This window comes from Anomaloglossus baeobatrachus, chromosome 3 (genome assembly GCF_048569485.1).
Source record: "Anomaloglossus baeobatrachus isolate aAnoBae1 chromosome 3, aAnoBae1.hap1, whole genome shotgun sequence".
Lineage (NCBI taxonomy): Eukaryota > Metazoa > Chordata > Amphibia > Anura > Aromobatidae > Anomaloglossus > Anomaloglossus baeobatrachus.
The window spans coordinates 687958500-688021357 of record NC_134355.1 but is presented as its reverse complement, the minus strand read 5'-3'; the positions used below and the strand labels follow the sequence as shown (position 1 = coordinate 688021357).

Sequence of the window (62858 nt, the reverse complement as noted above, 5' to 3'; positions counted from 1 at the left end):
ATTAAAGTAATCAAAATTAAAATAGTTTAAATAATGAAAAAAAAAATTACCATTGAGAATAAATTAGGATGTGAACGAGTTCAATAATAAGAGTAAAACTGTTGACATTTTGTGCAGCCGCATATTCTATAATAGATCATCATTAAATATCATTTTCTAGCAGATGTAGAACGTTACAATCAGAGTCTCTGCTTCTAAACCTCCTCATCTTCCTCTGCTAACGGTATTTTTTGGGATAATTTATAGATATATGTCCTCATTTATCAGATCCGGAGAACAATTGCTTTTTTTTCATAGAAGCCTAATAATTATCATCATGGGAGTGTAAATTATTGAGAACAGTTTCATCTGTGTTTTGGGAAATGTTTGTACAAGGGATGTAGATCGCCTCGGTGAAACTGTGGCGCCCTGTGCCCTAGTCACCAAAAATAATAGCTACATGTGTATTTAAATCTGCATAACATGTATTGTCAGCTTTGACGAAATTTGGTTTTCTTTGCTATTCACCACATACACATGTTTGCCTACACTCCCTTTCTGGGGCCGGTCACCACATACACACATTTGCCTACACTCCCTTTCTGGGGCCGGTCACCACATACACACATTTGCCTACACTCCCTTTCTGGGGCCGGTCACCACATACACACATTTGCCTACACTCCCTTTCTGGGGCCGGTCACCAAATACACACATTTGCCTACACTCCCTTTCTGGGGCTATTCACCACATACACACATTTGCCTACACTCCCTTTCTGGGGCCGGTCACCACATACACACATTTGCCTACACTCCCTTTCTGGGGCCGGTCACCACATACACACATTTGCCTACACTCCCTTTCTGGGGCCGGTCACCACATACACACATTTGCCTACACTCCCTTACTGGGGCTATTCACATACAAACATTTGCACCAGAATTGAGGTCCAGCACAGTCGCACTTTGATCTGTCCAGCAGATCAAAGTATTGTAGTTGTTACGTCACCACCGGAGTCCACTCCAGCGACTTCTACTCCAATCACCAGGCGACGCCGTTTTCCTGCCATGGATGGTGCTGGTGACGGGAGAGGAGTCGATGCCAGCGGCACCGGTGGGCGCAGGCTCCGATCATCCACTGGGCTGGGTTATCTTGGGATCTGCAGTACCACTGGCTGACTGTGGGTGGCGTGTGTCTTCCAGCTGAAGATGCCAGCGTTCAGCTACAGCCAATGGGAAGACACCACACCCTTCTTAGATCCCCTCCTGTCTGCTCACCTCTGCCAGAGATAGTTCTGATTTCCTGGCTCCTGATCCGCCCTATTCTGTTTAGTGATTCCTGTGTGCTGACTTCTGCGTGTTTTCTGACTACCCTTATATGCCTGCTGTTTTTGTACCTCGCTGCCCGATCCGGATTTGACCTCTGCTACGTTTTCTGATTACGTCCTTGCCTGCCGATTTTGTCCCTGTTCTGCTATTCCTGGTTTGACCCTGCCTGACGACAACTCTCATCGGACTGCAGCCTTCCACAGGTAGTGATCTCCAGGGCCCTGTGTAATTCCAAATCCCTGTATAGGGGTTAAAGGGTTCCAGGGTTCTGAGGGTCCTGCTTGGTGAGTGGCTTCCCTCTAGTCTGTTCATTAGATCCCACCTGAGTCTGTTGATCCAGGCAGGCATTACAGTAGTGCACCTGCACAAGACCTCAATGCTGGCTAATGTGGATGACGTAGGATGCGTCATGCACCCCGGCTACAGAAGGAGGACAAAGATGGCCGAAGAATAGATGCAAGACTCGGAGAACGGAGACACCCATCCGACCAGTCTGCGCCGCACCGACCCCTTAGGTGAGTATTATAAAGCCATTTTTATGTTCTACACAGCGGCCTGGGCTCTTATATACAGCATGTTAGACTGCTGTATATTGGAGCCTACTGGTGGTGGCCGGAGCTTATAGGCCCCAAATCTGGTGACAGGTTCCCTTTAAAAGCATGAACAAATCCCAAATGACAACCTCCGCAAAACTGTGATAACCTACTGTAATACAATACCCATATACAGTTAATGCACATAACAATTCAATACATGGAATAAGTATGTGCAGTGCCACACAGCGAGCATAGAGACATACATACAGCTAAATTCAGATTATTCTCTAATAAACCTGGTATGGGCACTGCAGAAGGATTAGTATAGAAGAGAAGACCGTCAGATAGCCCTGAATAATGCTCTGTGCATTAACAGCGCATCTAACAGCGCACCTAACAGCGCATCTAACAGCGCATCTAACAGCGCATGGAGCAGACCCACTTAAGAGGCACTTATAATAACCCACTCTTATAATAGGCCCATAAACAATAATCCACAATAACAATACATAGATTAAATACGCGTTGTGCTACACAGCCAGCACAGTCATACGTATAGCTTCATTACAGGCTATTATAGCTAACATGTCAGGGCATCCATGTGATCCAAATAACGAAAAAGTAATACATAGCATCCTCCTATACCCAGTATGATGATCCACAGAGCCAGGGACTATCAATCCCTATGCAGATATAGATATGGGGCAACGAGTGCAAAAATATGCCAAGAAGAACAGAAATATACATGTGCCGGGCTAAGAGAAGGGGGTGGAGGACTGGGATAAATGCTCTGTGCGGCAAAGCATAAAGCAGGCCTGATGAGCCTGATATAGGTGCTGCAAAAGAGTATTGCAATAAAAGGGAAACCGTCAGCAAGCCGTAAGTAAATGCTCTGTGCAGCGCTCCACGGCGGCTCTCCCTCCAATTATCGCCCTACATTTAAGCAGTAACCAAGAAAGGTGCAAAGGAGAGCTGCTCATTCAGTCCTCTCGGTGCTATAGTGTCCAACCTATAGATCCAAAAACATTCTTTTTTCAAAATCAAATTGTCCCAATTCCCACCCCTTATTGGTGGCTTGATCTGGTCAATCCCCATTCATTTTATCCCCATTTAGCCTTTTTTTGGCTACTGCTTAAACGTAGGGCGATAACAGGCGGGAGAGCCGCCGTGGAGCGGGGCACCATGGGCAGGGTTTGCTTTCAGGGTGCCGACCTCCGTTTGTCAGGTAGGGTCAGTACACTATATATAGAGCTAGAGTGTTATTTGGGATTCCATGGAAAGTTGCTTTACTATGGTCCTATTTTTGACTCTGATTTTTGCTCCATCAGATAATGCCCAATTTGGTCTTACTATGGAGGTCTATAGGCCATGTATGTTGTTGGGTAAAAATTTGGTCTTACTATGGAGGTCTATGGGCCATGTATGTTGTTGGGTGAAAATTTTGTCTTACTATGGAGGTCTATGGGCCATGTATGTTGTTGGGTGAAAATTTGGTCTTACTATGGAGGTCTATGGGCCATGTATGTTGTTGGGTGAAAATTTGGTCTTACTATGGAGGTCTATGTGCCATGTGTGTTGTTGGGTGAAAAACCACCTCTATAAGAATTGTCGCTTTGTCCGTCCTGTCCTGTTTCTTATTTTTTTTTTTTTATGTGGGGGTTGGCATCTCATCTGTGGGTGGGGCTAAATTGATATTGTAAGTTGACATCTATATGTGATATGAATATTCAATTTTGTTCCCGCCGCTTATTGTAACCATTCTGCATCAAGAGTTTTCTATTGTGTATGATATCCTGGATGATGTAAATTTTTGATGAAGGGCGGGGCTTAGTAAATCCCATTTATATGATCAATAGGGGATCGTACGATATTCATACTAAACTCCTGCTTATGTTGCAGTTTGTTCAACACTATCAGCGTTTTTATGATTTTTGATTTTGGCGGTGCCTGTTTTTTGTCATTGGTTTGAGTTGATACTTTCCCTTACACTGCTTAGCATGGTGAATGAGACAATGGCTTAAGGTTACTATTTTGCTGTCTATTGATACCATGGGGGAGTGAGCGTTTTCTTTACTTTCTCTCCCATCATGATTTTGTTTATAGAAAACTGGTGTATTCCAGTATGGCTAGCGATTATGCTAAAAATCAACGCAGTGGAACGCGTATTTGTGTTCCATTTAGCAGTTTGGATAGTGAGAGGCGGTTCTATGGGCGTGATAGGTCTGACGTCATGCTTTCAGGAAGTGTTCTGTGTGTGGAGCGCGTGCGCGTGGGGATGTAGTGATGGATGACGCTGTAAAAGTAGGCGGATCCGGAAGTAACCCAGCGTCCCCAGCCAGCACACTGCTCTGGCTGTCTATTTATGGGGCGGTTTTGGGCCGGTGAGCAGGTATGGCACACCACAGATGACCTGAGGACTGTTGGAAGTGATAAGTGATCATTTGATCGCTGGAGCATGTTAATATGTGCAGTAGTTTGTTCAGTGGCTATAATTAGCCTTGTTCTTGGTACATATCTTGCACAGCCCAGCAAGCGGTGACCATGTTATATGGCTGATTTTGGCCCAATTCAAGCGCACAAGGGTCTTTTGCTCCCCTGATGAATCTGCCCAGAAGAAACACGTCGGGAGTATTTACACCATCCTTTATCTTGTCCCTAAGCGAGTGTGACACCCTGGCCTATCAGGACGTCAGAGGGTATTGTGCAATCTGCCCTTCTGTACAGTACCCATCTCCTCCTTGGTTACGGGTGCCTAACAATCGGTGTTGCCAAGAACTGCTAAGTAAAATCCTAGGAATACTCTGCACCACACCCACCAGACACACTAGTGGTTGGCCTGAGTGGAATAGGGCCGCCCAGTTAGAGGGTTGGTTAAGGGGGGGGTCAGGAGTGTCGGGAGCAGTCAGTTGAGGTGTAGCGTTGGAGGTGAAAGTGTGAGGAGGTTAGGAGCAGGGCTCCTTGAGACTACTAGGTGGCAGACGTTGGTCTGGGCCTGGTAGGAGCTGGAACCCCGGTCACAGGGGATCGTGACAAGGGGCACGGAACTGCCGAGGAGGGCAGCCGGCGGCCTTGTGCCATCTCTGGGCAGAAGCCAGGGCACGGCGGGTTACGAGGACCCTAGGAGAAATGGATGCTGTGTCGCGGGCGGAGGGGTGGGAACGCCGCTCGTCTGGAATCGCTGGCGCTCGAGTCCGGTGCTTCTTCTCCTTGGTGGCTCGAGCATGGGGTCGGACCCGGGGCTCGAGCAGTGCTCCTTGCCCATGAGTGAAAAGGGGAGGTTTTTGGTGGGTATTTGGGATGTCGGTCGTGACGCCACCCACGGGTTGTGGTGATGGTGGGCACCACCGCTGCTGGTGACGGGGGATCCTGGGAGCGATGGTGGAGAGCAGCTGAGGTATTGACCCCTCTGTGTAGGGGCTGTTGGTCCCGGGGCCCCGGTTGGAGAGTAGGGAAGAGGTATAGGTGCAGGCGGGGAGGCAGCATGGGCGTGGGTGCAACGTTGCGGTGCAACGCGGTGCGGTGCTGGATGGCACTGTTGTACTCACTCAGACACAAGGATAGAGTCTCTGGTAAACCAAATGGCTGGATGGATGGTGCCCACAGCCGGCTGCGCTGTTCTCACTCTCCCCGGACGGGTTGATGGTGGCTGTCGTTTTCCTGCACCTGTGTAAGTGTATTTGACTCCTATGGCTTCCCACGGGTAGTCCGCTCCCAGGCGTGTACGTGTCGGGAGAGCCTGTTTGCCCGCAGGCGCTGGCCCTTGGATCTCTGGCCCTTGGCGGTGGCACTTATCTGGATGTGTTGAGCTGTTGCCTTCTGACGGGACTTAGGTGGGAATGAACCCCTGAGGTCCAGACTGCAATCAGATAATTTGACCTTTTCGGCGGCTCCTAGCCTGGTCGGGGTCTGAGTACCCTGCCTTGGTGCTTGACTTCAATCTGCTCCCCGGTTCGGTACTGGCGGGCCACCGCCCGACCCCGGTCCTACGGTTCTGCTGACCTACACCAACTCCTGCAGACGGCCACCACCGTCTGCCGACCTTGCTGAACGTGCCTGGGCTCGAACCCAGACACCAACAGTCTTTTACTCCTCTCACTTTCACTGCCTAACACAATCCACTGTCTTTTCCCGCCTCCAGGCCTGTGAACTCCCCGGTGGGTGGGGTCAACCACCTGGCTGCACCCCACCTGGTGTGGACATCAAGCCTGGAGGGGGGCAACAAGGATTTGATTGACCCAGGGGAGGGGGTGTGTGTGTGATGTTAGTGTACTGTGACCCCTGGGGGTCCAGGGCGTCACAGCTGCACGGAAAGGAAATTGTGCAACACCCTGTGACGACCTGATAGGCCAGGCTGTCACATCTACACTACAGGGATCCAAAAAGAGTAAAGACACAGTGCTAGGGAAAGGTCACAGATCAACAGGCAACACCAGCAAAGCGGGACCCAAAACGTGCTTCCCTCAGCGGCAGCGGTACTCAGAACTTTGGTTTACTAAGTTGTAAGTGTCAACGTTATTAGGAAAAAACTGTGGAGGAAGAAAGCGCAAAATAGGGTCTTATCTGGTGGACAAGAGATTAAAATGTAAAGAGACAGGTACTCACCTGTTTCAGTTGTGACAGGCACAACTCCTCTGCGAGCATTTAGGCAGAAAGTGCATATGGTGGTCAGCTGCAGCCCCGATGGGAAGGTAGATCACAAGATGTATGAGAAAAACGGGTTTGATGCTGCGCTAAAAACCACAACTCCAGGGGATTTGATGAAATCCTTTTCTTTATTTGCACGGGTCAACGCGTTTCGAAGGCACAGCCGCCTTCTTCATCAGGACAATACAAAGCAAAAAAGAACAGCATAACACATGTTGCTGCACACAGTGAGATATATAGTAATGAACAAGCAACAGGAATGACGTCAGAAGACCAGTGACTAATCGCCACGTGGAGTTCTCAGAGTAGAGAAAAAAAAGGGCGGGTGTAACTGTGAGATGAGAAAAAGGAAAAAAAAAAAAAAAAGGGAAAAAAAAAAAAAGAGAGGGTGTAACCAGTATTGGTCTCAAAGGTGCTGGAAAAATACATTGATAACATTAAATTAATGAAAATAAATTGTGAAAAATATATATATGCACATGTATGTATATCTGCAAAAAAATACACATGCATAAAAAGCTGCAAAGATATGAATTTATATAAATAAAAATGAATTAATAAGAAATATATGAAAAGTGTACAGTGAACACATGAAGGTATCTGATATATCCATATTCTTCTTCAAAAAGAAGTGATAACTGTTAGATAAAAATATTGTTTAAGGGGTTTAATTTATTAGATTCATTAAAGCGACCGATAAGGTATATTTGGTGCAGGACTATTGTGGTTGAACAAGTGTGGAGAACCCTTATCTAGATCGAGGTGAAGAAAGTTCAAACAAGACCGTGGGAAAAAAAGATACTGAGCATGCGTGAGCTAACCCAGCTCATTATCACAGGGACCCGCTCGCAAGGGTAATGTGCGGACAGAGCGTGGGAAAAAGGAAAAAACACATGTGTAAAAGGAAAAAATAAACGCAGCAAAGGGAAGGATTAAGAAATATGCCTGCGAAGGCTAAAGATAGGGAAAAAGGGGGGGGAGGAGGAAGAGAAGGTCCTACATTGAATCAACTGTAGGAAACCAGTTGAGATGTGTTCATAAAATGGTAGGACATGTCCTGCAGAAATGTGGCCGACAATAGTAAAATGAGCACGGGGAGCTATGAAGGTGGCAATGCAAACCTCAAATTTAGAATAATGACATATATGTCTACATAAAAATATATCATATAAAAATATAAATATATATAAATATATCATATAAAATGATTTCATCCTTAAAGAAAACACACTAAAATGTGGAATAAAAGGGGGGGCAAAAATATGGAAACAACTTACATAAAAACTATATATATATCCATGTGTACATAAATATCGTGTATCCGCATGTGCTCCTATATGCTAATTTCGGCATATAGTAGTGAAAAATGATAAAAATATTATTATTATTATAAAATTCGGGCGATGAGAAATATATATATATGGATAATGAAACATGTAAAACATGAATACATATATATACATATATAAACATACAAGAACGCATAAATGTATAAAAATATAAAAATATAAAAATTGATGTTAGGTTAAATTAATAACGAAAATTAATAAAAGAGGTCCGTAAGTTCATTGAGGCCATGGGGTTTCAAAGTATCAAGTTTATGAATCCAGAATGTTTCTTTTTTACTAAGTAGTTCCATTCTGTTGGGTGTATCCGGTGGAATTTGTTCAATGGGGGTGATCTTAAAGCACATTGCTTTATTATGAAACACGGCACAATGCCTTGACAGGCCATGCAACATGAACCCTATCTTGACATTATGCCTGTGAGAATTCAACCTACAGTGTAAGGGCTGGCAAGTCCTCCCCACATATTGTTTGCCGCAAATACAATCTATCACATAGATAACATAGTTGGACTGGCAGGATAAATGGTCCTTAATGGGAAAATTCTCAGTTCCTTTAAACGAACTGAAGGATGACCTGTTGTGACAGATGCTTCTGCAGCATAGGCAGTTCTTTGTATTACATCTGAAGGATCCCGAAGGGGAAATAACAATTTCCTCATTCTGTACTTTTTTCAGTCTACTTGGAGCAATGATGTTTTTTATAGTCGGGGCTCTCCTAAAAGTAATACCAGGATGGATTGGCAGAACTTTTTTGAGGATGGGGTCATTCAGAAGTACCGCCCAGTGATTACAGAGAATCTTTTTGATATTGAGGTTGTCGCTGCTAAAGGTGGTGATAAAGTTAAAAGCGAAAAAACTCGCTGGCTGATCTCTGGAATCTGGCATTTTATCCAATTGCAGGGATTTTTTGGAAGCGAGTAGATCATTCTGTTCAAGCAATTTGGTGGTATTATAAGCTTTATTCAGTAAATAGTTGGGATATTTCTTTTCAAGAAAGCGGTTTCTCAAGATATCTACTTGGGCTTTAAACTCTAACCCAGAGGTGCAATTTCTCCTTATCCTCTTATATTGGTTTACGGGTATATTCTGCAGCCATTTATTATAATGTTCACTGCTGTAATCAATATAACTGTTGGCATCAACCTGCTTGAAAAAAGTTTTTGTACATATTTTCTTGTCCTGATGGTAGATGGTCAGATCCAAGAAATTAATCATGTTCTCATCAATAGTAGGTGCAAACTCTAAACCCCATACGTTATTTTTCAAGGAGCTCAGAAATAGGTCAATATCACCGAGCTCCTTATCCCATATAAGGAACAAGTCGTCTATAAATCTTTTATAGACGACTATGCCTATAACGAAGTCACCATCCTGTATATGTAGAATTTCAAACAGTCCCATGAAGAGGTTTGCATAAGAGCAAGCTGCTTTGGACCCCATCGCCGTACCAAGCCGCTGATGGTATAGCTGCTCAGAGAAGGTAAAATAATTATTTTTCAATATAAAATCCATAGCCTCTATAAGGAAATCTTTCTGTAAGGCAGGGAACCTATCATCATCTTTGAGAAAATATGCAAAGCTAAAAAGCCCCAAATCATGGGCTATATTAGAATATAAAGAGGCCACATCTACAGTGACAAATAAGTAAGAGCACTTCCAGGGTATGTCCCTAATGATGTCTATGAGATGTGAGGAATCCCTAAGGTGGCTACTAAGCTTCAGAACTTGCGGTTGCATTAGCTGATCGACGTATGCCGCTAAATTTGCTGTTAACGTTAACGTTATTGGACTGAATGAGTAGGCAGTGACCCTTACCCCCCCAACGGCACTCTCCCGCCATCATCACCGAGTCCCGGGGCATCCCCCCTACCCGCAGAGGGGTTAAACACCTGGCTGCCCACTCCATCGCCACTGGGTACTGCCATCGGCAGCAGTGGTAATCCACCTTACCACACATCGTGGGTGGCATCACAAACTATAGACATTTTCCCCTGTACATACCCCCTTTTCATTCGAGTGTCCATGTGCCACCCCCACGCCTGTAGCAGCGAAGCTGCTTGGATCCAGACCCGCTGTGTGGCTCGAGGGATCCTCCGGACCCGGGGGTCACGCGGACCAACCAAATGAAAAGAGGGACGTATTTGTATGGGCTTGGCCGTATTCAGTTCGTGACGCCACCCACGGTGTGTGGTGAAAGGTGGCACCACCACTGCTGTTGTGGGACACCCCGGGGGAGATGTAATGGCAGCTGGATGTTAACCCCTCCGTGGGTAGGGATGGTTGCCCAGGGGCCCAGTGGCTCTGTGCAGGGGATGGCGATGGCAGGGGCCTGCGCGCCTGGACGTATCAGGGGATGTTTGGTTACTCACAGTTGAATAAATCACACGAGTCTTTTGGTAAACCAAGGTGCTGATGGCCGGCCACCGCAGCCGGTTGTACTCTGGTCCGCCACCTGGGCTGGTGGTCGCCGTCTTTTCCCTCTGCGCTGTTTTGCTTGTGTTGGACTTCCCGGTATGGAAAACGGGAGTCCGCTCCCAGCTTGTTGTGTACCTGAGGAGCCGTGCCCGCTGACGCTGACCCGTGGGATCTATCGGGCCCTGGTGGTTGCCCTATCCCTCTCTGTGGGTGGTTGTCTGCTTTTGGGACTTTGGTTGGGACAGGACCTAAAATCTTGCCCTCAATTGGTTAATTAGCTAGGCCGCTGGTTCCGGTCCTGACTTCAGGGTCCAAGTACCTCCTCTGTGCACGGTTTTCAGGTCGGTTCTCCGGTGTCGGTACCAGCGGGCTCCAACCCTGTCCCGGTCCACATCGGATCTCCGACTGCCATCTTCCCATCGCCTGCCCACGGAGACCACCGCCTGCCACCTAGCCAAGGTACTAGGTCTCCGATCCTGGCGCCTGTCAACTTGAGCTTCAACTCCGCTGGAGTTACACCTAGCCCCGGCCTCCACTCCTCTCAACTTGAACTCTAGACTTAATCTAATCTGATCTGGTCTTATCTGCCTGTTTTCCCACCCCAGGCTGTCTAGACCCCTAGGTGGGTGTTTCCTAACCACCTGGTTCCGCCCACTGGTGTGCCTGTCTTGCTCTGAGGGGGGTGGCTAGGGTTTCAGGTCGGCTGTATGTAACCCTGTGAGGGATGGTGTTATGCGGGGGCCTCTTGTGTGACTATCTGGTTTTGCCAGGGCGCTACATCCGCGTGACCCCCGGGTCCGGAGACTCCTCGAGCCACCGCGGATCTGGATCCGAGCAGCTGCTGACACGGGGGCGGTACATGTGATTCTATGAATGTGGGAAATCCTGCCGGGATCACAGCTACACACATGGGTGAGAGCGTTCCTTTACTATATTATGGGGTGAGTGATGGATAGGTATCATTTCTGTGATGACAGCTCTCCTCAGAGTGTTCTTAATAAGTACTGGCCCGTATCTAGTTTTACATTCACCTGATGGGCGGTTCCCGTAGGTTTATGAAACTTCATGTGTCTTTATTGTTAATCTGATGCAAATTGGGTTTTGCACCTGGAATTGGACAACTGTTATCGGGTCTAGTACATACATTTAGGGTCAGTCCCCTTTTATTGTGCCACAGCATACACTTGGACCCATTTGAGCTTGGCGGTCCATTTGTAATGCTTTAGGTTCATTTAGTGTGTTTTTTTTAGAAAATGGACCTAGGTCATTTTTTAATGAATTTATTAAAAGTTATATTTTAAGACTTGTTTCTGTATTATACACCTATTTTCTATTCTGATTTAAAATTTATTTCCCTAATATAGTCATATGAAAAAGTTTGAGCACCCCTATTAATGTTAACATTTTTTCTTTATAACAATTTGGGTTTTTGCAGCAGCTATTTCAGTTTCATATATCTAATAACTGATGGACTGAGTAATATTTCTGGATTGAAATGAGGTTTATTGCACTAACAGAAAATGTGCAATCCGCATTTAAACAAAATTCGACCGGTGCAAAAGTATGGGCACCCTTATCAATTTCTTGATTTGAACACTCCTAACTACTTTTTACTGACTTACTAAAGCAGTAAATTGGTTTTGTAACCTCATTGAGCTTTGACCTTCATAGGCAGGTGTATCCAATCATGAGAAAAGGTATTTAAGGTGGCCACTTGCAAGTTGTTCTCCTATTTGAATCTCCTATGAAGAGTGGCATCATGGGCTCCTCAAAACAACTTTCAAATGATCTGAAAGCAAAGATTATTCAACATAGTTGTTCAGGGGAAGGTACAAAAAAAGAATAAAAGAGATTTAAACTGTCAGTTTCCACTGTGAGGAACATAGTAAGGAAATGGAAGAACACAGGTACAGTTCTTGTTAAGCCCAGAAGTGGCAGGCCAAGAAAAATATCAGAAGGGCAGAGAAGAAGAATGGTGAGAACAGTCAAGGAGAATCCACAGACCACCTCCAAAGACCTGCAGCTTCATCTTGCTGCAGATGGTGTCACTGTGCATCGGTCAACAATACAGCGCACGTTGCACAAGGAGAAGCTGTATGGGAGAGTGATGCGAAAGAAGACGATTCTGCAAGCACGCCACAAACAGAGTCGCCTGAGGTATGCAAAAGCACATTTGGACAAGCCAGTTACATTTTGGAAGAAGGTCCTGTGGACTGATGAAACAAAGATTGAGTTGTTTGGTCATACAAAAAGGCGTTATCCATGGAGATAAAAAAACACGGCATTCCAAGAAAAGCACTTGCTACCCACAGCAATATTTGGTGGAGGTTCCATCATGCTTTGGGGCTGTGTGGCCAATGCCGGCATCGGGAATCTTGTTAAAGTTGAGGGTCGCATGGATTCAACTCAGTATCAGCAGATTCTTGACAATAATGTGCAAGAATCAGTGACGAAGTTGAAGTTACGCAGGGGATGGATATTTCAGCAAGACAATGATCCAAAACACCGCTCCAAATCTACTCAGGCATTCATGCAGAGGAACAATTACAATGTTCTGGAATGGCCATCCCAGTCCCCAGACCTGAATATCATTGAACATCTCTGGGATGATGTGAAGCGGGCGGTCCATGCTCGGCGACCATCAAACTTAACTGAACTGGAATTGTTTTGTAAACAGAAATGGTCAAATATACCTTCATCCAGGATCCAGGAACTCATTAAAAGCTACAGGAAGCGACTAGAGGCTGTTATTTTTGCAAAAGGAGGATCTACAAAATATTAATGTCACTTTTATGTTGAGGTGCCCATACTTTTGCACTGGTCAAATTTTGTTTAAATGCGGATTGCACATTTTCTGTTAGTACAATAAACCTCATTTCAATCCAGAAATATTACTCAGTCCATCAGTTATTAGATATATGAAACTGAAATAGCAAAAACCCAAATTGTTATAAAGAAAAAAGGTTAACATTAATAGGGGTGCCCAAACTTTTTCATATAACTGTAATCCAAACCTAAGAAGTAACATCACTTTTGTTTTTCTTGTAGTGAGGATTTCAAAACCTCATTAAAGAGAACTTGGCAAAAAAACCTTTTATAAATGACAAGCAATTCCAATAAAACCTATGGGAAGAATCATTGAAATGGTTTTGATGGGGAGTTTTAACACTAGAAGTCACAAAAATTTCGAGCTCCGCCCTGAAGTCCTGAAAGAGGGTCAAATGACCCTTAGTCTAAACTGAATAGAACTAACTAGATACTAAATGGCTAAACTCAATGGAAAACAACAACCTCCTGTGGTGCGACAGTAATGGCCTTAATTACAGAACATAAGACAGTGATTATAGGATGTTAGCTAAAATCCTTCAGGTCATTTGACCCGTCTCTGGGTTCCAAAGGTAGAAATGTTAAATGACTCCTCTCTGGGACTTCTAGTGTTGAGCAATGTCATGAACATCCGGGTGTGGGGGAGTCACGGAGACCTTCCACCGCTGTTCATCAATTTGCCACAAAAAAGTCCTCTGGTGCCCCCTTATCATCAGGACAATTAAGCAATTGACTGACGATTCACTACAAGGCTGTGGCTGTTTCCAGTACTAAACTGATTATTGAGATGCTCACATTGAGGGTAATGCATATATATCACTGGTTCCAGCTCATGGAATATATATGTACCGCCCCAGTGTTAATTGGGCTGCTCGGATCCGGGATCGTGGCTTGAGGGGGTCATCCGGACCCGGCTTGGCGGACACTTTGATCTGTAAAAAGGGGTTATTTACACGGGAGAAGTTCGTGATGCCACCTGTGGGTTGCAGTAATGGGAGTACCGCCGCTGCTGGAGAGAGGACCAGGGCAGATGTGGTTAAGCAACCTGATGTTAGTCCCTCCATAGGTAGAGAAGGCCTCGGGCTCTGGGGTGATTGGTGGATTTGGGAGGGCAGGAGGCAGGGATCAGGGTACTCACTGTGGTAGTCGTGGTGTTGGATGAGGTTTATAAAGTAGACACACACACACACTGCTGTAAACCAAAGTCTCTATGTACCACTGCTACTGTGGGGAGCCTGTCCGCTCCCTCCGGTGTCACTTGGTAATCCGGAGCCTGCCTCCGTGCACAATTAAGTTGTCTGTTTGTGGCTCCTTGGCTTGAAGCTGTTAGGGCCCCGCTCACTATGTGTAGTGTAGCTGTGCTCTTGATGCCTGGCACTCGGGGTTTCAGTGGGTTGCATTATCTGAAAAACCCTATCCCCCGCGTTGTGCTGATGCCTTCAATCTCTGAGCTCTTAGGGAAGTTCGTGAAGATACTCTCCCTCTCAGGTTAATTATCAGGACGTTGAATTGGTTCCTGACCTAGGGTCCTGTACCCCATCGTGCTCAGTACCGGTCCATTTATTGGGCTTTCAGGTGCCGACAGTCCTCCAAGACTATGTTTGTCTCACCCTTCTCCAATGTCACTGCTATCGGTCCCCAACTTCTCTGTTCCCGCACCATCGTCTGCGACCCAACCTTGGTCTCGCTCTCCTGGAGCTACTACTCCCAGCTCCTCACGCTTTGAGGGCTTTCACCTCACTCTCTTGGTCCCCTCCCACCAGTCTGCCTGACCCCTAGGTGGGTGGCCCTATTCCAGCTTGACCATCCCACTGGTGTGTCTGACAGGTCATGATGTGAGGTGTGGTTGGGATTTGTGGTTCTGATGGAGGTGACACCGATTGTTGGGAACCTGGAACTATGGGGCGGAAGGTCCTGCACCATAGGGAAAGGCAGCAGTTCCCTGTAGCACCCTAATATAGTCAGGGGCACTACATATATATATATATATATATATATATATATACACACACACGTTTGGACCGTCACTGCCAAGGTCCACAACAACCCGAGCAAAATACTTGCTGCCACCACTAATTGTTTATAGGTAGACAGGACTCACGTTACAGGTAACATTGGGATTCTTCAGATTTTCAGGTTACAGAGCAAGAGGTACAAAACTATTAAATTTTATTTATTTAATCCAAAAGAAGTTTTATCAAAATGTACAAGATTTTACAAAAGGGAATAAAACAATACAATATATACAATTACATATAATAAAAAGTATAAAAAAAGAAACTTGCTAAGACTCTTGCCACGGGTATGACTTCCAGGCCTTAGGGAGAGAGGGGCTTCTTATAGTACAAACGTACAGAACCACAGCTTATCTGTGCCCTCCACCAATTGAACCACCCAAAAGGTGGCAGATATTCTTTATTACCTCAGGTCACAAGCCCCTTGATGACCTTATATGGGGAGGTCTGTCGGACTTTAAAAAAAATTATGGATTCCAGTTTTACGCATATCTTTGACCCCAGGGTTCACATGCAAAGGACATTAGCGTCATGTTTCAAATCATGAATTTACCTATTCAAAGATGGAAAACATGACATAACTGGCCTCATCTAACTGGCTAATATCCATTTTTTGGGATTCCAGCCATCGTGCAGGAAAGCAAAATGGTGTCTTGCATTCTCCGTTTCAATAGGAGTTCAAAAATATAATTTTCATATCTCTCATATTACAACTGTACATACAATCTTAGTTCAATTAAGCAGAAGATAGAGTCTTTACATTTGCTGTATAAAAGGAGTACCAACACAAGCAGAGTTTAGAAATATATTAAATATTTATTATAATTAAAGTACTGTAGGGTACAAAAGTTTAGTCAATTATAAATAGTAGAACCGGAGGGGAGGTGCTGAAGGGGAAAGAACCCCACATGTCCCGGAGAAGGAGAAAAAAGAGGATTTTTTCACTCCAAAATGATCCCTAGAAAACTATGGGCATTGCCCAGGCCAAAAAGTGGAGCTGCATCAGGGTAACCATAATGAAGAACCAAGAAGAGAAGGGGTATACCAAAATGGGATCGGTAGAATGGGTAAAAGCGCCGGCTGCTTCGCGCATGCGCAGTGAAGTGTAAAAGTACCTTTACTATCTGAAGTATTCCACCCATGATAGGGTTAATACAGCCCTCTTCCTCCCTGTTGTCCGACGCATGCACATAGCTCCGAACGGCTTGTTTAGCAGAATATGATGTATATCTAAATATGACTATAATATCAGGTCCGGCAGACCGTTTCGCCACCGTATGGTAAATCTATGCACCGTACATAATGATATTTTAAGGTCTAAAGTGCCGGCTGCCTTGCGCATGCGTAGTGAAGGACAGGGTAGGAGGTTCGTCATGTCATGTGACCTAGCAAGAGGGCGACCGCCATCGGAGCTGCATTTCTAGCGTTCAGGATCTCCCAGCTGCAACACTGGTGAGTGCTGATGACTGTTCCTTTAAAAGGGACACACAATATCACTACACATTGCCTTTCTTTCCCCTGAGGAAGCCACTGCACACGTGGCGATACGCGTGGGGTTCCACGCCAGGAACTTTGTTGGTTACTCTCCCTATCTACTCCACTTCTATGGCTGCCTTCTATTTTTTGGGGTAGTAAGTACAGTCCCGCTCCTGCGCTATCCCTAGCCTAATCCCTGCCTTGACCTCCCTGCATAGGCCCCAGTGGCCCTGGCCGTATTTTAGGGGTGATAGGCTTGGTAGACATCCCTTATATACTAGGGTTATTGGCTGTATGAGGTATTTTTTGATATTGCTGCCTTCTGTTGATACACTTGTATTGTGGTAATATACTGTGCAGATCCACCTAAACCTCTATATGTACCCACAGTGTTCTGTATATACTTTGTCAGCTATATACTGGTTTTTACTGCACATGGTGCATTATCAGGTCTTCTATTGTATGATTTACTGTCCTCTGTGTTCACTGCACATGGGGGTAACATACTGCACAATCTATGATTTATCCATCTGTTCATGTAATTTACACATTAGGTGTTATCATATCTGACTGTATCTGTACGGCGGTGTTTCATATCTTGTATCTCAACAATACCTGTATACTATATCATACAGTCTTTGTCTGATCATGGATTTGCTCTGGGACCGGGCTTTGTGCAATATATTATAGAGTACCTTCGTTTCATATGTATTGTTTATTTATTATATGAACTTGTTTCCTGGCGTGTATGGTGTCCATGCCTTTGGCTTTTTAAGTGTTTTTAACCGTGTTTTTGTGTGTCCACACTCCAAGTGCGGAGACATGTGTTTTTCTCTTGTTTTCTGCTTGTATCAATAAAATATTCATTTTTTATATTTTGTTGTGGTGATCCCATTTTGGTATACCCCTTCTCTTCTTGGTTCTTCATTATTACTTGTTTGGTATACCAGGAGATCCCACTGGGTGGTACTCTTCCCTCTTGTCTGTTGATCAGGGTAACCATAAGCTCACATGGAATGAAGCCTTCCATGTGCAGCAGAATAAGGGTAGCACTACTCACCAGGCCAGATCACGTATAAACCGGGATAAAACACGTGGAGACCGGCGTCCCAACACGTGTTTCGCATCAGGTATGCTTCATCGGGGGACGGATAAAAGAAGTGCACAAGTCTGACCTTAAATAGGCACCCACAATTACTCAAATCCACCCTTCGTGCGCGCGTCACTGGGAGCTCCGGAGACAGGAACAAAGCCGACATCCGGCGTCCACAGCGGGGACCAGAAGGAAGAAAACTTCCTGTGATGTCACCAGTATATTCCGGCCCCCGCAGTTTTACGCATATCTTTGACCCCGGGGTTTACATGCAAGGGACATTAGCGTCATGTTTCAAATCATGAATTTACCTATTCATAGATAGAAAACATGACATACATGGCCTCATCTAACTGGCTAATATCCATTTGCTGAGATTCCAGCCATCGTCCAGGAAAGCAAAATGGTGTCTTCCGTTCTCTGTTTCAATAGGAGTTCAAAAATATAATTTTCATATTTCTCATATTACCACTGTACATACAATCTTAGTTCATAGTTTTTTACCCAGCAAAGGGTAAACAAAGGGATTTGGATTTCTTGCTCTCCACTTGTGCTCTTATCGACCTCAAGGTCATAAACAGCTCTGGACCAGATTCCAATGATGACCATATAAAGTCTCGGTGTTTTCCTTGGTTAAAAAAAAATTTCACTTAGGATTTTTTTTAAATATCTCAATAACTTCTTCTGTAATGCATCTTAAAAGTAATTTAACAGCATCTTTACGATGGTTTCCTTCACGTCTCTGTTGTTCAGGCTGTAAATGAAAGGATTTAACATTGGAGATAAAATCACGTAAACTATTGAGACATATTTTTCCTGGTCTGAAGAAGCTTCTGTTGAAGGTCCTAAGTATGTGACCATTCCAGTGCCAAAGTACAAAGCCACCACCGTGATGTGGGAGGTGCATGTCGAAAAAGCCTTAGACCGTCCGGCAGAGCTGATCTTCAGTACTGAGATTAGGATACAGATATAGGACACCAGAATAATAATAAAGGGGATGAAAAGTGAGATAAAACTGAAGAAAAATGTGACAATCTCATTATTACGGACATCTCCACATGCCAGCCTCATCACTGGCAGAGCCTCACACATAAAATGGTTGACCTCGTTATTGTTACACAATGTTACCGGCGGCATTGTTAATGATGGAAGAAAGACATAGACGAAACTGAATCCGCATACAAATGTTGCAAGACCACGGCAAATACTCCACCTCATGACCATGGCATAATGAAGGGGATGGCAAATGGCCACATATCGGTCAAATGCCATAACGGCTAGAAGCAAACATTCGTTAGCCCCTATCCATAGCAGAAGAAGGGTTTGTGTCATACAGGCAGTGACAGATATGGTTCTCTGTGTAGAGATGAGGTCCGACAGTAACTTGGGGGCAGCACAGGAAATGTTGCACACATCTATGAAGGACAAATTGGCAAGGAAGAAATACATCGGGATGTGTAAGTGAAGATTCGTGAGGATCATAGAAATGATTAGAACATTTCCAAAAACTGCCATAATATAGACAACAAAGAAAATAAAAAACAACAAAAAGTTTATTTTCAGATCATCGGTAAAACCGAGAAGAACCAATTCAGTGATCAGAGTCTGATTCTTTATATCCATGGGGTCGAAGGTTCCAAAAATTTAGTTTACATTATTGACTTTCATCTGGAATTAAGAACATATGGCAGGTCAAGAAGATAAAAGCAACAAAAAGTTCATTTATATTTAATCGGTAAAACCGAGAGGAATCAAGTCATCGATAGTCTGATTATTCATAGTAGTCTCTAATTCTTTATGTCCATGGTGTCGAATGTTCAAAATTGACAAAAAGTAAGAGCCATTTTTAGTTCTATTGTTCATTATTTGCCCAACTGTTTTATCTTCTAAAAAACATTGAGTTGAAGGCTCAGGGAAACTTTACTTGACACATATTGACGAGGAAGTTATAGGTTAATATTTTTGGATGAAAACCAAACCTTATCAGCCAAATTGAAGATGGGACCCACTGAATGTTTACTATCGGATGTCCGTTTTTGGTGAAACTGAGCCATTCCAATATTCTTCTGAGCCTCCTTCTAGACATCCCCGAGTTTCTGCATGGCGACCTTTACTAGAGGACATCCAAAAGTCATCCTAGAGAATTCAGTAAAACAAGAATGAAAACCATAATTACCAAAACAAAAAGAGGTTCCAGTGGATGTATTGACCTAGTTGTTAAAGGAAAGTTCAGCAAGAGGTTTGAAGACCAGTCCTCCTGCTGAGCCGCAATGAAACACTTTGACATTTGTGGCAACTATTGATTGGTCCTTTCTGTCTGAGTCTTATTTTCAGGTTGGTAAGCAGAGGAAAATGACAACTCAATCCCCAATTCCATACAAAATGCTGTTTATAATTGAAGGCAAATTGTACCCATTTATCAGATACACTATTCATAGGGATTCTATGCAATCTTGCCACATAATTGATAACCTAGAAAGTGTCTCAGTATTTGGTAATCCTGTTAACGGAACATAATGAGTGTATATATGTGACGCCCCTGGACTATCAGGTCATCACAGGGTATTGTGCAATCTTACCTTCTGTGCAATATCCACCTCCTCCTTGGTTGTGGGTCCATAACTGCATGGTGTTGCCAACATCAGTCAATTAAAGTCCTAGGTACACTCTGAACCACACCCACCAGACACACCAGTGGCCGGCCTGAGTGGAATAGGGTGCCCACTTGGGGTGTTGGTTAAGGGGGGGTCAGGAGTGTCAGTCAGTTGAAGTTTGAGAGTGAAGGTTGGAGGAGTGAAATGTAAGAGGTGAAGGAGAGAGGAGGTAAGGAGCCGGGCTACTTGGAAGCAACTAGGTGGCAGACGGTGGCCTTGGCCCAGTAGGAGCTGGACCCCCGGTCGCAAGGGATCGTGACAAGGGGCACGGAACTGTTGAGGAGGACAGCCGGCAGCCTTGTACCATCACCGGGCTGGGACCAAGCCACGACGGGGTACTTGGACCCTAGGTCAGGGACTAGCTTCAGGCAACCTGACAATTTACCCAACGAGAACGAAGCCTATAAGATCTGCTCTCCACCCACTCCAAAATTGGGGTACTAGCGCAACGAGGGGGATAGGACTTTCCACAAAAACGGTCCAGAAAATCCCAAACGTGAACCCTGAGAGCAAGCTCCCACAGTTAGCCACACTGGGGAGCGGGACTCGACTAGTTTTATGCTTCTCTCAGTAAACAAAAATTTCCTAGAGAAAAATGCACATGGTTGCAAGTTGGACAGTATTTTGCACCTTGAGTCAACACAGCCTCTACCCCCATTTCAGAAGCATCCACCTTCACATTGAAGGTCGAGTTGGGTAAAAACTAGAGCAAGGATAATCAGTCTTTCAATTTATTAAAAGCCCCAACAGCATCTGGAGACCAAACCCTAAAATCTGCCACCTTATTTCTGAGATCAGTGAGAGGTTTAACAATCTGGGAAGAAAAACCCTGATAAATTTTCTGTAGTAATTGGCGAATCCCTGAAATCGTTTCAATGCTTTAAGGTCACGAGGTTGAAACCAATCAATAATAACCTGCAACTTTCCAGAATCCATCTTAAACCCTTCAGCTGATACAATGAACCCTTAACAAAAAAAAATGCATTTCTCCAATGTAGCAAACAAAGAATTTTCTTTCTTTCTTTTGTAAAATGAAACGGACATATTCATACAGTGCAACTCCAGATCTGGAGAAACAATTAGGTTATCATCACGATAGTCTACAATAATCCTTTCAATACAATCAGAATCTATATTATTCATAATGTTTTGAAAAACTACAGGTGCATTAGTTAACCCAAATAGACCATCAGATGTTAAAAACGCCGTCTTAGGCTACTTTCACACATCCGGTTTTTGCTCTGCGGCACAATACGGCTCTCTGCAGAAAAACCGCAACCGTTTTTTTTGCCGCCGGTTGCGGTTTTTTTTGCATAGACTTACATTAGTGCCGTATTGTGCCGCATGGGCTTGCGGTCGGTCCGGTTTTTGCCGCATGCGGCAGATTTAGCCGATGCCGCGGCCGGATGGAACGTTGCCTGCAACGTTTTTTCCTCCGGCAAAAAAAACGCATTGCGCCACATCCAGCCGCTGCGGCGCATAATGCATGCCTATGGACGCCGGATGCGGAAAAAAACGCATCCGGCCGCCGCATGCGGTTTCTTCCACTGCACATGCTCAGTAGCATGCCGCAACCGGAAAAAACGGACGGGCCGCATGTAAAAACTTATGCAAAGGATGCGGTGTTTTCGCCGCATCCGTTGCATAGCTTGCACAGCCGGATTGAGCCGCACTGCTCAAACCGGATGTGTGAAAGTAGCCTTACCCTCATCACCCTCCCGTATGAAATCATAATCTATATTCCAATAATATTCCAATATCAAGTTTAGAAAAGCTTTTTGGCCCCTGCAAGAGATTATATAGGTCAGGGATAAGTGGAAGTGAGGGAATATTCTTAATAGTAATTTGTTTGTAAGCAAAAAGGAAGAATGGATATGACCCTTCCGTCATCTTTTTCATACATATTCTTTCATAGCAGTACGTTCAGGACCAACAGGCACACTTTAAGTAATTTGGCATTAGGGATAAAATTGATAGCACAGCCATAAGGATGATGGGGATGTAATATACAGTGCCTTGCGAAAGTATTCAGCCCCCTTGGATTTTTCAACCTTTTCCCACATTTCAGGCTTCAAACGAAGATAAAAATGTTAATGTTCTGGTGAAGAATCTACAACAAGTGGACACAATTGTGAAGGTGAACGATATTTATTGTTTATTTTAAACTTTAAAAAAAAAAATAACTGAAAATTGGGTCGTGCAATATTATTCATCCCCTTTACTTTCAGTGCAGCAAACTCCCTCCAGAAGGTGATTGAGGATCTCTGAATGATGCAATGTTGTCCTAAATGACTGATGATGATAAATATAAGCCCCTGTGTGTAATCAAGTCTCCGTATAAATGCCCCTGCTCTGTGATAGTCTCAGGGTTCTGTGTAAAGCACAGAGAGCATCATGAAGACCAAGGAACACAACAGGCAGGTCCAGGATACTGTTGTGGAGAAGTTTAAAGCTTGATTTAGTTACAAAAAGATTTCCACAACTTTAAACATCCGAAGAAGCACTGTGCAAGCGATCATATTGAAATGGAAGGAGCATCATACCACTGCAAATCTACCAAGACCCGGCCGTCCATCCAAACTATCATCTCACACAAGGAGAAGACTGATCAGAGATGCAGCCAAGAGGCCCATGATCCCTCTGGATGATCTGCAGAGATCTACAGCTGAGGTGGGAGAGTCTGTCCATAGCACAACAATCAGCCGTACACTGCACACATCTGGCCTTTATGGAAGAGTGGCAAGAAGAAAGCCATTTCTCAAAGATATCCATAAAAAGTGTTGTTTAAAGTTTGCCACAAGCCACCTGGAGACCCCAAACATGTGGAAGGAGGTGCTCTGGTCAGATGAAACCAAAATCAAACTATTTGGGCACAATGCCAAACCATATGTTTGGCATAAAAGCAACACAGCTCATCCCCCTGAACACACCATCCCCACTGTCAAACATGGTGGTGGCAGCATCATGGTTTGGGCCTGCTTTTGTTCAGCAGGGACAGGGAAGATGGTTAAAATTTATGGGAAGATGGATGGAGTCAAACACAGGACCATTCTTGAAGAAAACCTGTTGGAGTCTGCAAAAGACCTGAGACTGGGACGGAGATTTGTCTTCCAACAAGACAATGATCCCAAACATAAAGCAAAATCTACAATGGAATGGTTCCCAAATAAACATATCCAGGTGTTAGAATGGCCAAGTCACAGTCCAGACCTGAACCCAATCGAGAACCTGTGGAAAGAGCTGAAAACTGCTGTTCACAAACTCCTCCAACCAACCTCACTCAGCTCCAGCTGTTTACAAAGGAAGAATGGGCGAGAATTTCAGCCTCTCCATGTGCAAAACTGATAGTGACATACCCCAAGAGACTGCAGCTGTAATCACAGCAAAAGGGGGCGCTACAAAGTATTAACTTAAAGGGGATGAATAATATTGCACGTCCCACTTTTCAGTTATTTATTTTTTATAAAAGTGTAAAATAAGCAATAACTTTCCTTCACCTTCCCAATTGTGTCACTTGTTGATTCTTCACCAGAACATTAACATTTTATCTTTATGTTTGAAGCCTGAAATGTGGGAAAAGGTTGAAAAATTCAAGGGGGCTGAATACTTTCGCAAAGCACTGTATCTGCCACTTTTTCTGAGAATCAGGAGCCAAATAAACGTGGAACTATTTTGTGCTGCTGTAAGAATGACTCGTAAATCCAAAGGTGCTGAATCGTAGGTGGTTTTATTCCACGCGTTTTGACGTGTGACCTCACATCATCTGGAAATGCACCGATTACTAATCAATGACGGTAACGCGATTCACGTGTAGCATTGAGTTTTCAAAAAAGAGACAGACACATGACAGCGGCTTCCATTAGGGTTCAGCTCAAGTCCGGCTCCCAAATGAATCCAAAAATCCAGCTGTATCCTCCAAACTGAACTTCCATGGGTCTCATCTTCACTCAGTGCACCTCTGCTATGATTGGACGGCTGGACTGTCACTCACTGCGTCCAGTGAAATTTGAAATACGTCCAGTAAAAAAGGAAATTTTTGGGCAACGAATTAACTTACCAGATTTTACTATAGTTATATTTATGAACTTGAATCAAAATTAATGGATATAGACCAGACAAGTTCAGGGACACGTCATTATTGATTGATTTCTTTTACTTATACTGTATGCATAGTTTTTGCTTATCGTAGTCTAAGTACACATTAACTATTTCTGGCTGCAAAATGAATTCACTAACATATATATATATATATATATTTATATTTATACAGTGGGTGAAATAAATATTGAACACATCAGTTTTCAAATTAAGTATATTTCTAAAGGTACTATTGATGTGAATTTTTACCAGATGTCAGTAACAACCCATCCAATCCACACAGACAAGGAAATGAGTCCACGGCCCATTTTTAATATCCTGGCGGAGCGAAGGAGGTTGTCACTCAGGATTTTATGGTACATGGCTCCATTCATTGTCCCATTGATGAGGTGAAGTAGTCCTATGCCCTTAGCAGGGAAACACTCCCAAAACATAATGTTTCCACCTCCATGCTTGACAGTGGGGATGGTATTCTTTGGGTCATAGGCATCATTTATCTTCCTTCAAACACAACGAGTTGAGCTAAGGATAAAGAACTCTATTTTTGTCTCATCTGACCACAGCATCTTCTCCCAATCACTCTCAGAATCATCCAGGTGAACATGGGCCTTCTTCAGACTTGCCGGCCGCACATGGGCTTTCTTCAGATGGGCTGGCTGCACATGTCCCTTCTTCAGACGGGCTGGCTGCACATGGGCCTTCTTCAGACAGGCTGGCTGCACATGGGCCTTCTTCAGATGAGCGAGCTGCACATTGGCCTTTTTCAGACGGGTCGGCTGCACATGGGACTTCTTCAGATGGGCCGGCTGCACATGGGCCTTCTTCAGATGGGCCGGCTGCACATGGGCCTTCTTCAGATGGGCGAGCTGCACATGGACCTTCTTCAGACTGGCCAGCTGCACATGGGTCTTCTTCAGACGGGCCGGCTGCACATGGACCTTCTTCAGATGGGCCAGCTGCACATGGGCCTTCTCCAGATGGGTCGGCTGCACATGAGCCTTCTTCAGATGGGCCAGCTACACATGGGCCTTCTTCAGACGGGCCGGCTGCACATGGACTTTCTTCAGACAGGCCGGCTGCACATGGGCCTTCTTCAGACTGGCCGGCTGCACATGAGCCTTCTTCAGACAGGCCGGCTGCACAAGGACCTTCTTCAGACGTGCCGGCTGCACAAGGACCTTCTTCAGACAGGCCGGCTGCACATGGACCTTCTTCAGACGGGCCGGCTGCACATGGGCCTTCTTCAGACGGGCCGGCTGTACATGGGCCTTCTTCAGACGGGTCGGCTGCACAAGGGCCTTCTTCAGACGGGCCGGCTGCACATGGACCTTCTTCAGACAGGCCGGCTGCACATGGGCCTTCTTCAGACTGGCCGGCTGCACATGGGCCTTCTTCAGACAGGCTGGCTGCACATGGGCCTTCTTCAGACGGATCGGCTGCACAAGGGCCTTCCTGAGCAGTGGGACTTTGGGGGCACTGCAGGATTTTAAGCTATTACGGCGTAATGTGTTACCAAGGTTTTCTTAGTGAGAGTGGACCCAGCTGCCTTGAAATCATTAACAAATTCCCCCCATGTAGGTTTAGGCTGATCTCTCACCTTCCTCATGATCCTGGAGACACCCACAAGGTGAGATTTTGCATGGAGCTCCAGATCGATGTTGATTGCCATTCATTTTGTATTTCTTCCATTTTCTTACTATTGCACCCACAGTTGTCTCCTTCTCACCCAGCGTCTTACTTATGGTTTTGTAGCCCATTCCGGCCTTGTGCAGGTCTATGCTCTTGTCCCTGACATCCTTAGAAAGCTCTTTGGTTGCCCATGTTGTAGAGGTTATAGTCTGATTAATGGAGTCTGTGGACAGGAGTCATTATACAGGTGACAATGTAAGAGTCATCTGTAATGGAGGTAACGAGGTGATTAGGAGCATCTAAGTGTCTGTAGGAGCCAGAACTCTTAATGGTTAATAGGGGATCAAATACTTTTTTTTCTCTGAAAAATGCAAATACATTTATATAATTTATACAATGTGATTTTCTGGATTTTATTTTGGATATTCTCTCACAGTTAAAATTAACCTACCCTTAACTGTTCATGTCTGTGTCAGTGGGCAAACTCACAAAATCAGCCAGGGATCAAATATTATTTCCTTCACTGTACATGTTCATTGGTTATTTTTACTTATACTAAATATTCCGAATGACCCACACATTTATGTTGCTGAGCTCCTTTGTCAAATGAAAAAATATATATAAAAAAATATATATATATAAAATATATATATATATATATATATATTAATATATAATAAATTATATAAATAATAAATAAATAATAAATATAATAAAATATATAATAAATATTATTAAAAATAAATTTTTATATATATATATATATATATATATATATATATATATAAAAAAAACAAATAAACACCGAAAAAATAAGCAAAAAACAAATGAATTACATACAAAAACAATAAATGACACTAAAATATTAAATATAATATATCTAAAAATAATACAATAAATACATATAATGTAAAACTATACATTTTACATGAAATGTTATTGCTAACACAATATAAATGGCACCAGCAGAATCCTGTGCACTCAGCTCTGCGCAGCTCTGACCCCGGCTTATAAAACATTGCGAGAATACAGTGTCAGAAATTATATTCTCATGAGATTAATTACATTGTTGTTGTATTGGATACATGAGTGTAATCCTCCCAAACAAGGGACTGGATGCAGATTGGATTATATTTGTTTAATGAAAAAGAAATATTCCTCAAACTGAAAATTTTATCTTAAGCAAATTACTGTCAGCCATATTAGCTTCTTTAGTATACTGTATTATACTCCAGAGCTGCAGTAGTAGAGTCCATATCATAAAATATGTTTTATTCCACATGTGGTAATTCATGATTTTGATGCCTTCAATGTGAATCTACAATTTCCAGAGTCATGAAAATAAAGAAAACTCTTTGAATGAGAAGGTGTGTCCAAACTTTTGGTCTGCACTATATATATATATATATAGTACTAGAAGGTGGCCCGATTCTACGCATCGGGTATTCTAGAATTTACGTATTGTGTAGTTCATGTATGATTTTTGTTATATATATATATATATATATAGATGTTGTGTGTAGTTACCAAGTGTTTGTGTAGGCGCTGTACATGTTCTGGGTGTTGTCTGGGTGTGGCGGGGGGTGAGAGCGGTGTTGTATGTGTGTTGCGTGTGTTGCGTTGTTTGTGGAGCGCTGTGTGTCTGTAGCGTTGTGTGTGTGTGTGTTGCGCGGTTTGTGTGGGTGTGGTGTGTTTTGGGGGAGGTATGTTTTGTGCAATGTGTGTGTTGTGCGGTATGTGCGTATATTTATGTATGCTGCGGTGTTTGTGTGTTGGGTGTTGTGTGTGTGCGGCGTTGTCTGTGTGTGTGGGTGTCTGTGTATGGCGGTGTTTGTGGTTCCCAGTGTGTGTGTGGTGTGTTGTGTGTGTGTGTGTTGGGGGGAGGTGTGCACCTCCCATCATGCTCCATCCCCCATGCTGCGCACCCCCCATCGTGCCCCATCCCCCATGCTTCGCACCCCCCATCGTGCTCCATCCCCCATGCTGCCCACCCCCCATTGTGCTCCATCCCCCATGGTGTGCACTCACCATCGTGCTCCATCCCCCATGCTGCGCATCCCTCATCATGCTCCATCCCCCATGCTGCCCACCCCCCATCGTGCTCCATCCCCTATGCTGCGCACCCCCCATCATGCTCCATCCCCCATGCTGCGCACTCCCCATCGTGCTCCATCCCCCATGCTGCGCACTCCCCATCGTGCTCCATCCTCCATGCTGCGCACTCCCCATCGTGCTCCATCCCCCATGCTGCGCACTCCCCATCGTGGTACATTACATCCCCCATGCTTTGCACCCCCCATCGTGCTGCATCCCCCATGCTGCGCACCCCATCGTGCTCCATCCCCCATGCTATAATAGTTCTCCTATTATACTCAGAGAGGAGTATAATAGGAGGACTATAATAGGAGGAGTAGTCCTGGGGGGAGAGGAGTATAATGCCGGCTCCCTGCACATGTGTACCGGGAGCTGGTGTACGCTAGTAACTATGATACACATCGGGTAACTAAGGGACCTTAGTTACCCGATGTGTATAATGGTTACCAGCGTTCACCGGCTCCGTCACGATCCCAGCAGCGCAAAGTTATGTCTGGCGATGCGTGCGGAGGGCCGGGGCGAGCGGCCAATCCATGCGGAGGGCGGGGCCAGGCCGAGGCGAGCGACCAATCCGTTGGGGGGGTGGAGCTGAGGCGAGGCGAGCGGCCAATCCGTGCAGGGGGCGGGGCCATGGCGAGCCCAGCGGCCAATCAGCTTTGTATCACCGTAAGGACACAATTTTGGAGCAAGACAGACAGACAGACAGAATAAGGCAATTATATATATATATATATATATATATATATATATATATATATATATATATATACTGTATATATATATACATATATATATACACGGTATATATATACAGTACAGACCATGTTAGGAGGAGACTTTGTGCAGTAGCCTTCATGGTAAAATAGCTACTGGGAAATCACTGCTAAGGACAGGCAACAAGCAGAAGAGACTTGTTTGGGCTAAAGAACACAAGGAGTGGACATTAGACCAGTGGAAATCTGTGCTTTGGTCTGATGAGTCCAAATTTGAGATCTTTGGATAAAACCACTGTGTCTTTGAAGAAAAGGTGAACGGATGGACTCTACATGGCTGGTTCCCACCGTGAAGCCTGGAGGAGGAGGTGTGATGGTGTGGGGGGGGCTTTGCTGGTGACACTGTTGGGGATTTATTCAAAATTGAAGGCATACTGAACCAGCATGGCTACCACAGCATCTTGCAGCGGCGTGCTATTCCATCCGGTTTGCGTTTAGTTGGACCATCATTTATTTTTCAACAGCACAATGACCCCAAACACACCTCCAGGCTGTGTAAGGGCTATTTGACTAAGAAGAAGAGTGATTGGGTGCTGTGCGATGTCGCTCAGCAGGTATGTGCGTGTGACGCTGCCGTAGCGATAATGTTCGCTACGACAGCGATCACCACATATCCCACCAACGACGGGGGCGGGTGCTAACGCTCACGACATCGCTAGCAATCACTAGCGATGTCGCAGCGTGTAAAGCACCCTTTAGTTTTTGCAAGTTATAGAACAAGAGGAAAGAAGCTATTAAATTTTATATGTTTAATCCAAAAAGGTAAGCAGTATTTATAAAAATATACAAGATTTTACAAAATGGAACAAAACAATACAATGTAGACAATTTCATAAAATAAAAATGATAAACAAGAAACTTACTAACTCGTGCCACAGGTATGACTTCCAGGCCTTAGGGAGGGGATCCTTATAGTAAAAACAGACAGAACCACAGCTTATCTGTGCCCTCCACCAACTCAACCACCGAAAAATGTGGCAGGTATCCTTTATTACTTCAGGTCACAAGTCGCTTGATGACCTTATATGGGGAGGTGTGTGGAACCTTCAGAAAATTATGGAACTCCACTTTCCCCTTGGGTTCATAGGCAAAGAATATTAGCATCATGTTTCTCATCATGAATTTACCTATTCATAGATAGAAAACATGACATACCAGGCCTTATCTAACTGTCTAATATACATTTGCTGAGATCCCAGTCATTGCCCAGCAAAGCAAAATGGTGTTTTGTGTTCGCCGTTTCCTTTGGAGTACAAAAATATCATTTTCATATATTTGATATTTATGCTGTACATACAATCTTAGTTCACATTTTTTTACCCAGCAGAACAAATGGATTTGGATTCCTTGCTCTCCACATGTGCTCAAGGTCGTAAATAGCTCTGGACCACATTCCATGGTTGACAATATAAGGTCGTGGAGTTTTCCCTACTTACCAAGGAGAGGGTGGTTTGGTTGGGAGGGAAAGTAATATTTTTCATGACAAGCAGGTACACTTAAAAAGCAAATTTAAAAAACTCTGTCTGAACATAACCTTAATGAGTTGGTCACTCAGGTGACACAAGTGTTTTTTAGAAAGCTTACTGACTTTCAATCCCATCCACCATGGTTTTTTTAGTGTATATATATTAAGGCACTCAAACTTTTCTTTAACCCCCTTGATTCTTAGGAAAGATCGAACCCTCCCTTCCTTTTTTTATTTTCATATTTTTTTTTATCACCCTCCACTTTTATTACTGAAGTTATAAAGTTATAGGTTACTACAAAATAAATAAATAAAAAAATATCCTGTCTAAAGGTTATTCCAATTAAAACCAATCCATACATAATAATTTGTTGTTTTCTGGGGCGCCAATCGCTTGGACCCACAGAGACTCCAAGGATGAGACTCTGTACCCCAAGAATGGGGTCTGCATTTCTCTCCTGAATGCATCTGAGGTGCCCATGCCGGATTCTCCTCCATTCATTGTCCATGGGAAATATCTGAGGGCAGCACTCAGAAGCCCCATAAAAAAATGAATGGAGCAGAGGTCAAGCATGCGGATCTCCCTTTCTTTTGATTTCGAGCCTCGACTCAAGAGCTCTGTGTCAAGCTACCACAATGTGGCGCTGGGACTCAGGAGTAGGAAGAGCTCCTGAGTACAGGAAGACAGAGGCCCACTATAGGTCACTAACACAAGCGCAGGGATAGTCAATCAGCCAAGGTCTGTGCCGAGATGTCACGTCTGTACCGAGGAGTTAGCCATCCAAAGTCAAAGAACAAAACCAAGTTCGGAGGCCGGGACAACAAGTAAGCCCAGGGGAGCGAGCGGTGGTTGGGACACGGAATGGGACAAGAGTCAGGAAAACAGGGAAGACAGAATGGACAGGTGGGATGGAGGTCAGGGAGAACAGGTACGCACAGAGGAGGCAGTAGACGTGAGGACACGGAACAGGACCAAGGTCAGGAAAACAGGGAAGACAGACTGGACAGGGGGGATGGAGGTCAGGGAAAACAGGTACGCACAAAAGAGGGAATGGACGTGAGGACACGAAATGGGACCAGGGTCAGGAAAACAGGGAAGAAACAATGGGGAGGAGGGATGGATGTCAGGGAGAACAAGTATGCACAAAAGAGGGAGTGGACGTGAGGACATGGAACGGGACCAGGGTCAGTTGGACAAGGATGCCAGCCTGGACAGGAGGGCAGGGAGGTCAGACTGGGCAGGAGGGATGGAGGTCAAGGAGAATGGTACTGGGTAGCGAGATTTGATAAGAGTACACTCACAGGAACCAGTTGCACGCTGCAGAGCAGGAACTATTATTGGCGGCATCCCGGAGGTAACAACACCAAGATATGGCGGTGTGACTTCCGGAATGAGGCACGAATGAACAGGTCCCTTCCTTTGGATCTAACCTCGGAGACAACATACATGCACTGGCTCTGCAGAGTCCGAGCCATGCTAAAATCATGACACTCTGATCTTAGGATCACTGAGAATCCTAGAACCCCCAGTGATCAGCAAATTATCCCCAATCTTAGTAAACAAGGTCTCATTGAATTTTTATTGTTTACTGGTTTATAAACATTCTACTAAAGATTCTTTTTAATATATCTAATAATTACCTCTGTAATGCTTCTTAAAAGTAATTATGATGGTTTCCTTCACTTCTCTGTTGTTCAGGCTGTAAATGAAAGGATTTAACATTGGAGATAAAATCACGTAAACTATTGAGACGTATTTTTCCTGGTCTGAAGAAGCTTCTGTTGAAGGTCCTAAGTATGTGACCATTCCAGTGCCAAAGTACAAAGCCACCACCGTGACATGGGAGGTGCATGTCGAAAAAGCCTTAGACCGTCCTGCCGAGCTGATCTTCAGTACTGAGATTAGGATACAGATATAGGACACCAGAATAATAATAAAGGGGATGAAAAGTGAGATAAAACTGAAGAAGAACGAGACAATCTCACTATTATGGACATCTCCACATGCCAGCCTCATCACTGGCAGAGCCTCACACATAAAATGGTTGACCTCATTACTGTTACACAATGTTACCGGCGGCATTGTTAATGATGGAAGAAAGACATATAAAAAACTAAATACGCATACAAAAACAGCTAGACCACGGCAAATACTCCACCTCAGGACCATGGCGTAATGGAGGGGATGGCAAATGGCCACATATCGGTCAAATGCCATAACAGCTAGAAGCAAACATTCGTTAGCCCCTATCCATAGCAGAAGTAGGATTTGGGCTCCACAGGCAGTGACAGATATGGTTCTCTGTGTAGAGATGAGGTCCGTCAGTAACTTGGGGGCAGCACAGGAAATGTTGCACACATCTATGAAGGACAGATTGGCAAGGAAGAAATACATCGGAATGTGTAAGTTAAGATTGATGACGATCATAGAAATGATTAGAACATTTCCAAAAACTGCCAAAATATAGACAACGAAGAAAATAAAAAACAACAAAAAGTTTATTTTCATATCCTCGGTAAAACCGAGAAGAACCAATTCAGTGATCAGAGTCTGATTCTTCATATCCATGGGGTCGAAAGTTCCAAAAATTTAGTTCACATTATTGACTTTCATCTAGAATTAAGAATATATAGTTAATTAACAAAAAGTTAATTTTTATTTCGTCAGTCAAACCGAGAGGAATCAAATCATCGATAGTCTGATTTTCATAGTAATCTGATTCTTTATGTCCATGGTGTTGAATATTTAAACTAAGTGTTATTTTTGGTTCTACTGTTCATTAATTGCCCAACTGTTTTTTTCTTCTAAAAAAACAAGTAGACAATGAGCTGAACCCTCCGGCAAGCTTTACAAATTTACTAGGAAGTTATTGATGGTGAAACTAATCCTGGAGAACGTGCCTGTGAAGCTAGTCAAGAGGAAGTCAAGAGGTCTAGGGTCAGATACCAAGAGGGCTCGTCGTAGACAAAGGGGAAAGATAAAGGCGGGGTCATCAAGTGAAACAATTAATTTCATATACAACACAATTTGTGGTTGATGCAATATTTTTCCCTTGTGGCCACTAGTATAAGAAAAAAGAAAAAAACGATTTAACCTTATTTTGTCAGGTTTAGGGAGAATTTTTGCTTTATTAAACCTGGAAAAGTTACAGGACTGATCAAAGACATCAAGGATTTTTATCAGGCAAAGCCCTATGTATTGCGGTTTTCAGGTCTAGAAAGGGTTAATTTACCTAAATGGGGGTCCTTGTACTCCTTGCTTCCTCCCACATGTTTTAACATTTCTCAAATAAATGCTTGGATTTTGTGACTGAAGAGTGCCACTAATTTTCTCTTTTTTTGGGGGGGGGGGCAAAAGGTATAAAAGGCACACAGATACCGAGTATAAGGTACAAATGGCAGCAATGGAAGGACCAGACAATCAGCCTTCATGGAATGAAGCAGCTCTCAGGATGTCTCCTCAGGTCCATATCCCTTCCAATAAATGAGATATTGGAGAGAATTTTGGACCCTCCAAGAATCCACGATCTTCTGCATCTCCTACTCCGAACCTCCATTGACAGAAACAAGAGGAGGCAGGGATAAGGTAGACAACACTGACAAGACAAACTCTATTAATAAAGATCTGTAGAACAGATTTGAAATGCAAAGCGCCGGACGAAATTTTAATCTAAAGGTCACCGGATTAAGAACCTCCAGAATCTCATACGGGCCAATAAATTTAGGACCCAACTTCGCTGATGGAAGTTTTAGCTTAATATTTTTGGATGATAACCAAACCTCATCATCCAAACTGAAGATGGGACCCACTGAACGTTTACTATCGGCCTTCCGTTTTTGGCGAAGCTGAGCCACTCCAATATTCTTCTTCCGAAACCCCTTCCAGACATCCCCAAGTTTCTGCATGGCAACCTTTACTATGGGACACCCAGAAGTCCTCCTAGAGAATTCACCAAAACAAGAATGAAAACCATAATTACCAAAACAAAGAGAGGTTCCAGTTGACGTATTGACCCAATTGTTAAATCAAACCTCAGGAAGAGGTAAAGATGAAGACCAGTGCACCTGATGAGCGACAATGAAACATCTTAAAATTTGCTCCAAGTATTGATTGGTCCTTTGTGTCTAACTGTTAGTTTCATGGTGGTAAGCAGAAGAAAACGAGAACTCAATCCTCAATTCCCTGCAAAATGCTGTCCAGAATTTGAAGGCAAATTGTACTCCCTATCAGAAACACTGTTCAGAGGGATTCCATGCAATCTTGTCACATGATTGATAACCTAGAAGGCATCTCAGCATTTGGTAATCTTGATAATGGGATAAAATAATCCGGTTTACTGATTCGGGAGTCAATGACCACCCAAATCACAGTTTTCCCTCCAGACAAAGGTCAATCCATGGACAAATTAGTCCATGGTCTTTTCGGAATTAGCAATGGAGCCAGTTCCCTGGCCGGCCAGTTATGAGAGACTATAGTGAGTCCCCAAATTACACAAGCGAATATAAATTCTTTAATATCATTAAGCATTGATGGCTACCAAAAGAGCCTAGCATTAGCTTTCTTCATAGCCGTGACCCCAGGGTGACCACTTAAGACAGAATCATGAAATTACTACAATAGACGTAATCTCAGGTACACAGAGAAACAAATAATTTGAACCCGGGAATAGAGGAAGGAGCCAACGATTAGGCTTCATGGATCTCTGTTGCCAACTCTGAGAATACCAAAGAAATCACAGTACCCTGGGGAAGAATGGAGAATGGAGGAAAAGCGGAATCAAAGCTGTGCGCCAAGGCGTCAGCCCTCACATTTTTAGACCCCGGCCCAAACGGGATAAAAAAAATGAATATACAGAAAAATATGGACCATCTGGTCTGTCTTTGGGTCAACCATTTAGCTGATTCAATATAAGTTACATTTTTATGACTTGATGAATAGCTCCCTCCAAAAAATGTCTCCATTCTTCAAAAACTAATTTGACAGCGAGTAACTCACAATTCCAAATTTCTCTCAGCAAACAAAAATTTCGTAGAGAAAAATGCCCATGGCTGCAAGTTGGTCAGCGTTTTGCACCTTGAGTCAATACAGCCTCTACCCCGATTTCAGAAGCATCCACCTCCACATTGAACGGCTTCTGGAGGACGATTGGGTAAGAACTGGTGCAAATATAAACACTCTTTTAATTTATTAAAAGCCCCAGCAGCATATTTCAACAAAAGCTAATATGCCCTCTTACTTGTGAAATCAGTGAGAAGTATAACGATCTGGGAAAAAACCCTTATAAATTTTCTGTATTAATTGGCGAATCCCAGAAACTGTTTCAATGCTGTAAGGAAGCGAGGTTGAATCCAATCACTTATGACCTGTAACTTTAACTTTCCAGGATCCATCTTAAACCCTTCAGCTGATACAATGAACCCTGAACAGAAAAAGTGCATTTCTCCAATTTAGCAAACAAAGAATTTTCTCTAAGCTTTTGCAAAACGAAATGGACGTATTCATAGTGCGACTCCAGATCAGAAGAACCAATTAGATTATAATCGAGATATTCTACAATAATCCTTTCAATACAATCAGAAGCTACAGTCATATGAAAAAGTTTGGGCACCCCTATTAATGTTAACCTTTTTTTTATAACAATTTGGGTTTTTGCTATTTCAGTTTCATATATCTAATATCTGATGGACTGAGTAATATTTCTGGATTGAAATGAGGTTTATTGTACTAACAGAAAATGTGCAATCCGCATTTAAACTAAATTTGACAGGTGCAAAAGTATGGGCACCTCAACATAAAAGTGACATTAATATTTTGTAGATCCTCCTTTTGCAGAAATCACAGCCTCTAGTCGCTTCCTGTAGCTGTTAATGAGTTCCTGGATCCTGGATGAAGGTAGATTTGACCATTCCTGTTTACAAAACAATTCCAGTTCAGTTAAGTTTGATGGTCGCCGAGCATGGACAGCTGCTTCACATCATCCCACAGATGTTCAATGATATTCAGGTCTGGGGACTGGGATGGCCATTCCAGAACATTGTAATTGTTCCTCTGCATGAATGCCTGAGTAGATTTGGAGCGGTGTTTTGGATCATTGTTTTGCTGAAATATCCATCCCCTGCGTAACTTCAACTTCGTCACTGATTCTTGCACATTATTGTCAAGAATCTGCTGATACTGAGTTAAATCCATGCGACCCTCAACTTTAACAAGATTCCCGGTGCCGGCATTGGCCACACAGACCCAAAGCATGATGGAACCTCCACCAAATTTTACTGTGGGTAGCAAGTGCTTTTCTTGGAATGCCGTGTTTTTTTCCTCCATGCATAACGCCTTTTTGTATGACCAAACAACTCAATCTTTGTTTCATCAGTCCACAGGACCTTCTTCCAAAATGTAACTGGCTTGTCCAAATGTGCTTTTGCATACCTCAGGTGACTCTGTTTGTGGCGTGCTTGCAGAAACGGCTTCTTTCGCATCACTCTCCCATACAGCTTCTCCTTGTGCAACGTGCTCTGTATTGTTGACCGATGCACATTGACACCATCTGCAGCAAGATGATGCTGCAGGTCTTTGGAGGTGGTCTGTGGATAGTCCTTGACTGTTCTCACCATTCTTCTTCTGTGCCTTTCTGATATTTTTCTTGGCCTGCCACTTCTGGGCTTAACAAGAACTGTACCTGTGTTCTTCCATTTCCTTACTATGTTCCTCACAGTGGAAACTGACAGTTTAAATCTCTGAGACAACTTTTTGTACCTTCCCCTGAACAACTATGCTGAATAATCTTTGTTTTCAGATCATTTGAGAGTTGTTTTGAGGAGCCCATGATGCCTCACTTCATAGGAGATTCAAATAGGAGAACAACTTGCAAGTGGCCACCTTAAATACCTTTTCTCATGATTGGATACACCTGCCTATGAAGTGCAAAGCTCAATGAGGTTACAAAACCAATTTAGTGCTTTAGTAAGTCAGTAAAAAGTAGTTAGGAGTGTTCAAATCAAGAAATTGATAAAGGTGCCCATACTTTTGCACCGGTCAAATTTTGTTTAAATGCGGATTGCACATTTTCTGTTAGTACAATAAACCTCATTTCAATCCAGAAATATTACTCAGTCCATCAGGTATTAGATATATGAAACTGAAATAGCAAAAACCAAAATTGTTATAAAGAAAAAAGGTTAACATTAATAGGGGTGCCCAAACTTTTTCATATGACTGTATATTATTCATAAAGTTTTGAAAAAATATAGGCGCATTGGTTAACTAAAAAACAATGACAAGGTTTTCAAATAGATTATATAGATCAGGGATAAGTAGAAGCGGGTGAGTATTCTTAACAGTAATTGGTTTAATTCACAGAAAGCGAGGCCAGGACGATGACCTCCATCTTTCATTTTGGCAAAGAAAAACCCAGCAACTAAAAGCAACAAGGAAGAAGGGATATGACTAGAGTTTGATAAAAGTTTGCTAATTTCAAATTTGGTACCAACCTTAGCCTCTTCGGTTCGGGCTCAGCTACCTGAGTACTTTGCTCATAAGTCGGAAATGTTTGGTAACTATTCGTTTGCAGATAACCCACTCCCAGCCCCATCATTGCCATGTTAACTATTAGCATGGCTGTGATTGGCCAGGGAAATTACTATAAGAAAGGAAACAAAAGAGTTAAAGCACGACATATCTATCAAGTCTCACATGGCTGTAACTGCTCCCGCAGCTGTATTTCCAGGGCTGCTGATTATCCTGCTACATTTTCACTGCTTTGCCCGGTCATCGGGATCTCTGATTGGCTGCTGTCAGTCCCCACCCCCAGACAGAGTCTGTAATTGGTTGTAATCACAGTCCCTTAATGCGGGTCTATTATATGTGGTGTAAAATTAATAACTAAAATTGGCATAGAGTGCCCCCATCTATTTATACCAGCACACATAAAGCCCACGGCTACAAGCAGCAGTCCCCAGCTGTGCGCTTATCTTGGCTGTGTATCAAAATAAAAGGAATCGCATGTGGATTTTTTTTAAAAAAAAATTAAATGAATAATTTTAAAAAATCAGCATGTGGTCCCCCCAAATTTTGATTCCCAGCATTGATAAAGCCTGAAGGTTGGGGGCTGGTTTTCTCAGGCTGTTGAGACCCATGCCTTTTGAGCCACCACAGCCTAAAATTAGCAGTCTGCAGCTGCCCAGGATTGTCACATCCATTAGATGTGACAACCCCGGAACTTTACCTGGCTCCTCCCAATTGCTCTGGTGCAGTAGTAATTGGGGTAATAAGGGGTTAATAACAGCTGTGAGCTGCCACTAAGCCCTAGATTAGTAACGGGAGGCATCTATGAGATCCCCCGTTACTAATCTGTAAGTGAAAGTAAATAAACACAATCACCAAAAAAATTCTTTATTTGAAATAAGACAAAAAAGTACCCTCTTTATTCACTTTATAAACACCCAAAATACCCCTGAAGGTCTGATATAATCCACACGAGGTCCCAAGACAATACTGGCTCTACTATATCTGAACTGAAAGCAAGCGGCTATAGAACATGACCACATGCTGTAATTTCAGGCAGAGACTGAGCAGCGATCAGCAGTAACGTCACTAAGGTTATTAGTGGTCACAGCTCTCCACCTGTATGCACAGGTAACCTGACCACAGGGGACCTCAATGTACTCAGTGACCTCACCTTAGGTGACATCACTGAGTTCACAAACCTGCATCTCCTGGCAGAAAATTGCATTTTTTTGCCAAGAGATGCAGATTTGGTGCTGAAATTTCTATATTATATTTCTGCTCCCAATCTACACCTCCTGGAAAAAAAATAGCATCAAAACTTCATCATAACGCATGTGGTCTTCATACTTTTTTTTGCCAGGAGGTGTAGATTGGGTGCAGTAATAGGGTGTTAAAGTTTCAGAGCCAAATTTGCATCTCGTGACAAAAAAATGCACAAAAATGGTATTGATGCCATTTCGTTTCAGATTTCTGCCAGGAGGTGCAAATTTGGTGCTGAAACGTCTGCACTAGATTTCTGCACTAAATTTTCAACCCCTGGCAGAAAACCGCACCGAAACAGCGAAAAAACAAAAAGTAAGTTATGTGTAATAATGAAAAATGACACAGGTAAGAAGTATTGAACACATGAAGAAAAGAGGTGCGAGAAGCAACGGAAAGTCCTGACACCAGCAGAAATCTATCAGTAATTGGGAAGCAATCCTGTCACTTAGGGAAAAATAATATCAGGTTCAGCAGATGGATGATAAAAAGGTGTATCATTACCAAGGTTCCACACAAGAAACATCTCATTATGGGTAAAACCAGTGAGCTTTCTTAAGATCTTCCCAACCTTCTTGTTACAGAACATACTGATGGCATTGGTTAAAAAATAATTTCTAAACTACTGAAAGTCCCAGTGAGCACTATTGAGGCCATAATCTGGCTGTGGAAAGAACATAATTCCATCATATACCGGCCATAACTAGGTGCTCCCTCGCAATATTTCAAATAGAGTGAAAATAATGATCATAAGAGTTGTCAAAGAGCCAAGGACACCTGTGGAGAGCTACAGAAAGTCCTAAAATCAACAGGTACAATTATTACAAAGAAAACAATAAGTAATGCACTCCCTGTATGCACGCTCCTGTATGCACGCTCACCACCAAGATCTAATGCTGAACAAAAAGCAGGATCAAGAGTGTTTAGTCAAGTCTGTGAAGTACTGGGAAAATATAATATGGTCAGATGAGACCAAGCTTGAACTCTTTGGAGGTCATAATACACACCATGTTTGGAGGCCAAAAGGCAAATCACCCCAAAAACACAACAGTGAAGTGTGGAGGTGGGAACATCATGATATGGGGCTGTTTTTCAGCAGATGGCACTGCCAAACTTCATATAATTGAAAGAAGGATGAATGGACAATACCGAGTCATTCCTGATGAAAATCTGCTGCCATCTACTAGGGTTATGAAGATGAAACGAGGGTGGACATTTCAACAAGACAGTGATCCCAAACACACGGCCAAGGAAACTCTCAAATGGTTTCAGAGAATGGAAATAAGGCTGCTAGAATGGCCGAGCTGAATCTAATAGAAATTGTATGGCAGGAACTAAAGCTCAGAGCTGATAGAAGGAGCAGGATGTGAGGAGTGTGTGTGTTGTGGGCGGGGGCCACTGCCGCTTCTGGGCCCACTCGGATCCGGGTTCGCTGCTGCGGCTCGAGTTGTGACCGGACCCGTGCTCACACGGCCGCCCGTCCTCACAACCATCGGAAAAGGGGTTATGTACAGGGGGAATTGTCTGTGATGCCACCCGTGGGTTGCGGTGAGGGATGGTGACACTGCCGCTGCCTGGTGATGGGGCGCCTGGGGCTGGTGGAATGGGGCAGCTAGATGGGATCCCCTCCATGGGTAGGGGAGGTGTAGTCCCGGGGCCCTGTGCCGGTACAAGGGAGTAATAGCTGCTGAAGGTGGCACGCCAGATTGGACCGGGGGTCAATGGTGTACTCCCAGTTCAGTAAATTCACACAAGTCCAGTGGTAAACCAAGTTGCAGTGACCGGCTGCTGTTGGAGGGTGTATTCGGGTCCCACCCCCTGGTTAGTGAACAGGGGTCCCTTCCTCCTGCATGTTATGTTTGTCTCTCCTGTTGGACGACTTTGCATGGAACAGAGAAGTCCACTCCCGGTTTTGTAAGTATTTGGGAGCTGTGGCCTGCGAAATCTGACCCTTGGGATCTCTGTGGGTTCTGACGGACACCCTATCCCCCGCGTTGGGGTTCCGTTTTGCTCTCTGAAACAAGGCCTGAAACCTCGTCCTCTGCTGGTGAATTAACAAGGGGCATGCAACCGTCCTTGCCCTAGGGCCCAGGCACCCCGTCTGTGCATGGCCTCCGGATCAGATTCCCGCTGTCGGCACCGGCGGGCTGCGACCCTGCCCCGGTCCACTTAAAGTCTCCCATGACCGTATCTAGATCGCCTGTGGCCCTGTTCACTGTCTGCCACCTAGCCAGGTAGTCCAGGGGCCCCTACCTCTGACTCCACTGCTGTCAGCACTTGACCTCAACTTGCACTACACAACACTCTAACTGGCCGACTTCAACTGACGTGTTCCCGCCTCTGACACCCCAGGACCCCTAGGTGGGCGTTCTCATCCACCTGATCCTGCCCACTGGTGTTCCCTTATTATCATGAGGGGGTGGCCAGGCCTCCATGGCTGTGTGTTGTACCTGAGTGTGGGTTTCTGGTGGAAACAAGGAGGATGTATACTTTTGTGGCTACCTGGTTTTGCCAGGGCGTAACGTGTGTGTGTGTGTGTGTGTGTGTGTAAGAATGGGCCAAAACCCCACTTGAGCAATGCAGGCAACTAGCATCTCTATAAAGAAGGCATTTGGAAATTGTCATCAACAACAAAAGAGAATGTACCAAGTATTGAACAAGTTTCAGTGAGCATGTTTACTACTTTTTCCCTGTGTCATTGCTCCGTATTACACATCACTCTATTTATGGATAGCTATGGATTTATTTTTTCACCCGTGTGGATTGGATGGGTTGTTACTGACATCTGGTAAGAAAATCAAGTTAATAAAATTGCACTTAATTTTATTCTGCAATCTGTATTCTTTCATTCATTTTCTGTCCCCCTGCCATGCAGTTTACAGCCTGATCCAAGTGCCCGATTTTACACTAATATAGGCTATATGTGAGGCCTGTTGTCTTCATGAGCTCATACATAAGCACAGTCTATATCCTCCACTTATATCCTCTTCATATGCTTTCCTCCCATATACAGCTGTTTTGTCTGCCCTCCTTGAGACTATACAGCCTTATATCCCTCTCCGCATTGTAAAATCCGTGTATATCACCTTTTCTCTTCCTCCTGCTATCTTCAAAATTGATTAAAGGAGGGGGAAAGAACAAAGAACTTTCAGATTAAGGTGTAGGCGCTCTGCCAGACTTTTATCAGTTTTGCAAAAGGACTTAAAGAGGACCTGCCTGACAATTCAACAGTGCAGTCCATGTACATTCTAAGTGACTTTGTAGCATTTAATTTTTTTTTTTTAATTTTTTTTTTGCATTGAAGCAATACATCTGTACAGAAAAATGAATAAACCTCAGAAGTGATGTACTCTAAGATTCAGTTCACATTTGCCGGACCGTGATGAGACTGGTCACATATTAGTTCTATGAAGTCTCTAACCACATTGCATCCCTTAATCAAATGTTTAAAACATTATTTTATCTATTAATTTAATGAGAAAATTCTAAATTATTATTATAATTGTATTTTCTATAATTGTAACTTGTATGTATATGTTCCTCCTGATTTGTAAAGCTGCGGAATATGTTGACGTTAAAGAAATAAAAATTATTATTATTATTATTATTATTATTGTTGTTATTATTATTATTATTATTATTATTATTATTAAATTAAGGAAATAAAAAAAAGTTAAATATTCAGAATGACCCACACGTTTATGTCGCTGAGCTCCTTTGTCGAATGAAAAAAATATTTCTAAAAAAAACACATAAAAAACAGGAAAAATAAGAAAAAAAAAACGAATTAATACAAAAACAATAAATGACACTAAAATATTAAATATGATATATAGAAAAATAATATAATAAATACATATAATATAAAACAATACATTTTAAATGAAATATTAATGCTAAATCAACATGTGGCACTAGAATCCTGTGCACGCAGCTCTGCGCAGCTCCGACCCCGGCTTATAAAACATTGCGAGAATACAGTGTAATAAATTATATTCTCATGAGATTAATTACATTGTTGTTGTATTGGATAAATGAGTGTAATCCTTCCAAGGGACTGGACGCAGACTGGATTAGATTTGTTTAATGAAAAAGAAATATTCCTCAAACTGAAAATTTTCTGATAAGCAAATGTCTGTGAGCCATATTCTCTATTACCAATATCTCTGTCACCAACAAATATTTATAGTTCTGCACAATGTATCACCTGTCAGGACTGCATTAAAGTGTACATAAAGAATGATTTATGTATTTATGTTATTTACTATAGACTTATACTCCAGAGCTGCACTCACTATTCTGCTGGTGCAGTCACTGTGTACATACCTCACATTACTGATCCTGAGTTACCTCCTGTATTATACTCCAGAGCTGCACTCTCTATTCTGCTGGAGCAGTCACTGTATACATACATTACATTACTGATCCTGAGTTACCTCCGGCATTATCCTCCAGAGCTGCACTCACTATTCTGCTGGTGCAGTCACTGTGTACATACATTACTGATCCTGAGTTACCTCCTGTATTATACTCCAGAGCTGCACTCACTATTCTGCTGGTGCAGTCACTGTGTACATACATTACTGATCCTGAGTTACCTCCTGTATTATACTCCAGAGCTGCACTCACTATTCTGCTGGTGCAGTCACTGTGTACATACATTACATTACTGATCCTGAGTTACATCCTGTATTATCCTCCAGAGCTGCACTCACTATTCTGCTGGTGCAGTCACTGTGGACATACATTACTGATCCTGAGTTACCTCCTGTATTATACTCCAGAGCTGCACTCACTATTCTGCTGGTGCAGTCACTGTGTACATACATTACTGATCCTGAGTTACCTCCTGTATTATACTCCAGAGCTGCACTCAATATTCTGCTGGTGCAGTCACTGTGTACATACATTACATTACTGATCCTGAGTTACCTCCTGCATTATACTCCAGAGCTGCAGTCACTATTCTGCTGGTGCAGTCACTGTGTATATACACATTACATTACTGATGCTGAGTTACCTCCTGCATTATACTCCAGAGCTGTACTCACTATTCTGCTGGTGCAGTCACTGTGGACATACATTACTGATCCTGAGTTACCTCCTGTATTATACTCCAGAGCTGCACTCACTATTCTGCTGGTGCAGTCACTGTGTACATACATTACTGATCCTGAGTTACCTCCTGTATTATACTCCAGAGCTGCACTCACTATTCTGCTGGTGCAGTCACTGTGCACATACTTTACATTACTGATCCCGAGTTACCTCCTGCATTATACTCCAGAGCTGCACTCACTATTCTGCTGGTGCAGTCACTGTGTACATACATTACATTACTGATCCTGAGTTACCTCCTGTGTTATACTCCAGAGCTGCACTCACTATTCTGCTGGTGCAGTCACTGTGTACATACATTACATTACTGATCCTGAGTTACCTCCTGCATTATACTCCAGAGCTGCACTCACTATTCTGCTGGTGCAGTCACTGTGTACATACATTACTGATCCTGAGTTACCTCCTGTATTATACTCCAGAGCTGCACTCACTATTCTGCTGGTGCAGTCACTGTGTACATACATTACATTACTGATCCTGAGTTACCTCCTGCATTATACTCCAGAGCTGCACTCACTATTCTGCTGGTGCAGTCACTGTGTACATACATTACTGATCCTGAGTTACCTCCTGTATTATACTCCAGAGCTGCACTCACTATTCTGCTGGTGCAGTCACTGTGTACATACATTACATTACTGATCCTGAGTTACCTCCTGTATTATACTCCAGAGCTGCACTCACTATTCTGCTGGTGCAGTCACTGTGTACATACATTACTGATCCTATACTGATCCTGAGTTACCTCCTGTATTGTACTCCAGAGCTGCACTCACTATTCTGCTGGAGCAGTCACTGTGTACATACATTACATTACTGATCCTGAGTTACCTCCTGTATTATACTCCAGAGCTGCACTCACTATTCTGCTGGTGAATCCCTGTGAATATGCAGTATATTACCTGTTACATCTTGTACACTAATGGTGTAAAATTTGTCACCCTTGAAATTGTCCCAGAAAAGGAGGGATTTCTCCCAGAAAATTAATGTAATTACACGTTTTGTTATTCACAGGCTTATTTGCTTTGTGTGTATTGGAACAACACAAAAAAACAGGAAAAAAAGGCAAATTGGAGATAATTTATCACAAAACCCCAAAAAGGGCAGGACAAAATTGTTGGCACCGTTCCAAAAATGTGGGTAAACAACTTTTCATCAAGCATGTGACGCTCATTGAAACTCAGCTGTGGCAAGTAACAGGTGTGGGCAATATGAATTTCACACCTGAAATCAGATAAAAAGGGGAGAAGTTGACTCAATCTTTGCATTGTCTGTGTCTGAGGACTTGAGAACCAAAAGTGTTAAAAAAAATATCAATAACCTCAAGGTTACAAGTCCATCTCCAAAGATCTTGATGTTCCTTTGTCCACAATGTGCAACATAATCAAGAAGTTTACAACCCATAGAACTGTAGCTAATCTCCCTGGACGGCAAAGAACAATTTATGAAATAGTGGGATGGTGGATTAGCAGGTGCAATTCCAGGCTCAGGGTACATCAGTGTCAGCGTGAAATATCCATCGACATTGGAATGAAGTGACACGCTACGGAGGAGACCCAGGAAGACCTCACTGCGGACACACAGATGTAGAAAAGATAAACAGCAGCTTGAAAATATATGTGAGTAAGCCAAACTTCTTCTGGAAAGCGTCTTGTGGACAGATGAGATCACGATAGAGTTGTTTGATAAAGCACATCAGTCTACCAATTACTGAAAACTGAATTTTTCAACAATTTTGGTTCTCAAGCCCTTAAACAGTTCTTGTCTCTTTTTTCCTGGTCTCCATTCTTAGTGTGTCACACACAGACACACAATGCACAGATTGAGTCAACTTCTCCCCTTTTTATCAGGTGCAGGTGTGATTTCCATATTGCCCACACCTGTTACTTGCCACAGGAACATCGCATGCTGGAAACAAAGTTGTTTATCCACAGTTTTGGAAAAGTTCCGATTGTGCTTGGCCCATTTTTGCGGTTTTGTGGGAAATTATGTCCATTTTGCCTTTTTTCTCAGTTGTTTTGTGTTGTTCTGTGCCGCCCCCGTGTCTGCAGCCGGGCTGCTCGGATCCGGATCTGCGGTGGCTCGAGGGTCTCCGGACCCAGGGGTCGTGCGGCCACTCAAAGGGGGTATTTACAGGGGATTATAAATTTAGAGTTTGTGATGTCACCCGTGGTGTGTGGTAAGGTTGAGTACCACCGCTGCAGTTGGGAGTACCCAGGGGCGATGGAGTGGGCAACTAGGCAGTTTAGCCCCTCCACGGGTAAGGGGGATGCCCCGGCACTCGGTGATGGTGACAGGGATGTGCCGTTAGGGGTGAAAGGGTTACTTGCATACTCACTCAGTCCATAAAGCTGACACCAACAACTTTGTAAACCAAAGTTCTGGACACTGCTGTCGCTGAGGGGAGCTAGTTTGGGTCCTGTCCCCAATGGTATTGCCTGGTGATCCGTGACCTTCCTCCTGGCTCTAAGTTTACTTGTCAGTTGGTCCCGGTAGTGTAGAACTAGTAAGGTCCCGCTCCCCACTATGGCTTACTGAGGCAGCTTGCTCTCAGGGTTCACGCTTGGGATTTTCTGGACCGTTTTGTGGAAAGTCCTATCCCCCTCGTTGCGCTAGTACCCCGATTTTGGAGCAGGTGGAGAGTGGATCTTGAAGGCTCTGTTCTCGTCGGGTAAATTGTCAGGTTGCCTGAAGCTACACCCTGACCTGTGGTCCACGTACCCCGTCGTGCCCTGGTCCCAGCCCAGTGATGGTACAAGGCCGCCGGCTGTCCGCCTCGACAGCTCTGTGCCCCTTGTCATGATCCCCTGCGACCGGGGGTCCAACTCCTACTAGGCCCAGACCACCATCTGCCACCTAGTTACTTCCAAGGAGCTCCTGACCTCCTCTCTCCTTCACTTCCTACACTTCACTGACCTACTCCTGACACTCCTGACCTCCCCTTAACCAACCCCCCACGTGGGCGACCCTATTCCACTCAGGCCGTCCACTGGTGTGTCTGGTGGGTGTGGTGCAGAGTGTTCCTAGGATTTTGATTGGCTGATGTTGGGTACACCATAAGTTGGGAATCCGTAACCAAGGAGGAGGTGGATATTGCACGGGAGGACAGATTGCACAATACCTTGTGATGACCTGATAGGCCAGGGTGTCACAGTTCCAAAACATACAAAGGAGATAAACATGTACAGTATATAACAAAACAAAAATGTGTAATTACAGCAATTTCATGGGAGAAATTCTTCCTTTTCTGGAACAATTTCAAGAGGCCCAACACTTGGCCATGACTGTGTGTAGTTTATATAGAGATTATTAAAAGTAACATTTTATGTAAATGTACCGCCCCGGGGCTCGGTCGGCTGCCGAGCCGCTCGGATCCGTGCTCGTCAGTGGGTGGCTCGAGCTCTCCACGGACCTGGGGGTCACGTGGCTCTGAAAGGGGGTTGGCGCTACACGTAGGGACTTCGGTGGGGAGGTCCACGACCGGAGCCGCGGTTGTTTGCAGGGGATTTAATTTTGTGACGCCACCCACGGGTTGTGGGGAATGGATGGACACCACCGCTGCCGTTGACTAGGCTCCCGGGGACGGTGTTGCGCAGCTTGGTGTTGACCCCCTCCGCGGGTAGGAGGATGATGGTCCCGGGGGCCCGAGGGAGGTGCTGAGGAGAGGGGATGGATGCGTGCTGGGGTGTCAGTGCGGTGCGCGGCCCGAAGGCACTGGTGTACTCACTATGATAAACACGCTGGAGTCTCTGGTAAACCAAACAAGATTGTGAACGGTGCCCGCAGCCGGCTGCAGCTTCTCCTTAACAGGTTGGTGGTTTCCGCCTTTCTCCTGCACCTCTCTTTTGTAAAGGTTGCGACTCTTATGCCTAAGCAACGGTAGTCCGCTTCCCGGCTTGCTGTGTGTCGGGAGAGCCCTGTTTGCCCGTAGACGTTGACCCCTCGGGTCTCTATACCTTGGCGGTGGCTTTACCCTAATGGTTGGGCTGTTGTCTTCAGTCGGGTCTTGTGTGGGATAGGTCCTAAAGTCCAGTCCTCAGTCAGTTGATTTGACTCAGCCCGGTTGTTTCTGGGCCTCGTACTGGGTCTGAGTACCCCTCCTTGTGCTCCGGTTTCCAATCGGTTCCCCGGTTTGGTACCGGCAGGCCACCACCCGATCCCGGTCCCTACGGTTCCACCGGCTGTAATCCCAGCTCCTGCAGGCGGCCACCACCGTCTGCATCCTTGCCAGAGGTGACTGGGCTCCAACCAGACACCTGGTGTAGACTTTGGCAGGCCTGAGCACAGGTCTGCCCTTGAACTTGACTCCACTTCACTCCACTGTCAAAGCTCAACTCTCACTCACTGTTTTCCCGCCTCCGGGCCTGTGAACTCCTCGGTGGGCAGAGCCAACCGCCTGGCTCCACCCCCCTGGTGTAAACATCAAACCCGGAGGGAGGTGACAAAGGTTTTGTAGTTTGGCTGCTGTCACCTTTCTAAGGGGAGGGTGTGTGTGTATGCATGGGACTGCCTGGGACGACCTGGCTAGTCCAGGGCGTCACATAAATAAGTATATAAATAAATAAATACAATTTTATTTTATTGAATATTTTATTTTATTATGTGATCTACTTTACTGACTATTTGCCGTAGTTGAAGATTTTTCCGGGACTTCCTTTTTTGGTGGTGAAGCTTTTTGATCTGGGTCAAACCGGGGGATAAGTGAAAAATGGTCTTCAATACGCCGGATACGCCGGAGGGGCACTTAGAAAACCTGGTGATGCCATTTGGCCTTACCAACGCGCCTGCTGTATTCCAACAATTCATGAATGATGTTTTTTCTCATCTTTTGGGGAAGTCTGTAATCATTTACCTTGGTGACATTCTCATAAACTCACGGGATTATGGGTCTCATGTTGAACATGTCAGATGGAGAGAATAAGTTATTCTCAGAGATAATAAGTTGTATGCTAAATTGCAGAAGTGTATTCACCATATAGGAACTTTCATTTTGGGGGTTACATAATTTTTGCTGCAGGTTTTGCAAGCTTTATTGAAATAGGGCCATCCTGGAAACCTTAAAGGCCGCTTTACACACTGCGACATCGCTAGCGATGTCGCTAGTGACCGCCCCCGTCGTTTGTGCGTCACGGGCAAATCGCTGCCCATGGCGAACAATATCGGAGGTACGCGTCACATGTACTTACCTGCCTAACGACATCGCTGTGGCCGGCGAACAACCTCTTTTCTAAGGGGGCGGTTCATGCGGCGTCACAGTGACGTCACACAGCAGGCAACCAATAGAAGTGGAGGGGCGGAGAGCAGCTGCATGAACGTCACTCCCACCTCGTTGCCGGAGGATGTAGGAACGTTGTTGTTCGTCGTTCCTGGGGTGTCACTGAGTCGCCCACCACAGCGCTTTAGTGGGACACTGCGGGGAATTCTCTGTAGGGACCCTTCTGGCAACAGGAATGTCAGGTTCACTTGTATAGGAGTCGTGACGCCACTCTCGGTTTTGCGGTCAGGATGAAAGGTGTCTGCGTACCGCCCCGCGCTTGGCTGCAGCCGACCCGCTCGGGTCCAGGTTCGTTTGGTGGGTGGCTCGAGCGCCTCTGGATCCGGGGGTCACGTCGCTCTGCAAGGGGATGCTGGCGATCTCGATGGGGGTGGTTAGGTAGGTGTATGGCCGGAGCCGTGTTTAAGTTCGTAACGCCACCCATGGGACATGGTGAAGGTGGGTAGACACCACCGCTGCAGTTACGGGGGTACCCGGGGGAGATGGTCGTGCAGCAAGATGTTAACCCCTCCGTGGGCAGGGATGGTGGCCCCGGGACCCGTTTGGGGATAGTGGTAGTTGGGCGGTGTAGGGCTGTGTGCGGCCGGATGGTACTGTTGTACTCATGATTACTGACACACTCAAGTCTCTGATGAACATAGTTGATGGTGGTCGGTGCCCGCAGCCGGCTGCGTCTTGTCCCCCACCCGGGTTGGTGGTCTTGGCCTTTCTCCTGCACCTCTTTATGTTTGTGTAGACTGCCTGTGCCTTAGCAGTGGGAGTCCGCTCCCCGGCTGTGTATGTACCGGTGGAGTCCGTTTGCCTGCAGGCGCTGGCCGGTGGGATCTCTCTGCCTGTGCGGTGGCTTTCTATCCTCCTCAGTGGGCTAGACCTCAATGAGTGAATTCGACGTGGTCCAGTGGCTTCTGGGCCTCGTTCTGGGTCTGAGTACCCCCCTTGTGCTCCGGTTTCCAGTCGGTTCCCCGGTTCGGTACCGGCGGGCCACTACCCTGTCCCGGTCTCTTACGGTTCCACTTGGCCATCTTTCCGGCTCCTGCAGGCCAGGCCACCGCCTGCCTCCTAGTCTAGGTACCAGGGCTACGACCCTGGCACTTGTCAGTTTCCGCTGCAGACCTGGGCACAGGTCTGCCGCACTCTACTCCTCTCACTACTTCACTCCACTTGAACTTGAACTGACTGAACACTGTTTCTCCTGCCTCAGGCCCTCTGGACTCCTCGGTGGGCGTGGCCAACTGCCTGGCTCCGCCACCTGGTGTGACCATCAAGCTCTGAGGGAGGTGACTAGGTTTTAGTGTGGTTGGCTGCTGTTACCTTTTTAGGGGGACGGGTGTTATGCAAGGGCCTACCTGTGACCACCTGCCTAGTGCAGGGCGTCACATTCCCCCTTGGTTTAATACAGACCATCCGCGGGTTGTCCGACCACCACCGTTTATTTTAACTGAAAAAGATAAAAAGATAAATACATATACAACCATAATAACATTATTTACATTTTTCAAGTATACGTGAAAGTTCTTCCCTTGCGGGAGGCATTTAGCTTAAACGTTTCAAACATTTTTATTAACAGGGCACAGGACGGGACCGGGTCCTTTCAGTCACCCACCCAAACAAACCTAGACTTTGGTGCCACCGCTAAGCAATGGGGCGCACCCCTTTTCTCCAGTCCAGGAAACAGAAACGGGTCCGGGTATTGCCCAAACGGGCCGGGTACAAAGTTCCATACCCGGCAGTCTCTCAGAGGCCCCACGTTCAGGGTACCCCTGTCCCGGAGGATTGTCACTGGTTGCCTTAGTGACAGGGCCTCGCCCATCACATTCCCGCAGGCCCTTCCTCCAGCCTGCCTCTCCGGAGGCTGTGGGACCGAAAGGGTGGTCCGGGATTATTTACAAACCCAATAGTTTTTGGGTGGCCTGCAAGTTCTCAACCTTGTTCATGGGTTTTAAACGGGGCAAATCAACAAAGTCCCAACAGTGACGGGCAGTATGGTCCCAATGGGGACTTCAACATGGTAGATGGGATTCGCTACCTTTCAACACTGGTGCTCCACATATTCGTCCTCCAGCACCACATCAGGACTGTATGGTGGGGGAGGGGACTGAATGTGCCTCAGGGCACTGCGGCTCACCCTCCTCTTTAGACTCAGGGTGAACCAGCCCCTCTCCCCACAATGCTGGGTGTAGGTGACGAGCTCGCCGGGCTTCAGGTCATGATCCGGGTGACCCAAGGAGAGGTGAGGGTTAACGTCCTGCCGGGAGATGAAAGATGAACCCCCATCCATGCCGGGGGTCGAACTGCCGGACCTGGCCCTCGTAGTTTGGGCCCCATACCCGTACCCGGTAGGTGGCACTCTGGAGATTTTCCTTCTCCCGGATGATACGGGCCACACCTCGGCCTTCTGCCTCTCCCGGACCGCTATTTCCTGGCCCAGCTGGTTCTGCTGCGGCTCCCAATATGGAGCGTCTGCCTGCTCCCTTTGCGCGGGGGCCGGGCCCAGCCGGATCTCCCCCGTGCCGGCTACGACCGGCACCATCTGGATTGGGGAACCCTGATGTGTCGCGGCCTGCTGTGCTGCCTTGCAGCGACAACACTCCGCCGCCTCAACCGAGGCCTAGGACCTGGGAGCGGCCAGCGTTACCTCCTGGGCCTTCTTCCGGTCAGCATCCACCACCTTCCTGGCCGGGCGGACTGCCGGGGCCTGAGCCTCTCGGGGCACGGTCTCCTTCAGGACCGGCGGGTCCACTCTGGTAACAGGCACCTTCCACGGGAGCGGGAGCAGTACTGGTCATACAAGCGGCCGTCCGCGGGTTGCCTCTACAGGTGGATCCTCACAGGCGTCTGGGACGGGTTCCGCTGCCGTTGTCGGGGGCAGCGGACCGAGCGTAGGAGCAGGGGCAGCCAATACGGGCGATGCGGGGGGCAACATGGAGGGCAGGAGCAGACTGGGTCCCTCAGCTGCAGCGGCCGGTCCCTCGGGGACATAGGTGCGTGGGTCGCGTACCCGCTCCTCCAGAATTGCCTCCACCTCATGTGCCCGCACGACTGCGGCTATCTCCCCCATCTTGGCCACCCACCGCTCCATGAGGAAGCGCACCTGGCCCTGCAGCCGACAGCACATCTGCGAGGTCCGGGCTTCCACCCACGCCGCTGTTCCAGGCGCGGGCTCCGGGATCTCGGGCTTGCTGGACGGGGCGGACATGGTGCACTCTCGGGGTCCAGGAACCAAACGGGTGGCAGAGTCCTGGAGTCCCTGCCCTTTATCAGCTTGGTCACATGGTCCGCTCCCTGGCTGTGTATGTACCGGTGGAGTCCGTTTGACCGCAGGCGCTGGCCGGTGGGATCTCTCTGCCTGTGCGGTGGCTTTCTATCCTCCTCGGTGGGCCAGACCTCAATGAGTGAATTCGACGTGGTCCAATGGCTTCTGGGCCTCGTTCTGGGTCAGAGTACCCCCCTTGTGCTCCGGTTTCCAGTCGGTTCCCCGGTTCGGTACTGGCGGGCTACTACCCTGTCCCGGTCCCTTACGGTTCCACCTAGCCGTCTTCCCAGCTCCTGCAGGCCAGGCCACCGCCTGCCTCCTAGTGTAGGTACCAGGGCTATGACCCTGGCACCTGTCAGTTTCCGCTGCAGACCTGGGCACACTCTACTCCTCTCACTACTTCACTCCACTTGAACTTGAACTGACTGAACACTATTTCTCCTGCCTCAGGCCCTCTGGACTCCTCGGTGGGCGGTGCCAACCACCTGGCTCCACCCCCTGGTGTGACCATCAAGCTCTGAGGGAGGTGACTAGGTTTTAGTGTGGTTGGCTGCTGTTACCTTTTTAGGGGGACGGGTGTTATGCAAGGGCCTACCTGTGACCACCTGGCTAGTCCAGGGCATCACATCTGCAGTCTGGTGTTATGGCCTCCCGAGAGTAAGGCTGGTTTCAGGGGCTCGGGTATATGTGTGTGGAACCACAGGTCGCAGAATAACTCAAACACAGTCCAGAAAGTCTTTCAACTTGTTTACTTACTTTTGGATGGTTGGTGAGAAACCTGGGTGATGCTGAGATTATACCAGGTGGAACCAGGAATTCCTGCAGGCCATTCTGAGGGTAGCTATTAACTCGCCTTCCTTGCACTTCTTTTGTTTCGGATAACCCCTGACTTGCAGTATCGTGGGATTCATCCAGGGAAAGTTGCTACTGCCTTTCCTTCCCTTTCTGGCCCGTTTGCCGGCAGCGTGGACCTGGTGAGATGGCTTCTGGCCCTATCTCCTTATGGGTCCCCCTGGTGCTGCTGAGGCTCGAACTCTGGATCTTTGGTGAGGAACCTCTAGTCCCCTCACTGGTAAGTTTAGCAGATCAGTAGTTCGATATCTGGCTCTAGGGACCTGTTCCCTGTGCGTGTGTAGTTACCAGCAATCCCCGTACTCGACTGCCTCTCTTCAGGTGTCTTTCAGGCTGACTTTCTGGTCACTGTACTCGCCCGCTAACAGCTACCACCCCTGTAGGGTCTGACTAATGTGGCTGTACATCTGCTCCCTTCAGCAACTTCTGTACACTGCTCCAGACTGGCTTGCTCCTCCTCCTTTTCCTGTCTGCCACTGCATCTAGCTTCCAGCCTTTCCACTACACCCCTTGCTGAGAACTGAAAGCTAACCTCTTCTGAGGCTACCCAAGGGTCCCCTCTAAAGGTGTGGGAGACCTGGTTGCTATGTGTCTGCATGTGCACACCTCATTCTGGCCTTTTGGAATTACCTGGAAGCACTGTCCCAGCATGGGTGCAGTACTCAGTGGTGCCTGACCAGGTCAGGGGTTCCACATCACGATGTGTGCAGCCTCAGGAACGACGAACAACCTGCGTCCAGAACGAGCAACGATATTTGGGAAATAAACGACGTGTCAACGATCAACGATTTGGTGAGTATCTGTGATCGTTAGTGGACGCTCGTAAGTGTCACACGCAACAACGTCGCTAACGAGGCCGGATATGAGTGACGAATTCTTTCACCCCACCGATATCTCGTTAGCGATGTCGTTGCGTGTAAAGCGGCCTTTAGACTCTGCAATGTTTTTTTAGGTTTTGTGAATTATTACAGTAAGGTTAATAAGAACTTCTCTGCCATAGCAAAACCTCTCATTGACATGAATAAAAAAAGGTACATACTTCAAAATGGCCTGAGGGTGCTTTGTATGCAATTGACCGCCTGAAAAATGCTTCTCGTCGGCACCTGTATTGACACAACCTGATGTGTCTCAGCCTTACATGGTGGAGTTTTAAGTGTCGGAAGGGTTGGTGGGAGGTGTGTTGTCTCAAGGTCTGTCTCTTGGTAATCTCTGTCCACTCGATTTTTTCACTAAGAAACTGTCGTTGGCTGGACGTAAGTACGATATTGGAAACAGAAAGATACTGGTGATGAAATTAGCGTTTGAGGAATGACAATCCTTTTTGGAGGGAACTATCCATCCTGTTACAGTAATTACCAACCATAAAAATCTTTTCCACCTTGAGTATCCTAAGCGTCTTACACTGAGACAAGCTCAGTGGTCATTGTTTTTCAATATGTTTGATTTCTTTGTAACTTATCACCCTGGTTCTAAAAACATTAAAGTCAATGCTTTGTCAATGAGTTTTCTGGGGGGGAGGACCCTGTGAGGAACATGTCCTCATTCTTCAGTGCGGTGTTCCTGAACAGTGGTTTCTGACCACATAAGAGATATTGGTGTTAGTAGGAGAAATTGTCACAATTTATGGGGTCCTTTTTCTCCTAATATCCCTTGTAAAAATACATACAAATTGGAAGATTCAAGTCTTGACTTCCTTAATCTCTTGCCAGTGCCAGAAGTTCTGGAGGCGCTGGTGAAACACAAAGAAGGAGACCAGCAAAAGAAAGGAGAAGGTGCCTTAGAAAGCCAGCAGATGACTGTCCGGGAGCTGAGAAGACAAGGACAGAGTGGGGCTTATCTTTATGATGCTTCCTTTGTATTTAGTCTATTCTTGGCGCACAAGAGTACAGCAGAATGGTGGTCATCTTACTGCCATTTTGCTGAATTCATAAGAATCAAATTCCCCAAATCTTTGAATTGTTAGAATTGGGGATTTTTTGGAAATTCTAAGCTACCATATTTTCCGGATTATAAGACGCACTCCTCCCCCCAAAGCTGAGGAAAAATGTGAATGCGTCTTATAGTCCGGATATGCCTTACTGAGGTGGCAGCGGTGGCACGGGGTCGGTGATTCTGTGGGCTCGGAGGAGGGGGAAGTGTCACTGCAGTGGAGTGGCTCAGGAGGGTCACAGGACAGAGGGTTGACAATAACTGAGGGCCCGGGAGTATTGAGGGAGCGGGCACCATTGATTTGCTGGCCTGCTGTGGGCTCCTTTGATCTGCAGGTGCTTGACACAATGGACATCAAGAAAATGGCCACAGAGGTCAATCTGTGCATGCGCCGCCTCCGTGATCAATTCCTTGAAGTCCATCGTGTGAACTGTCAGCAGATCAATGGAACCCACAGTGAACCGGCAGATCAATGGAGCCCACAGCGCACCGGCAGATCAATGCCACCATCCGCGATACCCTTAAGGTCGCAGTATTACTGACCCTCCTGAGCTGTAACACTCCCTCTTCTAAGCCTGCAGCATCGCTGACCCTCCATCCACTGACCCTTCTGAGCCGCGACACCCCTCCTCCAAGCCAGTAGCATCACTGACCATGCCTCCTGTGACCCTCCTGAGCCGCTCCACCACCACCGCGCCGCTCTCTGGCGAGCTATTATAAGAAGCACTAGGATTAGAAGACGGACCCTCATTTTAACATTAAAACCTTTATTTTCCTATTTTCCACCTCTAAATTTAGAGGTGGAAGTCTTATAATCCAGTGCGTCTTATAAAATGAAAAATATGGTAATTCTAACAATTTTAATGTTTTTCTTTCACCCTTAAAATATAACTTTTATTGTTATTAAATAACATTTTTTCCAAAAATTCCAGTGAAGAGATCATTAGAAAATAAGGAAAAACTACTTAACGCTCCAATCCAGTGCCACCAGGATCTTAAGTGATGACATCCTGTCTAAGCAATCAGTGGCCAAATAGTCAAAACTGAATGTGCAGATCACCATTGGTTCCAGCAATAACCCTCGGCCCTACACTGGTGGGGGGATCAGAGAGGTAAGTAACACCAATCTCTTTTGTTTTGTAAACTAAATCAGTTCACAAAAGTTTAGAAAATTGGTAAATTTAATTAAACTAGCTGTACTACCCGGCTTCGCCCGGGTTAATAACTGTTGTTAACAAAATAGAATGTATTAACATTCTCGGGATAGAATGTATAAATAGAATGTATTAACGCCTGGGATAGTAACTGTCTCTCTGTTTCTCTCCCATTCTCTGTCTGTCTCCCCCTCTGTATATATCTCTCTGTCTCTCTATCTCTTTGTCTGTCTGTCTCTTTCCCTGTCTGTCTCTGACTGTCTCTGTCTCTTTCTCCATCTGTCTCAATCTCTTTCCCTGTCTGTCTATCTCTGTCACTTTCCCTCTCTGTCTCTTTCCCTCTCTTTCCCTGTCCGTCTCTTTCCCTGTCTCTTTCCCTCTTTCCCTCTGTCTCTTTCCCTGTGCCTGTCTCTTTACCTGTCTTTGTCTGTCTCTTACCCTGTCTGTCTCTTTCCCTTTCTTTCCCTGTCTGTCTGTTTCCCTGTGTCTGTCTCTTTGTCTGTGTCTGTCTTTTTCCCTCTCAGTCTGTCTCTTTGTCTGTGTCTGTCTCTTTATGTATGTCTCTTACCCTGTCTATGTCTGTTTCTTACCCTGTCTGTGTCTGTCTCTTTCCCTGGCTGCATTGTGACACCCCAACATTCCATATAAGGGCGTGGCTGCGCATTCTTCTGAAGTTCTGGCTGCACTGTGGCTCCCTGCTCCATTCGCTTTAATGGAGGCAGGTTTTTTGTCGAATAACTGTAAAGCGTGGGGTTAAAATTTCCCCTCAAAACATAGCCTATGACGCTCTCGGGGTCCAGACATGTGAGTGTGCAAAATTTTGTGGCTGTAGCTGCGACGGTGCAGATGCCAATCCCGGACATACACACATACATACACACACACACACACACACATTCAGCTTTATATATTAGATAAGCTTTGTAAGAGCTTTCTTGACTTCTCTGTTGCTCAAACTGTATATCAGGGGGTTTAACATTGGAGAGATAATAACATAAAATATAGAAACATATTTGTCTTGGTTTAATGATTCCACTGATGGTGGGGTTAAATACGTGACCATGGCGGTCCCAAAGTATGTTGCAACTACACTAATATGTGAGGTACAAGTGGAGAAAGCCTTGGATCTTCCAGCAGAACGAATCTTCAATACAGTTGATATGATACAAATATAAGACGCAATAATTAGAATAAATGGTAGGACAATTGCAATAAAGCCAACAGTAAATATCACAAGCTCTTGAAGAGAAGTATCATCACATGACAACCTCAGCACCGATAGGACCTCACACATGAAATGGTTGATCAGGTTAGGATAACACACACTTATGGGCAATACAAGGGATGGAATGATTATATTTATGAAGCTAAATATCCAAACGAAGGCCGCTAGATAGCAACACACGCTCCACCTCATGAGAATCCGGTAGTGGAGAGGACGACAGATGGCGATGTACCGGTCATAGGCCATGACGGCAAGAAGTTGGCATTCACAAGCTCCTATCAATAGAACAACCTTAAATTGTATAAGACAACCAATGACCGATATTGTCCTACGGGTGGACAAGAGGTCAATGAGCAGCTTAGGTATCGCCGAGGAGGAATAACACAAGTCTATGAAGGATAAATTCAAAAGAAAGAAGTACATCGGAGCGTGTAAGGACCGATTCAGTATAATGACACATATGATAAGACAGTTTCCAACCACAGAGAATAAATAGATCGAGAAAAATATGAAAAATAAACAGATATTTGTAGTCAAATTATTGGAAAATCCCAAAAGTATCAGTTCGGTGGCCAAAGTCTTATTGTCCATGTTTGTCTTTAAAGACCGTTGAGCAAATATTACAATTATATACTGGAAATGTTAATTAATATAATCCAAACTTTCATTTGTGAGCTTTGTACAAGGGTCTCTAGGTATTTATTTCCAAGATAGTAGGAACATACCAAGACTTGAGTGGAGATGTTGTATTATCCTGCGTTACAGGGATGTACTAGATAATGACTATTCTTTATTTCTGTTTGGTGCTTACACTTCTAAATCTTCTTGAAGTGCAACAGAAAATATGTAAGAAATAGAGAAGAAGGGTAAGCGGTCAGGGAAAGGAGTACCATATTTTCCGGCGTATAAGATGACTTTTTAACCCCTGAAAATTTTCTCGAAACTTGGGGGTCGTCTTATACTCCGGGTGTCGTCCTATACGGTGGTGCACGGTGCTGCATGTGCCCATTGTTTAGTAATGCCCTCCTACCGGTCCCCTTCTTGTCCCCTATTATGTCGTTGTTTACACACAATAAACATTTTTCTCACCTCTCCTCTGTTCCCGTGGTGCTCTCAGCACAGGAAAAGGTGAGAATAATGTTTATTATGTGTAAGCAATGGCATAATAGGGGACAAGAAGGGGACCGGTAGGAGGGCATTACTAAACAATGGGCACATTACTACAGGGGGGGGGGGGGCAGGATGGGCACATTACTAAACAACGGGCTCATTACTGCAGGGGACATTACTAAACAATGGGCACATTACTACAAGGGGGGGAGACAAGGATGGGCACATTACTAAACAACGGGCTCATTACTGCAGGGGACATTACTAAACAATGGGCACATTACTACAAGGGGGACAAGGATGGTCACATTACTAAACAGTGGGCTCATTACTGCAGGGGACATTACTAAACAATGGGCACATTACTACAAGGGGGGGCAAGGATGGGCGCATTACTAAACAATGGGCTCATTACTACAAGGGGGGGGACAGGATGAGCACATTACTAAACAAAGGGCTCATTACTGCAGGGGACATTACTAAACAATGGGCACATTACTACAAGGGGGGACAAGGATGGTCACATTACTAAACAATGGGCTCATTACTGCAGGGGACATTACTAAACAATGGGCACATTACTACAAGGGGGAGCAAGGATGGGCACATTACTAAACAATGGGCTCATTACTACAAGGGGGGACAGGATGAGCACATTACTAAATAACGGGCTCATTACTGCAGGGGACATTACTAAACAATGGGCACATTACTACAAGGGGGGGACAAGGATGGGCACATTACTAAACAATGGGCTCATTACTGCAGGGGACATTACTAAACAATGGGCACTACTTAGGTCGGCTTATACTCAAGTATACTGTATATGGTATATCCCAAACTCTATATTTTAACTGGAAAAGTTGGGGGTCATCTTATACGCCCAGTCGTCGGAAATACAAGTAGATATATTAAAGTCAAGTACCGTAGATATATTAAATTCGACTTGAGGGACTCTTTAGTCTGGATTGTACACTGGAAAATCTGAGATAAATCAATAGAGATGAGCGATCCTGCCAAGCATCGGATCAGCTAAGGATCACCGATCCTGCCTGAGATTGCGATCGGAGCGACGATCCTAACCGATCCGATCATTGATCCTAGCTGAACCCATTAAATTCAATGGGAGGCAAAAGTGATGTGTTGTAAAATGGTGTGGGGGGCTGTAAAATAAAGAACATACAAAAGGGGTAAAGCAGTACATACTTACCGAGTTCCAGCAGATGTAGCCTTACTTCCGGGGCTATTAATTATCTCTTATGCATATTCACTACTTTCCTCTCACACCGTCCTCTCTGATTGGCAGATTTTGGACCACGCCTCCACCCTTTGAGACAGCGTCTGTGATTGGTTGAATTCACACATGCTGCCTGTGTCCTTATATAGTGATAAATTAATAAATACATTTAAAAAAATGTCATAGTGCCCCCTCTGCTTTGATACCAGCACAGATAAAGCTACAGCTACAGGCTACAGCCCCCAGCTATGCGCTTACCTTGTCTGTGTATCAAAATAGGAGAAACAGGATGCGGCTTTTAACAAAAAATTATTTAAATAAAGAAATGATTAAAAATGTGAAGTGTGATCCCTCGCAATTTTGACACCCAGCCAAAATAAAGCTGACAACTAGGGGCTGGTATTCTCAAGCTAGGGAGACCCATGATTATTAGGAGACTTTAGCCTAAAAATAGCAGCCTGCAGCTGCCCAGAATTGCCTCATCCATTAGATGTGAGAGTCCCGACACTTTACCCTGATCTTCCCGATAGCCCTGGTGCGATGACAGTGGTTAATGGCAGGTATAGCTACCATTAAGCCCCGGATCAGTGATGGGTAGAGATTTATCAAAAGCCCCACCACTAATCCTAGTAAAAAGAAATTCACACAAACACACAGAAACATTCTTTATTTAAAAGAAAATAAAAAAAAACCACCCTCTTCCACCAATTTATTAACCCTAGAACACCCAGGTCCAACGTAATCCACACTATGAGTTCCCATGACGATTCTAGCTCTGCTACATCTGAATTCATAAGGAATACCATAGAACATTCCTGCCCGCGGTGAGGTTCAGGCAGAGAATGAATGAGCAGCGCAATAAGTGGTGACGTCACTCAGGTTATTTGCGGTGTACAGCTGGAGGTTTCAATGGTTCTTCACCTGTGACCGCAGGGGACCTCAATAAACTCAGTGACCTCACCTCAGAAGGTCCCCTGAGATCACCTTGACATACCTTGAGAAAGACGGCAAGCCAAAAAACACGTGTCGGGAGGGAGCTGGGACACAACAGGCTATCTGGTCAACCAGGTAATGTGCATCTCCTACCTGTATTACTATTCTAGTAGAGCGATCTAAATATAGTGAGAGCAGAGTCGTTGTAATATGTAACTGGGTGTATGCTGCATAGCTCAATGGAGTGATTTATGGTTTTTGGATAGGGTTACTCATCAGGAAAAGATATAAGTTAATGCTCTCTACAGCTACCCAACTATTGATTATACGAGGGGTTGCTGATAAGTCTTTGGCTCTGTGATCTTTTTTTGTTTCTATGGTAATGAATGTTGCATCACATGAAAACCTTATGTGTCTAATATTTGTTTTCAAAGTTTTGTGCTTGTTGCTTATGGCAACAGTGTTCTACGCACGTGGGAAAACAAAATAATGGAGTCTAATGCGATAGTCACAGCAACTGAGAGCAGAGGAGTGATAAAATTCTTGTTTCCCCAAGGAAAGTCCGGGAAGGATATTCATGATGATATGTCGCAGACATTGGGGGATGAATGCACATCATATTCCACAGTTAAGAACTGGGTCACCAAATTTAAAATGGGCCACTTCAGCTCCAATGATGAGGAAAGTCCTGGACGAGCGAGAGTGGTTGCTGTTCCGGAGATCGTCGATGCTGTTGTCGCGGGCGGAAGAGTCGGGAACGCCGCTCGCCTAGGAATCGCTGGCGCTCGGGTTTGGTGCTTCTGCTCCTCGGTGGCTCGAACACGGGGCCGGACCCGGGGGCTCAAGCAGCGCCTCCTCGCCCACGAGTGAAATGGGAGGGAAGGTTGGTTGGTGATGGGATGTCGGTTGTGACGCCACCCACGGGTTGTGGTGATGGTGGGCACCACCGCTGCTGGTGACGGGGGATCCCGGGAGCGATGGCGGAGAGCAGCGAAGGTGTTGACCCCTCCGTGGGTAGGGGCTGTTGGTCCCGGGGCCCAGGTTGGGGAGTAGTGAGGATGGGTAGGTGCAGGTGCCGATGCGGGGAGGCAGCGTGGACGCGGGAGCAGCGTTACGGTGCAGCTCGGTGCCGGGTGGCACTGGTGTACTCACTCAGGTAGACAAGAACAGAGTCTCTGGTAAACCAAACGGCTGGATGGACGGGGCCCGCAGCCGGCTGCGTTGTCTTCACTCTCCCCGGACGGGTTGATGGTGGCTGTCGTTCCCTGCACCTATGTGTTTGACCCCTATGGATTCCCACGGGTAGTCCGCTCCCCGGCTTGTACATGTCGGGAGAGCCCGTTTTGCCCGCAGGCGCTGGCCCTTGGATCTCTGGCCGTTGGCGGTGGCTCTTATCCGGACGGGTTGGGCTGTTGCCTTCTGACGGGACTTGGTTGGGAATGAACCCCTGAGGTCCAGACCGCAATCAGAGAATTCGACCTTTACGGTGGCTTCCGAGCCTATTCGGGGTCTGAGTACCCTGCCTTGGTGCTTGGCTTCAATCCGCTCCCGGTTCGGTACCGGTGGGCCACCGCCCGACCCCGGTCCTACGGTTCCGCAGACTTCCACCAACTCCTGCAGACGGCCACC

At 45.4% G+C, this 62858-nt stretch overlaps 3 protein-coding genes across 3 annotated transcripts; all 3 read right to left on the bottom strand.

Annotated features, from left to right (window-relative positions):
- Positions 1 to 18359: 18359 nt before the first annotated feature.
- Positions 18360 to 19286, bottom strand: LOC142297443 (olfactory receptor 5V1-like). The gene has a single exon (XM_075341670.1). It carries the CDS (start codon positions 19284 to 19286, stop codon positions 18360 to 18362), a length of 927 nt encoding a protein of 308 aa, XP_075197785.1.
- A 105-nt stretch (positions 19287 to 19391) lies between these two features.
- LOC142297442 (olfactory receptor 2A7-like) lies at positions 19392 to 32945 on the bottom strand. The gene is made up of 2 exons (XM_075341669.1): positions 32018 to 32945; positions 19392 to 19549 (listed from the first exon to the last, which is right to left on the bottom strand). The coding sequence occupies exons 1-2, from the start codon at positions 32943 to 32945 to the stop codon at positions 19392 to 19394; spliced, it is 1086 nt and encodes a 361-aa protein (XP_075197784.1).
- Positions 32946 to 57634: 24689 nt separating this feature from the next.
- LOC142297441 (olfactory receptor 2D3-like) lies at positions 57635 to 58540 on the bottom strand. The gene has a single exon (XM_075341668.1). It carries the CDS (start codon positions 58538 to 58540, stop codon positions 57635 to 57637), a length of 906 nt encoding a protein of 301 aa, XP_075197783.1.
- Positions 58541 to 62858: the final 4318 nt, after the last annotated feature.

Bases quoted from the DNA above. Each gene is read 5' to 3' on its own strand.
- LOC142297443 (XM_075341670.1), bottom strand. From the start codon at position 19,286: ATGGATATAAAGAATCAGACTCTGATCACTGAATTGGTTCTTCTCGGT.
- LOC142297442 (XM_075341669.1), bottom strand. From the start codon at position 32,945: ATGGATATGAAGAATCAGACTCTGATCACTGAATTGGTTCTTCTCGGT. The intron at 19,550-32,017 runs GTAATTATTAGA...AATGTTTTTTAG, and splicing joins TTTTAAGAAGCATTACAGAG to AAGATAAAACAGTTGGGCAA.
- LOC142297441 (XM_075341668.1), bottom strand. From the start codon at position 58,540: ATGGACAATAAGACTTTGGCCACCGAACTGATACTTTTGGGATTTTCC.